The sequence below is a fragment of the Porites lutea genome, chromosome 8 (assembly GCF_958299795.1).
Source record: "Porites lutea chromosome 8, jaPorLute2.1, whole genome shotgun sequence".
NCBI lineage: Eukaryota > Metazoa > Cnidaria > Anthozoa > Scleractinia > Poritidae > Porites > Porites lutea.
In genome coordinates, this window is record NC_133208.1 from 11,113,875 (window position 1) to 11,174,822 (window position 60,948).

At 38.6% G+C, this 60,948-nt stretch overlaps 6 protein-coding genes across 7 annotated transcripts; 3 read left to right on the plus strand and 3 right to left on the minus strand.

Moving 5' to 3' along the window:
• Positions 1-4,000: 4,000 nt before the first annotated feature.
• On the minus strand, positions 4,001-5,778 carry LOC140946093 (uncharacterized). The gene is made up of 2 exons (XM_073395169.1): positions 5,393-5,778; positions 4,001-5,269 (listed from the first exon to the last, which is right to left on the minus strand). The coding sequence occupies exon 2, from the start codon at positions 5,253-5,255 to the stop codon at positions 4,485-4,487; it is 771 nt and encodes a 256-aa protein (XP_073251270.1). The 5' UTR covers positions 5,256-5,269; positions 5,393-5,778; the 3' UTR covers positions 4,001-4,484.
• Positions 5,779-9,378: 3,600 nt separating this feature from the next.
• On the minus strand, positions 9,379-11,679 carry LOC140946475 (uncharacterized). The gene has a single exon (XM_073395599.1). The coding sequence runs from the start codon at positions 11,572-11,574 to the stop codon at positions 10,321-10,323; it is 1,254 nt and encodes a 417-aa protein (XP_073251700.1). The 5' UTR covers positions 11,575-11,679; the 3' UTR covers positions 9,379-10,320.
• A 2,497-nt stretch (positions 11,680-14,176) lies between these two features.
• Positions 14,177-15,013, minus strand: LOC140946476 (mitochondrial import inner membrane translocase subunit Tim29-like). Its single transcript, XM_073395601.1, has one exon. The coding sequence runs from the start codon at positions 15,005-15,007 to the stop codon at positions 14,408-14,410; it is 600 nt and encodes a 199-aa protein (XP_073251702.1). The 5' UTR covers positions 15,008-15,013; the 3' UTR covers positions 14,177-14,407.
• Positions 15,014-15,062: 49 nt separating this feature from the next.
• On the plus strand, positions 15,063-24,406 carry LOC140946942 (translation machinery-associated protein 16-like). Its single transcript, XM_073396030.1, has 7 exons — positions 15,063-15,163; positions 15,459-15,565; positions 17,689-17,726; positions 20,864-20,951; positions 21,577-21,725; positions 22,236-22,278; positions 24,239-24,406. The coding sequence occupies exons 1-7, from the start codon at positions 15,161-15,163 to the stop codon at positions 24,363-24,365; spliced, it is 555 nt and encodes a 184-aa protein (XP_073252131.1). The 5' UTR covers positions 15,063-15,160; the 3' UTR covers positions 24,366-24,406.
• A 1,638-nt stretch (positions 24,407-26,044) lies between these two features.
• On the plus strand, positions 26,045-38,735 carry LOC140946878 (uncharacterized). 2 transcript variants are annotated; one of them, XM_073395981.1, is made up of 6 exons: positions 26,045-26,071; positions 29,275-29,349; positions 34,659-35,915; positions 36,802-36,908; positions 37,800-37,849; positions 38,263-38,735. In XM_073395981.1, the coding sequence occupies exons 2-6, from the start codon at positions 29,280-29,282 to the stop codon at positions 38,411-38,413; spliced, it is 1,635 nt and encodes a 544-aa protein (XP_073252082.1). In that variant the 5' UTR covers positions 26,045-26,071; positions 29,275-29,279; the 3' UTR covers positions 38,414-38,735. The 2 variants fall into 2 exon arrangements, with proteins under 2 accessions (XP_073252082.1, XP_073252083.1); XM_073395982.1 differs by lacking the exon at positions 26,045-26,071 and adding an exon at positions 28,752-29,072.
• Positions 38,736-41,121: 2,386 nt separating this feature from the next.
• Positions 41,122-58,895, plus strand: LOC140946057 (sorting nexin-17-like). The gene is made up of 15 exons (XM_073395125.1): positions 41,122-41,286; positions 45,882-45,956; positions 47,537-47,719; positions 48,220-48,330; positions 49,866-49,956; positions 50,058-50,142; positions 50,626-50,695; positions 51,385-51,477; positions 52,298-52,438; positions 52,746-52,808; positions 53,238-53,342; positions 53,779-53,856; positions 54,779-54,862; positions 57,781-57,897; positions 58,684-58,895. Exons 1-15 carry the CDS (start codon positions 41,227-41,229, stop codon positions 58,783-58,785), a joined length of 1,458 nt encoding a protein of 485 aa, XP_073251226.1. The 5' UTR covers positions 41,122-41,226; the 3' UTR covers positions 58,786-58,895.
• Positions 58,896-60,948: the final 2,053 nt, after the last annotated feature.

A 60,948-nucleotide genomic window follows, 5' to 3' on the forward strand; every position in this document is an offset into this window, starting at 1 on the left:
GGTTTATAGATCGATATAGACCTTTAGAAATCTCGACGGAATGCGTTAAATTTGTCGCACTAAGAACAGGCTCTCACTGGGACGGAGTACTATACATTCTTGAGGATCTGTTTGTAAGTTCTGACCGCCGCTGCGAGCAAGCTTTTTCTCTCAGGACTGCGCAGAGGGAGAGGGATAGGGGACTATAACCTCCCCCTAACATTTTAATTTTTTAATGGTTGTCTATTTTTTTACTCCCAATAAGGCTACAGGTTTGCTGTACAAACGGTTATGCGGTGATTTTCCAGCCATAAATGAAAATGAAATTCCAGTCTGCTTTCTACCACAAAAACATTTTTTTTAAAGCTGGAACTAGTTTTAACGTAATTCAAAAAGCATGAATTTTTGGATTTCCGGATAGCGGTTGTAAAAATGCTCATGACTAGAACGGATACTGATTCAAAACTAGTCAGCAACCGGCTGCTGGTCTGAAATGTCATCCGTCTCTTCGCCCCACGCCCCACCCCGTTGTGGAACATTCAGTCACCTACTTCAAAGATAAAGCAGCCCGTTTCAACACGATCCTGCGATGTGCTTTCTTTTGTTTCAAAGGACCTATGCTTTAAAATGTCCCGGGACATCTTTTCCCGTATCCCGCTAGTAGGCTAACGCTGTCGATTTTGTTCCCCCTTCCCCACTGCCCCCGCCCTTTATTCTTAAACTCGCGGCTTCCCAGTCCAGTCCTCGGAGTTGTACCGGCAGCAGTGGGGGATGCAGGGGAGAGGCCGGGGGGCCCTGCCCCCCTTATTTTTAGATCAAACTGAAGCCCGAAGGGCCGAAAAAAATTTTTTGGAGACTGTCCCCCTTTATCTCCGGGTCCGGATGACTCCCCCCCCTCCCCCCCCCCCCCTATATGAAGGTCTGGATCTGCCGGTGGGCTGCAACGAGAAAGGTACGTTCTACTTGCAAGGCAATTTTGACTACTGTATCCGACTTTGTCAAACCGGAATGGAAAACATAACCAAAGATCAGGCCTAATTCCAGCAGCTTCCAAACATTCTCTCTTTTCTCTTACGTGGTCGCCTTTCCCGCCGGAATTTTTTTTTAAAAAGCGAAACGAAAATAGAGACTGATCTCAGGTTATGGAAAATATAATATTTCCTAATGTACAGTGTACATGCCACGTGGTTCTAGCCGCAGTTCCAACATTTAGTCCGAGTTGAATGAAATTTGTCTTGTTTTAAGCATAACATACAAAGCAGTACTTTCTGATATTCAAGTTTTGTGGAAGTTTTCTAAACATTAGTCAGTTTACTAAAAGTCAATGTATCGATGCGGGGTATGAAACTGAACAATGAAGGCGTTAAGAGACCCACCCACGCTATTCAACATAGACTGCGAGCAGTCCCTCTCTAAGCTCGGTAGGACTGGAGAGGGCGAAATGGTCGAGAGGGAAACTCCTTCCCAGCTTCAGCTTCTTGTTTTTTACTTTCGCTCGCTTCGCTCGATTTCCTCGCTCGCGTGACCATCCTGAGGGACTGCCCGCAGTCTACATTCAACTAACCTAAGATCAGGCTCTATTTTCGTTTCGCTTTTAAAATTACATTCCGGCGGGCAAGGCGAAACGAACAGGTTTCATTGAAATCGGTTAAAGGTAAAGATTTACCCACAGACTGAAAACATTACATTAATTTCATTAATTTCGATTAATTTCATTCGAAAGATCACATGCATTAAGGATTGTCCATATACTCGAAAGTCTAGAAACACCCCATATGTTGTTTATTACGTTAAAACACTAAGATGCTAAGATCCTGCTAACCCGAGTATTAATTGCTGGGCAGTGAGATGGTAGTGACCACGATAAGAGACCACGATGGTAGTGACCGCGTAACTGGAACGCGACCGCACTTAGCTAAAATATTCTGCTCAAGGAAAGCTTTCATGATTGATCGACCTTCCACTCTGAAAAAAAGCAACATTTAACAAAATTGAGTGGCTATTACAGGGGCCAGTAAAAGGTTGCTCTTTGAATTTCAACCACAATTTTAAAAAAATCAAGCCACAGGATTAATAAAGGTCCAAGATCCATCAGTTATCACAAGAGAAAATGAGGTTATCATGTTAGTCTGGAGCCTAGGGTAATAGACTCCTGTGTTAGTCTAGTCTGTGGATTTTTATATGTAACAATTCCAAACGTGAAGTACTTGTTACAAAACCACAGAAAAATGCGACGTCCAGACAAACTGCTTCAAAAGATCAACCCGAACAACACCGGCTGAAATCATGCACGTGCCTGCTTCTATGGTTTCGTGTGATCGCAGACCTTCGCGTGACTTTTAATGTCTCACGTGATAAACCAGCCATTGCCAATAAAAGGACTGGAGTCTGTGCTATAATGTGGCAAAATTTGAGAAAAATTCAAATGTATTCCAATTGCTTTCGGGAGGGTACTTAACCTCTCCCGATTCACACAGAAGCCGTCAACCCATTACAGACATTGCAAAGGCACGTGTTGAAAGTAGTTAGATGAGATTCCTGGGACAGGACATATGTTGACCTCAGATATAATCTTGTTATTTGTTTTCATTATATTAGCCGCTTTACACTGAAAAGCGCGCGAAAATTGGCGTTATAAATATTTTTTGCAGCTGTTAAAAATTTAAGCTGTATACTGAGTGCAGAATTCCTAATTGGTGTTTTTAAAGACAGATTTGAAAACTAAAGCTTCCGTTAAGACCTTTGAAAGGCACATACAGTAAGGTTTTCTTCAGGTGATTAAAAAATAGTTTTCATTCAAAGGAAATATTAGAAACATATCCAGGAGAAAATACTGAAACCGTTAAAATTTTTCTCGATCTTTAAGGCGTTGAGATAAAAAAGGGAGATAGTATGCTAAGTCAATTATTTTAAATTCATCCGGCCCTAAACAGCTTCGACATCTCTCTGTTTTATTTCAAGAATTTTCTTATCTTACTAGTTAAGCATACGCAAAGAAATCTTCTTAACAAGTGATTTGGAGATCATTGTCTTGGTTTGAAGTGAAGTTCATTCAGAAGGAGAACAATTAATATCGCCGCTTTTGTTGATTCAATTGATCATTGCTTGGGAGAGATATTCGAAGCAAACAACATCTGGAATTTCGGACTTGTTAAAACCTATTTCACAATATAAACAGGCAACATATCGTTACAACCCCTATAACCCCTTGTAACTTAAGTTGCAGTGCGAAATTCTAACCATTTATGTCACGAACACTTACTACCGAGTGCAACGTAGACAGATTGGTGCCTGAAAAACTTAATCGGAATTATAATTTTTTACTGCACGGAGAAAAAAATGTTGCCCCGTTAATTCCCAAAAGCTGTAAGTGATCAGTAGCTAGCACAATCATGATTGTCAGGGCTTTATACCGCCCAGATCCCTCTTGAGAATGCACGACTTTTAAAGACAAAGAAAAAATCTTTATGGCGATAAGGCAAAGTACTCAGTCTGTACTCGATTTGGATGTTCTGCGAAATTACAAGTCTAAAGAGTCTGAAAGCTCCTCTATGTGTTTTTTTTCTTGTCGTCTTGAGTCTGTGCCAAGGGTCAATCGAAATGGTCTTTGTTCTCAACCATTTGAAATATCACCTTAGGATTATAGAGTAAGAGCACTTTCGATTAGACAGACATCAAGGTTTTCAGCACGAAGATGCTGTTTCATTTAAATGTCTCATACTGCTATTGCACGTGCTCGCAAGTTAGAGGTCGGACTTTTCACTCGCAAAGACAGAAAGAAGAAAAAAACCCAGTTGTTGTTCTACACGCTCACATTATAATGGACAGGGTTTCTCGTCTGAACTCAGTTTTTGCTATGGTTATTTTTCAGACGGTCAGTTCAGTCATCGTGTCTAACAAAGTGTAGTCATCTTGTTTCCGAAATACCCTTCACTTTGTAGCCGTGCATGTATTTTGTATGAGTGAAGCACGAGGAAAATAAACTTGTTGACATAGAAAGAAGATCTTTATAAAAACACACGCTCCTGATCTGTGCTTAAGGTATTACCGTCTTTCGATCATAGTGCGGCTATGTTTGAAACACCAGATCATCACGGGTTGATTTCATAAGTTCTTTAATAAATGTTTGTCGCGAGTGAAACAATAAAATCACTCCTCAACATTAAAATGAACAGGAATCTACGCGCAAGGGCATCATGAAAACAACTTTTTCCCCTTATCTGAATTCGCCCGATTTTGGAATTGTGTTCATCTATGACTAGATTTTTGAAGCATTCTTAATTCTTTAACAGACAGTTAACCTCTCTATTATCCGGAGTCAAGATTGTGGGCCTTTCGCAATGTTAGCAATGTAGTAGCCATGCCTGAAGAATCGTTGACATTCCGAAATGTGACCGGCCGGCAACAGGGTCCTACAGAGCGCTAATTTTCTTTAGCTGTTTTTTGTCCAGCCGTTTATCTGCTAAAAAGACTTAACAATTTGCAGGTTTTGAACGCGCCAACGGCTAATTTTCCAACGGAATCACCATAATCCCGCCAACAGCAAATACTTTTCCATTCCTGTAGCTTGCAACCGTAAAATTGTCTTTATCTGAGTCTAATAAAGCTTGACTAAAAACCTCGATCCCGTAGTCTCTGATAGCCCCAACATACACCACAGACACAATTTTGCAGGGTAGTTTCGTGGCCTCTTTCATCACCTCCACACGTCGTTTCACCAGCTGACACACATTTTTCGCCAAGCGATCGCAAATCTCCCGCTTATATTCCATAACGTTCTCAAACTGTAGTTTGAGTGTCTCTTGAATGATGTCATGGATGACCAAGTTCTCTCTCTCGACAAGGCAAGTTACTGAAGAACATTTCCTAGAATTAGTGGGTGAACTATCTAGACTACTGAAACTGTTCAGCGAGCCAGTACTCACAGTATTTTCGCGCGACCAAAGTTCTATCGGTGCTGATAGAGTTGTAGGCGAGGGAGTCGTTCCGTAATTATAGGAGGGTTGCGATGCACGCCGCGTTTTCCCTTTATCTTCCTTTTCTTTGGAGTTGAAGTGAAACGAAAATAAAGAAAGCTTCCTCGATCTTCTAGCAGGTCTGGGAGATGGAGCTGGTTTTGCTTCTTTTTCAGGCACTTTGAATGGAGCACTGTTGCAGTTTTTCTCTGTCTCGTTGTTCCGTGGCACCTCTTCGTGACCAGAGGTGAAACGAAATGGGTTTGAATTTTGTCGCTCGCGCGGAATGCATGAGCCGTTTGTATCATCCATGTTTAGCATACACGGCGTTGAATCTGTAATGAAAAAATACGCATGATGTCAGCCTTTTCTACTCTTCTAGAGATAATTAACAGACGACAGCACATACAGATATGTTCAAAGTCTTGTGATTAGGTGCTGTATATATCATGACTTACCGCCGGCACTCTGAATGATAAGGTCTTAATTTACAGCGATTTATCGCTGCTGAAATCTTCTTAAGACGCTTCCGGCAACAAAGTACGGGTCAACGACCGACAATCCCTCAAATAAACACGCAACGGTCCTTGGGTAAGAGACTCACGGAGGCTGTTAATCAGTTACAAATGGGTAAAAGTTACAAACCTGAAAATATACAAATCCTGAAAACATGTTCTGCCTGCACGCCTTCACAAGTTACACAAGAGTGCGCTGTTACAGAACTGTGACGAAAAAGGTTTTCGTAACATTCTGGATTCCAGCTGTGAATTGAATTTCTTACTGAACAATCTCAATTGTTTTCTTAACTTACTTAAGACACAAAATATTTGGTCGAACTACCGGTATTTTCTTGAGATCTAATCGAGGTAATTCCAACACTACCCTCGTAGGGCTGTCTCGCAACCGAACGAAAATAGCCGCAATGCTACTTTGCGTACTTGATATTTATAGATCTAAGTGCATACTTCCTCACGGTTCGATTGAAGGCAAGAAATAACAGCTGAACACTACTGTCACGATTTCTTTTCACTCAAAATAAATACATGCAGTGATTCATGTTTGTATTCACATGATAATTTGTCAACACAAACGGTTTTAAACGCTTCGTTTATGTGGGCAAGGAACTAAATCCAGTGATAGTATGCGACAAAAAACGAATTGTTAATTAAAAACAAAGACTCACGTTAATCACTGTTAATAAATAAGAAGGAGTTTTATTCAGTTGATATCTATACAAACCCAGCAAATCGACAATAATTGGAAGCCGCATTAAGGTGTGGCTAAGACAGGATGTGGTTGATAAGCTCTTCCAACTCACAGCTTGAGAGCCGAGAAAGTGAGAAAGCAAATTGAAAAATGATCAACATGATCGTCCTCCTGGATGATATTGAACCATACACAGAATACACCCAATGTCATTTTATAAGCGAGGAAATACTGTGGAGAAACTACTTCTTACTGATTCCGCAAGGATTGATATGTGACATGTATCTGCTAGACTACGAGTAGTCCCCGATTTTTCCGCGTGTCGCCTTTTCTCGCGTGGGGTGATTTTCACGCGCGCTCGCGTTTCGCTCGCTCTACTATCCCTGAGGAAAAATGGGGGACTACTCGTACTCTAGTATCTGCACGTAAACGAATTATCACAGTACGTCACAATAAGATCAACCGGCTCAAGAAATGAAGTGAGGCAGGAGCCGATTGCCTGAGTACGGTTAGAAATTGACTGGACAGCTGACCCCAAAAGGTGCAAAGCACTACTGTCCGCTGGATAGACTAACACTTATCCCCTGGATGGTTATTTATCTTTGGTGGATAGCGCTATCTATCTAGCGTTTGAACAACCGGGGCATAGACTCTAAAACGCGCATGCCATTTACAGGCATATACCACTTAGTTGTCTTAGTTACCACTCTACTTTGCGGGTTACAGTGTTTCTCTGTGGCTACTATAAACAAGTTGACCGTCATTTCTTTTTTTTTGCCAAACCCTGAAATAATTTAAAAATGTTTAAGATGAACTGAAGCCACATTTTCACTGAAGCATTTTAGAATCTTGCCCGGAGGGGGTGGGGGGGGGGGGGGGGTTACACAGAAATAAGTAGGCTTGATTGAACAGAAAAGCGGCGGAGATTCCTTGCGGCAGTATCCTTGAATCAATGGTTGTTCCTCTAATGGCGGTGTTGTTGAAAATTATCAATAACTACATTCAAGATGTTTCAGAGGATCTAAGGATAAGCAGAGAGTGGATTTACTACCGAAACTTAAACCAACTTTTTTTACTGGTTGTATGTTTTTGGAAAAGGCCCTCTTATCAGGGGCACCCAACGACAATTTTCGGAAAAATATCTGTTCGGAAGACGATTTGAGATCTAGAATTTTCGGAACATTTGTTGTAAAATTTCTTGCTTGCCTGCTTCTCCTAGGATTTTCGAACATCTACAAAATGGTGAAATTGCCCATTTTCAACGGATTTTTACCCTAAAAAGGTCACCTAGAATTTTCGGGAGCCTTTTTTCTGGCTGAAATTTTCGAACAGGTAAGTTTTGATCCCTATAGTTTTCGGATCACTAGACTTTCAGCTAGGAAATCCGAACAGATGAAAAATTTATAGGGGGTAAAAATATGCCCATATATCCACCATTTAAATACTAAAACACGTTTAACAATGCTATGTTTAAGTGGTTTTGAACTACATTCTCGTTGGGTGCCCCTGTCTTATGGAGACCATTGTTAGTCAGGTCTGCTTCCTCTAATCCCGCCTTGAAGAATGAATCAAAATCTTTCTCTCGTAGTTTAAGAACAATTCTTTGCATCGGTGAACATGCTTTTAAAACTCGAGCGTAATTCACTAAAAACCATTGGAGACTTCTCGTGATACTGTCCCTTAACTATGTGGCTCTGGTCAGGAGTTGACGTTCTTGAAATTGATTTTAAATCTTTGCTTGCCACTTGCTTGGATTTGCAGTTGAATAAGACGTAAGACTTCAACGGTTACAGAAAGACATAAAAAATCTTGATGCCAGCATGAACATGAAAAGAAAGTTTTGAAACGTTACATGACTTTTGCGGAGTTGCACGAAAGATGGTTGCTCTGTATATTAAAAAATGCTCCTGGTGATTTTATAGCAAATACTGATTACAGGTAGCTAGAGTGAAGGACACCGTATTACATGTGAGCGGCGGACACTGTAGCCAAAGCTCTCAAATTAATTTCCCTTATTTACTGTAACTGAATCCTTTCTACATAAAGCGGACACCTCCATTATGAGCTGACGACGACACCTAAAAAAGTGAATGCATTAGATGGTAATTTCTATCGTTACAAACCTGCATGTTTTACTGTTTTATTTTAACATTAACGAATATTCAGGGAGGAAAGAAACTGGGAACTACAGTGTTACGAAGCAGCCTTAACACTGTGGCTTAACAGCTTGGATCCCTCGTTGGTTAGTTTATCATATATACAATTACAAGAAAATCAGCTACACCTGTTTTCGCATTTCTTTCAATCGGTTTGCTTGTACAGAGCTCAGTTGTTTTACTCAGTTGACCTCTTATAAAGTAGTTTGATTAACTGGCCCACTCAAGTAAAGAAATTAATGAAAACGTATATCGTCATACTCTCTTGGGGTATTCCAAATGTTTCCCCTGTTCTTGATCTTTTCAATGCCGTGTTTGAGTCCTCACATAACGTTCTCTAGCGAGCGGACACCTGAGCAATCTCCGAGGGTGTTCGCGAAATACAGGCCTATCACAAACAGCACTGATCAAAAGAATTTTAGGAAAAACTCAATAACGGCCTAGTACGTGATAAGGGGTGGAACAACAGCCAATGGAAGTAAATTAAATTACAACTCACACGACAGTCATTCATTATAACTGATATTAATTAAAGAATCAAACTGACATATTGATGAAAAAATCGAAACGGTGCGATTAATGTTTGTGGCCGAATAGTACAGTCGGTATTAATTTCCGCGCCAGAGAAAGATTGAATTAGTCTTATGATTAAAGAGCTCTGTCAATTGACTGTTTGAGAGATACAGTTCCTGTGATGTATTCGGTGAAGTTGATAAAATAATGGTCAGATTATTATCATTACTGCCTTAGCAGTGTATATACAAACGCATATTTTTGTCAACTGCCGGCGTCTCTTTGTTATTCACGTCACTACGATGTCTGGCATGTTTTGAGTTATCGTGATATTCAGTAGTGCATCCAGCTAAGGACATTTTAAAAACGCTTTCTTCTTACCGACGACTACCATTAACTTATCGTCCGAATCAATTTAATATCATACAATTCTCCGAAAAAAGAAGGCGGAATTACATAAAATAAAACATGCCTTACATACACATCTGGAAAGGGGGGGTAAAGAGTGAACTTCCTGGGAGACAAGTTATTCCAAAGCCGGGAAATCCTACATTGGTGCTATGGCCGGAGAAAATTTGAAACAAACAAATGCTAACACCAAAATGGCGCACTTTTAAAAATGGACATTGCCGTGGTGATTTTCCTGGTTGCTGTACTGAAGAATCTCCTGCAATTATTTTACTTCTTATCCCAGAATTAACAGCGTTTATCTTACCACAGAAATGTGTGATCCTTTAAGGAGAGAATAAGAGACAGAGAGTTCACAGAAGACCGGCAGCGTGACCGAGCAGTGAGAGCGCTGGACTTGTAATCCGGAGGCTCCGCGAGTTCAATCCCCGCCCCGGATTTGTTTTCGGTGAGTCCCGAATTTACCAGGAGTGGTTTGCCTCTGGCCAGTTGTGTTTCTCACTAAATTGTAGTGATTTGTTGTTAATTGCTTGTTTCTCGTCGTGCCTTTATTTGTTGGCAACACTGGGTTAACCAAACAACGCGCTTTTCGTCAAGAATCATCAATGTAGGAAACGCTGATACTTCGCGTTCAATTGGGTTGGGCTATATTTCAGTTCATATAACTTTGTGTTTGCAAAAAATTTCAGTACTTTTGGTGAACTTTTAATCATTAGGGTACTTCCTGATGGCTATCATCTCTTAATTGTAAAGAATGAATACATCGGCCTGTCTTTTTCAAGGTGTCTATTCCATCATTACCACGAATGACACATCATTTGTAAATATATTCCGTTGATGAAAAAGTGTCGTTTAGAGTTCTATATTGAGACTAAAAATAGATCGATGTACCTTTAAATAGAGCAATAATTAACCCTCAATGCTTTGTACTACCTACAAATTCAGTTGGCCTACAATGTTGTTAAACACTCTCACGGCACGAGCGTTTCAGTTGGCGAGTGAAGGGAAAACTCAGCACTTAACATGTCCCCCGGGTTAAATTCTGACCACCATTATCATTTGATGCATTTTACAGCTGAGGCTGTGCCGGTCAAGCTATGGAGTCAATACAGCGTTGTCGTCATAACCGACGCAAAACCAAATAAAGAATTACTTCTAAAACTCGCTGCAGCGAAATTGTCTTTTTCATTTTCCCACAGAGTTTGAACTGATGCGAACAATCCTTGCTCTCTCACTGAACCAATGTAGGCTTGACACACAACCTTACATTGCGGTACATTATCCACTGCTTTCATGGAAGACACAAGAGTTTTTAGGATTCTGCAGATGCTTTTACAAACGCGATCACACGTTTCTCGCTTGTATTCCTTTATTGAGAGCATGTGGGCGCGTAGAACGTGTTTAATAAGGTCATGAATTTTAACATCTTCCTCTTTAAACAAGGCCTGCTCTGGCAGGGGTTTGGTTTGAGATTCTTTTCGTATCGAGGATATGTCCTTGTTTTTCTTTTCTTCGTTTTCAATGGTTGTGTTGATTTGTTGGTTGGGAGGTAGTTGCGGGTCGGTGTTTCTTCTTTTCCTTTCCTTCTCAGATGGAGGTTTGTTGAACATTGTTAATGAAAGTTTCCTTGTCTTTTTGCTGTTTTCGGTTTTTTCTACAGTAGGGTCTTGTTTGTTGTTGCTTACGCCGGATTGATTCCCAGTAAAAATTCCGTGCAAAGATAACGGTGAAATTCTTCTTGTAATGCTCAGCTTTCGTCTCCTTTCTCCAGCTGGCGGTCTCGCTTCCTCAATTTCATCTGCATTTGTTCCGTTTCCACTAAAACTTGGCGCATTAAACGTAAACAGGTCTGAAATTTTCCTCGCGGATTTTTTCATTGCTGTCTTTATGCCATCTTCTTCCTCAGCTTCACTGGAAGAATGATAGCTACTGGTGCTTCCTTCGGAAGGTCTCGTCTTTGAACCGGCAGTAAACGAAGACGCTCTCGACGTCTTCCGGTGAACTATCGGAAGGTTCCCTGATTCACCTTCCTCAACTGTTTCCAGAGTCACGACCGAACTGCAGGTTGAAATTTCCGAGACAGCATCATCGTTATCTTCGTTAACAGTACTAGCAGATCTCATGTTTTCCATGAGCAAGTCTCGCAAAGAACTGTCCAGCTCAGGGGAGTCAACACTTGGAAGATTCCTTAAGTCCAGTTCCAATGGTTTCGCCTCAAACTTGGGGCCCGAATCAAAAGCTAACACAGGTGACGTCTGTACGACGCTAAACGGTTCTATATCGTTTGTTTCTATTCGTATGATCGGCGAAACCTTCTCGGGCGCGATCTTAACAACCATTTGCTTATAGACGTTCATCTTGGACGTAGTTATCGCGAAATATCAGGTTCTAATTACCCGAACTCTTCACCTAGATCAGATTCCTCCGTCTAAACGTCAAATCAACGGTAATCAATGTGGACGTGTTTGATGTACATGCTGCAAGGTTAAATGAATTGAAGAGAATGCAAACATGCATTACCCGCTGGTCTTCGGCACCCCATATCACAGTGTGAGATCAAAACATTTTTCAGTAAAATTGTTCACGGGATCAGAGCGGCAGGAAAATAAGAGGAGAAAAATTCAGCATTAACAGACATTTCAAAAAGAGGGGTAGAATTTTGGATTGTTATATCACAGTGGTGGCTAGGTTTGTACTTTAAAAACGAAAATGTTGCCCACGTTTTTATGTGTTTAGCAGTATTAATTGTCTTCCCTACTGTGATAAGAATTACCCCAAGGCGTTTCAATTTATTAGCGCCATAACTTCAACAGATAAAAGGTTGCGCTTAACATTGATCCATATATTCTTATCTACAAAATCCAACATCACCCCTCGTCCTTAATTTGCTTGTTTTGCAATTTTCAAGTCTTCAATTAAAACAGTCCTCGAAAATAAAGTGGACACGCGATATGTTACGAAGAGCAATCTAAATACCGTTAAGCTTGAACAAATATTGTTTTGTTTAAATATCGCCTGAAGCACATGTCGGAAATACAAAAAACATCATTGGGACGCTTATCGGCATTTTGCGACATCGATCTTAATCATTTTTGCTTTGCCTAAACTCTTTGTGGATCTCAAACTGTCAAACTAAGACAAATCGCTTAATATCCTTTTGTTCAATGTTTACTTGCAATCACTCTGAATTATATTATAAAACGGCATGAAAAGATTATTAAACCCTTTTCTGAAATTACTCAGCCATCACAAACTCTATCCCTATGGACTTCCGAGGTCTTTTCAACTTATTAATTGATGGATGGAAACATTGAAATGAAAGCTCTTGAGAAGTCCATCCACTAATGCAGGGTCGTTTTTCACTACTTCATAAAATCGAGTATTGGATAATTCTTCAATGTTGATGTTTGTCTGCTGTTGTGGTCGAAAGGGTTAATTTTGTATAGGACATTACCCGCTAGTAGACATGGAAGACCATCGTACCGTATACACGCTTGCAATACTAATCATTTTTCCAGAGATTAACCCGATTGAGGTATCTTTTTTCCGCATTTCTGATCTTCATGTCCAACCAAAAAGACGTTATAATTACCCCCATAAACACAATAACGTACTCTTGATTGCTTTCATGTTCACAAGATCAAATATAATTAGTTCCATTGACCCAAGAATCCTGTTGCAATGAACAGAAAAATGATTTGGTTATCATCTCGCATCAGATCAACTTTAATTTCTATTAACATGTAACTCGGCAAAAATCTTGCATTAATTATTTCAGTGCTTCCAAAATTAAGTATTTTAACACATTGAGAGTGGGGCGTCAAGGCCAAATAACAGGAAAGAAACAACGTACAAGGTCAAGGTGCCAAGTCACTGTTCATAGGCAAGAATGAAAGTGTAAACGAAATTAAGTTTCAGCGCAAGCATTTTCTTGAGTGGCCAAATGCTGAATATTTTGTATTTGCCAGATATTCTAGTTTTGCACAATGCAGACCTTACCTGGTGCACTTATTTGGCTGCAAGCAAAGACACACTAGCCTTGTGTCATTCAAGCTTTGATAGTCTCAAGATAGGCTCATTTTACGTCACGAAAGTAGTAAAATTTGGAAAAACAGAACAACAGTTCTATGTGAGGATAGTTGGAGCCAGAAAAGGGGTGAACAGCCTGGGAGGGAAAAATTGGAAGAAAAAATGGGGCTCTTTCTTATTCTGTGCCAAGAGATCATAATATTATGGCTCTTGTCTGCACCGTTTTGGACCTTTCCTTGTACCAAAATCTGCACTGGTAGGATCACTCTTTAAAGAAACTTTGTACTGTAGGGGGAGTTGCATTTAAAAAAGGGAAATTACAGGGGGTTGGTGCTTTGGACAAGGTTCTTTTGGTTTAGTTTTTCCACTTTCTTTTGCAACTTTGACAACCTAGTTTTCAAAAGATCATAAGTGATGGAGTGGTAAGTGGAATCGGAATGCTATTTTTACTAGATCATGATGCAGTATGCATCTCATTACAAAATATTATTCTCACTTTACAACCCCATTGCTAGTGAAAACCAGCCTTAAGACCGGACCTGGGAGACGGCAGAAATCGAGCCTAGCATTAACTTGGCAGTGAAATCTGATACTAAGTATACCTGATGTGACTCTGAGGAAGGAGACAGAGAGTCTTAACTTGTAACAATCTGTTTACTTTCTTGCTAGGCTTTCCCCTCTTTTCACATAAATATTATGCAAGGTTGTATTGGACTTCTCTTCATTTCTTTTGTTTATGCTTACACCACACATACCATTTCCCAGTGCATGGTTCAATAAATCTTGTCACCAGTGTATCTGCCAGATAGCAATTTACCCCATGGATAGCACGACCCAACTTTTGAACAACCCGGACCCGTAGGACATCAGTTACCCTAGTGATCAGCATGAAAATCCTTCATTGTCTTTTCCAAGAGAAAACAACAAAGCCAACACATAGGTTTTTTTTATTTGCCATGAAGAACTTTGCTTACTCAGTTAATATCTCATTTGCTATAAGTAAGGAGTACAGTCTGCCAATTCTGCTTCATTGCCTTCTCCAAGAAAAACCACTGTCCATGGAACCCAATATCAATTTCTCTTTGAGGGCTAACACTTCAAACATAACACAACACATTTTTAATGCTTAGAAGGAACTGTGCTTTATATCGATCTCACTTGCTATGTGTCAGGAGGACAGTCTGCCAATTCAGCTTCATTTACATCAAAATCTTTCATAGCCTTCTCCAGGAAAAGCCAATGTCCGAGGAACCCCACATCAATCACCTTTTGAGGAAATGTCTTCCACCTGGGCTGAGTATAGTAGCAGTGTTTTTCATAAAGATCGCAGCCTGGCCCAAATTCTGATACCCATACTAGCGAGAGGAGGCCCAAACTTTGAATTCTTAGTCTCTCCTGGTTACGAAATTTCAGCAAGTTTTGGACGTAACTGTCCGACGCTGGATTCCTTATTAGATGACTGATCTGTAACAGTTCATTTGAGGATTCCAACAGAGCGTCCTCATAGGAATTAACGTCTGGGTTGTGCTCATAAATGTAATACAGACCACCAAAAGTGGCCAGCGCCGTAAGAAATCGAAATGGTTTTTCTTTTGCCTGCAAGTAAAAGTCCTTGAACACGGCTTTGTAGTCGGTGAAAATATTAATGGCTGACCTTCCAAGCTTTCTTTGCTTCAAGTTTTCAAATTGAGGCAAAAACATGCTGTTTATCTGATTTACTTTTCCAAACGCGCTCCTAAAATTCCTCAGCCTGGCGGCCATTTTAGTTTTAGTGCCCAGAACGCATAATCGTAGAGGAGAGCTGACCAGTAGCAGGCTCGTTTATAATTTTCACGTGGTTGGTCCGATTGCACAACTCAACAAACTGTTATTTTTGTTTACGTTTACACTTTAGGAGACTTCTGCAATTTGAAAATGGTAAGTTTCAGTCGATGGAACGTTTCAGTATTTATTTGTTTATTCAAGTGGCCCAGTTTTTAGTACGTCTATAAACTGATCGTTTAGCTGTGCACTGAATCTTTTCAGTTTATAGTTTCTCAATCCTTTCCAGAACGAAGCTAGTTTACCACATATAGTTAAGTGAGTGTTATTTGTTTGTTTTCTGTCGAAATCCAGTGGATAAAAGGAAACACGTACATGTTCCTTTTTAACAAACTCATCAAGTAAGTGTACACTGCAGTATGATTGAAGCGAAATTCTTGTTTTTTTCCAGCCCAAGGAAGGGAAATCAAAAGTTCATTGTAAAAAAGTGGTTCATCCTAATTCTAGAAAAGCTGTGAAGCTGGCACGACAGGCTCACAGGGATGAAAAACTACAAAGGTGAAAAACCCTGCATTTTGTATGAGAGAGAGGTGATATTGTGATATTAATGCATAAGTCAATTCCAGCTGCGCCAAACCCCACCCCACCCCCGGGGTGACCCCCGGGCATTAGCAATTTTTTGGCCTTGGATGGCAAATTCCCTGGGGGTGGGGACTCTTGAGCTGTCAAATCCCCCCAGGTGGGGACGAAAAAAGAGGCAAATGCCCCGTCCTTCGTCAACACTGTAACATTTTTCATTGATTGCACAGTCGAATAATGCCGTTTTAGGCATTTTAATGTACCATTTTTTGTTTCAATCAACATCTTCCTTTGTAATAGCGCTAGGATTCTAATAAAGACTTCACGCTGCGACGACATGCACCAGTGGGCTGGGCACAGCTGGAATTGACTGATGCATAATGACCAAATAATACCACTAGATTTAGGTAAAGAGATTCTATTCTATAGAAAAGAAAATTGATAAATTAAGGGTAAAATTCAGACAAACAACATGGCCTTGAGACAGCGACATGAGACAGATGAAATGGTGACAAGTAAGACAAAGAGGGTTAAAACTGATCCAATGACAGAGGTGAATGCATAGTAAAATACAGACAGAGACATTACTTCCTCCTTAATACAGAATGAAAAGGTTTTTGAAATGTGTAGTTCCAGAAAATATCCAAAACAAACCTGCCTCCACAGAAGACAACTGGAAATTCCAATGGGGTAAGTGGGTTCTCAGTAAGGCAGGAATTTCCAAGGGAATGGAGGATTTTAGGAATCTCCACTTCGAGAGGGTGAAGGAAGAAAAAGAAATTGAAAGTAATGCACGACGGATCTATAGCATGAAATAATGTTTTCTTTTTTTGAATGGAAATTAGAGCTCCTGTCCATTGAGATGAAGTTAACGTAATTGGCTTTAATGATTCTGTTTTTGTTTATAAATGACAGTTATTATTCATTCAAAATATTTCCCCGATTCTGATTGGCTAAAAGCACACGTTTAATTCACCATAACCAGTTACTGATGACCAAATTTGGAAGAATTTTGTGTTTAACGAGGAAATGACGTCAAAAATGCAGCGTTCGTGCAAGTTAAGGCACCGTTAACCGAGAAGACCTGGGGACGAGGTTGAGTTGTTTTGGTTTGTGTAAACAAAAATGGCGGTCGTTTCACTCGTTTCAAGAGTAAGAACTAGGCGAAAAAATAGCTAAAGACATGGCAAGAACAGCAAGAAGGCAACTCGAAGGGTGACATCTGCTATTTGGAGAATATTTGCGGAGCTAGACAAACCTACACGTGCACAATGGAAGATGAACTTAACATCGATGGATCAATGGAGGTAAACATGTTTTAGCCATGTTTTTAAACTAGGAATTATTTTGAATGAATAATAACACAATTATTGAATTCGGCTTTGGTATCATATGAAGAATATTATTATGGAGATCTCGGAGGGTGTTATCTGCCTTGGCCTACGGCCTCGACGGATAACACCCTCCTCGATCTCCATAATTCTTCATAAGATACTCAGCCTCGTTCATTAATTGTTAATTTATAACCATATGAGAGTTCCACGTCCGCTTGGTACTCGGGCACATTCAGTTTTTTCCACCGTTAATAAATAAATTTAGTCTGTACTTAACGCTCAGAACAAAACAGCAAAATCTCTCAAAAAACTTAGTAAGTTTTTGGTGTTCCTTTTTGTCAAAAGAGGTGACAATATAAAGTTCCCTCATGTTTCATTTCCTGCGTTCATTCATTGTCAGCATTATCATCATTGCTTACTTCACCAGTAACATTGAGTTTGCTCGAGTAGTCCATGTTTGGAAGAAGAAAAGGAAGAAGACTTTATTTTTTAAGGGTTTTTAATGAGGGGGAAATTCCTGGGTGGAGGGCTGGCGATAAAAGATCCCATTGGAGTGGAAATTCTGGAGTGGTGCAGGGATGTAAACCAAAATGTCTTCTGTGGGGGAGGGGCAGGGGTGGAGTATGGATATTTTCTGGAACCATACAATTAAGACTACGAACTTATAGGGTTTGTCTCTTACTGGACATCAACTTCTGAAATTTTGTAATGACTGTCTCTTAACTGTACCCATTTGATTTATGTAAACTGTGTTTTACTGCTTTATAGAAAAAAAGCTGAGAGAAATTACCTTCTTCAAATCAAAGGTATTTGTCCCTCTGTATATCTACTTAAGGTGACTCAACCCAGTTTTTTTAGGGGGTACCATCCTACTTTGAAGCTCTCTGGTATCCCCACCTTTACTTTTATCAGTGGCCCTGAAAAAATTTGAAGGAAAAAAAACTACGAATTTTTAAGAAAATGCTTTTTTCGTGAGAAGGACTCTTCAACGTTGACAAACTTCAACAGATAGCTTAAACTATAATTTCTATATGTTTGCTTTGCTCGAAATCACGGGCATTTACAAGGCCCTAAAGCTTTTTGCTGACTTGCAAGGACCCATCTGTTATAACAATGCCCAAAATAAAGGGATGAATCTCATAGTTTATTAGATATAATTGTGTAAAGTTTGCTTATCATTTTCGCATAAATTATGACCTAAATTTGGAAACTGCTGAATTTCTCGAATTGGGTCTTTGCGATTTTGGTGAAACTCTGTTCAGCGCAAGGCACTAATGCGCGCTATGTGTAGCCGAGAGATTTTCACGAAAAAAAGCCGGCAAAAGCAGATTTTCGACTCAGACCTCAAAGGGGCGTGGCATTATAACCACCTGACATTTACTCTGATCACCAAAAATTTTATGTTATAATTATTGTAGATCGATCTATATGTTATCCATTCTATGTGTTAGACTTACGATAAAAGTAAAGGTGGGGATACCAGAGAGCTTCAAAGTAGGATGGTACCCCCTAAAAAAACTGGGTTGAGTCACCTTAAGGTGGCTCGACTGGATTTTTTTGGGAGGATACCTCCCAAGTTTGAGCACTAACTACGTCGCCATGAGTATAGATATGGGAAAAAGATTACCACAACTGTATTATATAAAGATGAAAATTTCTTATGATCTGGGTTTTATTGCAATCGGAGTCACCATGGCAACGTAACAACGCCATCACGTTTTTTATTTATCTTTGTGTTTCTCTGTACCGGGAGTTTTTTTAAGAAATCGCTTAAGGGAGTTTGTACCTGCCATAATTGCCTCAATTATGGCAAAGTTTGAACAAATTCTATGAGAGCGAGCGAAATATTTTGAAACAAAGTTTTAAGCATCGTAAAAACAGTGAAATAGCATGCTATCCACACAATTAGCTAATTTTTAAAGAAAATGATGAGCTTTGGAAACGCGGCTTCATCTTATGGTGGTTTGATTCCATTGACAACTGCGTACAAGAAAAGAGAAAAATTGCTCTGGGCGATCGCGAGTAAGAAGAATTTTATTAACTTGCCTTCAGCTGCTTTTGTTACAGTTTTGCTCGTAATTTGGTCCATGCCTACAATTTTCGCATTTTTCAAAAAACCGCTCGATAAATTTTTTTATAAATTTGAGAATCCCAAGATCAATTGCCAATAAATATACCCTGCAAGTTTCAAGAACATCGAAAACAGAGAAGGCTTTTAAATAGGGCCTCAAATATAACCAATTTTCCCCCCAGGTTTTGTGTTTACAAGTGAGCGTCCTCATTATTCACTGGCATTGTTTCCAAGTTTCATATGCACGTGCACATTTAGCAAAAAGAAATAAATTTGCATCAAAAAGAACTCTAGATTACGTTCGGAAGAAATATCCGGAATATGCTAATAATTGGCTTGTGTCACAGATGGCAGTGAGAGCCGAGACGGTGAACGTCACGGCTCATCGTGTAGGATCCAATACTTAGTTATCTTACTCGGGTTATAACATCACAAACTCTTACAAAGAGTTACTGTGATGTTATAATATATCACTGATTTCTTTACCCGGTTATTAGCATATTCGGGAGATTTAACCGAGAGTCTTTTTTGATGCAAATTCTATCTTTTTGCAAAATGTGCACGTGCATATGAAACTTGGAAACAATGCCAGTGAATAATGAGGATGCTCACTTGTAAACACAAAATCTGGGGGAAAAATTGGTTATATTTGAGGCCCTATTAGAATGCCTTCTCAGTTTTCAATGATCTTAAAAATTGCTGGGTATATTTATAGTCGATTGGTCTCGGGATTGTCAAATTTATAAAAAAATTTATCGAGCGGTTTTTTGAAAAATGCGAAATTCGTAGGCATGGACCAAATTACGTGCAAAAACTGTAACAATAGCAACTGAATGCGAGTTACTAAAATTCTAGTTACTCGCGATCGCCCGGAGCAAATCTCCTCTTTTTTTGTACACAGTTTTCAATGGAATCAAACCACTATGAGATGAAGCCGCGTTTCCCAAGCTTATCATTTTCTTAAAAATTTAGCTAATTGTGTGGATAGCATGCTATTTCACTGTTTTTACGATGCTTAAAACTTCGTTTCAAAATATCTCAAAAACGCTCTCATAGAATTTGTTCAAAATTTGCCATAATGGAGGCAATTATAGTAGGTACGTACTCCCTTAAGCAATTTCTTAAAAAAACTCCTGGTACAGAGAAACACAAAGATAAATAAAAAACGTAATGGCGTTGTTACGTTGCTATGGTGACTCCGATTGCAATAAAACCCAGATGATAAGAAATTTTCATCTTTATATAATACAGTTGCGGTAATTTTTTTCCCATATCTTTACTCATGGCGACGTAGTTAATGCTCAAACTTGGGAGGTATCCCCCTCAAAAAATCCAGTCGAGCCACCTTAACTGCCCTTGATCCTTTTTTAAGTTTTTAGACTACTGTAACTTACTTAATAGACCCATTATTACTGCAGAGATAATACTTATTATGTTAGACGAAGGAGAATGCTTAATATCTAGTCCCTCAGGTAGCATTCTGGATGCCATATGATTTCACGGTTGTTGCCATCTTGGACCGGCTGGCACATTTTGCCTTCATCTCTTGTGTTCAGTTTTTCTTGCCTGGGAACTGGTATCTATTTTGTAACACTCATTCACAGATGAAACATTGGCGAGTTTGTGAATATCTTGAGCATGGTAGTCAGTGTTTGACCTGCTATTACTTACATGTACTTTGCTTAGAGGTTTGGCCAACTGTAAAATGTAAAAAATACAGGACGTTCTTGCATTTTTAAGGAAAAATGAAATAGTAAATATGCATTGTAAAAAAAGTGGGAGGATCAACAATAACACTGAGAAAGATAGATCCCACTCTCCTAATTTGCAATAAAAATATTGTCAAACTAGATTATCTTGCTCTCTTTGTAGCTGGAGAAAAGTTTAGATGGTTTTATGAGAACGTAGAAGAGGAAAAGACACAATATTCTTGTTATGAAGTGTGTGAGCTTATTGAAAGGTGGGTATTTTGTTGTACGTTTTTCTTGGACTAGCAAAAAACAACAATAATAGATGTCAATTATTTTTATTCAAAGGAAAAAATGAAAGACACCCTTGGGTAATAGTATTATGCTAATCAAGACTGGTGCCAATTTTTAAAATTATTGTAATTTGCCTTTTGTAAAAATGATAGGAAAAAAGAATAACAGTTAAACAGTTAAACCAGTGTGGTGGTATCAATAAAAGCTGACTAGCAATGGTGTAAAGATGTGAACTTAAACCGGTGCCTTTTTGGACTTAATTTTCACCTTTATGCATTAAATTAACATTGTTCGAAATGCTTGCCTTCTTTGGCTTACTGTAACACCTACAGCATCTCGACCAGGCAATCAGAATGGGCTGTGGAGGGCTGGTTTACCTCCTATAAACAGATTTTGGTTTTTATAGAGTAATATTTAACATCTCTTGCACTTTCTTACTTACTTGTATCACTGAGATGAGATCTGAATTGGCAAACACTGAATGCTGCAATCTTTCTAGAGTGTAAATAATGACCTGTTTGCTCTGAGACACCGTTTGTAACTTGCAAGTAATTTTTTGGGTTACTTAACATTTACATGGTAAAAGTGTTTCTGTTTTTTCAGATATTTGCACAGATTTGACCAAGAACTTGAGCAAATTAATGAACAGAACAGCATGAAGGGAAGACAAGGCAGGGTTCATGCATCAAGGGAAGATGCACTAAAAAATATTATTGAACGTGAAAGAGAACTTTATAATGCTAATGGAATTGGTGAGCATGTGCAACTTTTTAAAATTTATTAGTTGTTTTAATTTTTCATTAACTATTTAATGACATGCATTGAAATCCAAATTCTCCTCCCTTGACTTTACTGTATGCTTGTTATGGAGGATGAAATCAGGAACAAAGGAAGTACACCGATAATGTAAAAAATCAACTGAAGAAATTTATCTTGAGTGATCCCGCCTTTGATTTGACTAACCTCTGTAATTGACTCTTAGCCCAAAAGATTGTTTTATATTAATTACTTTTTCGCACCAAATTTAGTTTTTGGAGGGCTTATTAAGACGGAGATTTTCGGAATGCATGGAAGATTTAGAAGAAGTTAAGTTAATTAACTATCCTTATGTAAAGTTAAGCATATGTATCAGAAATGTTACATTAAAAAATCATTCGAGGCTTCCAGTCTCAATGAATTAGCAAATGAACGCAGCACGTTGGAAGCAAAAAAGAAAGTTTTGAACGCAAAGGTTGACTTAAAAATGTTTTTTTTGTCTGCAGAACTTCCAGATCTCACATCTTCTAAAACACTATCTCAGTTTAGGTAAGCCTATGGAGTTTATGTGACGTTAGTTTGAGTTTCATGCAAGGAACATTCGGTTTTGGCCGTATGTGAAGCTAGATGAGACACAAACTTTAGATCTTGGATTCCAGAAAGTGCATGCTTTTGAATCACGTCAAAACACTTCCGCTTCTCAGAGGCTTTCGCTTCTCATTAGCTTTCAAAACTGCACAGTAAAAGTACAATGATTTTGTCGTTAGTTATCCCAGCCCTTCAGAAGTTTTTGTGTTTTGTTGAACGATGTTTTTAGTGGGTAGTAGTAGTGTTAAAATTTTGTTTGTTCGTTTGTTTAGCTTGGTTTTCGTAGTAGTTGAAAAAGTTTTTTGTTTTTGTTGGTTTACTTGCCCTTAAACAGTCATTTCCTCGGAAAACAATACTGCCCACCTAAAAAAAAAAGACTTATACGACTTGTGAAGCTGAATCTGTCGATTTCAGTACAGTGGATCCTGACGGAACCACTGTAATTAGTTTCTGTATTACTTAGTCGGGCCATGTTATTTATGTCTCAGTAGTCCAAAATCATTAGTAGACCTTTCATTGGAACCAAATACCAAAGAAATAAAACAGGACATTAGCATCGTCAATCTAAACATCTCTAACTTAGTTTGAACTTACACAAAGCGGTCATTCAGATTCTGCAGACCGGTTCCGCGGAAACACTTAAAAGTTGATCATTTATACCTTACAGTACTTAATCACAAACAGTACCCTGCATAACTCATTTCAGTGTTGCCAATATCATCAGAAATTAACTTTATCTTTTCCCGTCTATTGTAACAATGTGACCATCGACATGCTGTCATATGAAAATTTTTCGATAAACGTCAGAAAAAGCAAACCTTAGTACTGCACACAGTTGGCAAGGAAGTGTCCGTATTAACAAGGTTAACTTTCCATAAGAATCTGTTGATTGGCCGATTAGAGAAAAGTGTCCTTTTTTGGCATTAACCGGTGTCCGTATTAAACGGGTTGAATTTAAAGAAAACCTTTCGTTATAATGAGGTGTCCGTATTATGCATCAGTCAATTCCACCTGCGCCCAGCCCCCCCCCCCCCCCCCCCCCGCGGGCAACTGCGGGGCATTTGCCCGCCTTGTAAGTCCCGGGGGTGGGGCATTTGCAAATGTTGCACTGCCCGGGGGCCGGGCATTTGCCAACCCCCGGGCCAATCCCGAGCTTTTGAGACGCACGCGGTTTCCTATCAGAATATAACTAAAAGCAAGGTTTTACTGGAAGAAAAGCAGATTGGCTCATTTGTCAAGGACAGGAATAAATTGTAGAGGGTTGTAAAGGCATGTTCTCGATTTTACATGTATGTATGCATTTCTTCATTGCTTATCAAGCCAGAATTACGTAGCGAAATTGGAGATATCGATGTGAATCAACGTTTTTTGGTTATTGAATCAAATTTCTGTTGATATTACTTGAAGAACATCTTTTCATATTTATAAAACTATTCACAACATATAACTTTACAGCGCTCTATTAATTTTAATGTCAATAATTTTATACCAATACTAAAACCATAAACTGGTTCATGTCGTCGCGGCGTGAAGTCTTAATTAGAATCCTTGCACTATTACGAAGGAAGACGTTAATTAAACCAAAAAAATCGCACATTAAAATGCTTAAAATGACACTATTTGACTGTGAGATCAATGAAAAATGTTGCAGTGTTGACGGAGGACGGAGCATTTGCCCTCTTTTTTCGTCCCCACCCCGGGGGATTTGACAGCTCAAGAGTCCCCACCCCTGGGAATTTGCCATCCAAGGCGAAAAAAAATGCTAATGCCCGGGGGTCAGCCCGGGGGGGGGGGGGCCTGGGCGCAGGTGGAATTGACTGATGCATTAAGGAGGTGTTCGTGAGCGGGATTCCTCATTGAACTGTTCAGCCCACCCACATCTCTACAACGAAGATTTTAACCAGTTTTATTTTGCTTTCAGAGACTGGGATTGCGATGTAGCCAGCCTCAAGCTGATGAAAATGCGAAAATTTAACTCATCTCTATTAAACAAAAAACAGGACACAAAGAGTATGAACATTGGCAACGACGATACGGATGAAAAATAGATTATTAGTGAAAGAAAATAAAATGGCGTCGTTAACACTTATCGCAACTCATGCTCACATTGATACATTTTTTAACTGAAAAACAATTTCGTACGTTTTCAAGCAAATACCCCCGTAAAATACTTTTGTGGGACTGGAGGTACAAACCACGCTTTTGAATCCAGTCAAAAGATATTTTTGTCTCTTTCCTACGGCCTTACAATTGTAACATCTCTCTTATCTTTCCATTTCTTTCCGCACTTGTCCCTTTGAATTGGTCGCCGGGATCAACTTTAGTGCAATCAGGATCTTCTCGCCGAAAACATCAATGTATGACCATTCAAATGAAATCTCTTTAGTAGTTCTTTTTAGATAGTATGTAGTTTAAACGTTTGAGGCAGTTGCAGTAGTTCAAAATTTAAGCACTTGAAATTAAGGATTTTTATTGAATTTTGATTAGAAACACAGGAGGGTGTAATGCGTCATTTGACACTGGAAAAATTATCTTGTTCAGCACAGCTATATTATTTTCGCCGAATTATTCACCCAGTGGTAAATATTTACCCCCATATATTTTCTCCAGGGCGTGGTTTTGGGGGCAAGGAAGCTGTTGGTAGGATTTCATCATTGTCACCGTTGAAAGGTACCCGAATTTGGGCGAGTAAGTACAGGCCTAAGACCTACGAGACGTTGACAATCTTTTTTGATGGAACCCTGGATGGAACATGTAGAGGGCAAACCACGAAACTCAGTTTCAGAAAAATACCGTAATTTAAAAAAAAAAGGGTCATTCGGCTTTATCCTACCAGCCTTTTAGTCTCTTATATCAACATATCTCCAGTATTCAATCTTCTGTAAGCGGTTTTATAACCCCAGAGCTTATTGTTGCCCGGCAACGTCTCTTTGATAGAATCACCGCATTGATCTTAGCAGCTGATGGGGTAAACCTGGGTAGTACCTCACCTGACATGTCACTCCTTGAATCCGGTTCCGACAAAGCAACTATACTTAATTTAGCACTTTCAACATGAGCAATACTTCCTCGGTCACTTTACAGTTGCTGCTTTTATCTAAAATAAAGTGTACGTGTGTCGTTAAACAGCAAATCAAAGTAACGTCCTTCTTCCAACCCTTCCTCCTCGTCGCTACATTTCTATAAAAATCTTTTTTAATACACACAATTTGCAGTTGACTTCCGGCTCAAAACACGTTTAAAGGCTTCCCGAAATTTTCCCTTCCCAAATTGATAATCAACTCATCTAGGAAACTGCAAACTGTTTCCTCTATATTTCAAACTGGTCGGTTAGTATTTCCTTTAGCAGGCCCCACGAAACATTCGCACGATGCATTTTCCGGATATTACATGATTTTATTATTGGAAACCTGCGGGTACTTTGAACCTAGAGAGTTCATCTCAGTTCCCTCTGTTATTTACATTGGAACGCGGCGGCGGATAAAAGGAATTTCTCGTATCTTGCTAATGGTTTTATGTACCATGTACACATCTGTTGGTGCCCGCATCGGGGAAATAAATGTTTGATGATTTGCATGGCGCTAGCTACCAAAACCAAGTCAGAGAGACAATAGATTTTTACATGTGGTACAGGTTCCTTTTTTATGGGACACAAAAATATTAGAAAGCAGGATCCGGTGCGACATTATAGAGGGACTTTTTCCGTTTGGCGTTCAACTCAGTCAACTCGGGTGTCGTGTGGCCAGAACGAAAGGTATGTTTAGTTTATATTTTCTTTACAATTTTTTGGTATTCTTCCTTTTACTAAAGGAATATTTTACCCGGAGTTCAACCAACGGGAAAGATGTTGAAACTCAATTCATTTTTTTGAAATATCCATATGATCGACTTTAACTGGTAGCACTAACATGTTTACTACGCCATAGTTTACATTTCAACAGTAAGACGCACAGATTTCATAGTCACGAGTTCAAGTTATTGTTAATAACCTTAATTGTTCCTCATCAGATAAAATGTTTGCTACTTAACTTTCTGACCAGCTATCCATGGATAAATCAAGCTATTGTAGGGGGTTGTTCGAGCGACTCGCCCCCTAAGCGAAGGTGCCCTGAGTCTAGATCTACTGATTTTCTTGGCTCTATATATTGTTGACTTCACAACCCATATTTTTATCCCCTTAGTTTAAGTGGACCTTTCGAATAATAGACTATTCGTGTCACGTCTTTTTTACCCGGTAACGCTTCCGTGTCCTCCACATTATACCGCTCATGCGTAAACTAGTCTAAACTGGTGAACTGGCTTGGAGGCGCCAACAACGTCAAATCAGAAGCTTCATAAAAGGGACCACGGTTAAATCTCATCAATGAACACCCCTATAAAACGGTTTCCTGGAGTTGGTTTAGTGCGTTTTTATTATTTTTTTCTTAGCCTCTCATTGCAAGGCAGACGTCGCTTAACTGAGCCAACCCACGGCCAAACGGCCGGCCAAACATCATCCTTCCTAGAGTATTAAACTTAGATTAGGGATCAATGCTGCGTGCGGGTGTGTTCGAGCAACTCGCGAATCGCTCGCTACAAGATGACGTACCAGGAATCTGATTTACATCTTGCTCTTTATTTTTCTTTGACTTCTGCTAACAAACTTAATCTTAATTAATCTTCTTACTCTTCTTCTCTACTGACTCAATCCTAACTCACTAGTTCAAGTATAGTAGCGATTGTTACAGCCAAAGGTAGACATGTTTGGGTTAACTGACCGTGGGAGGATAAAATCAAACAGGGGCACCCAACGAGAATATAGTTCAAAACCACTTAACCATAGCATTGTTAAACGTGTTTTAGTATTTAAACGGTGGATATGGGCATATTTTTATCCCCTATAAATTTTTCATCTGTTCTGATTTGCTAGCTGAAAGTCTAGTGATCCAAAAATTATAGGGATCAAAACATACCTGTTCGAAAATTTCAGCCACAAAAAAGGCTCCCGAAAATTCTAGGTGACCATTTTAGGGTAAAAATCCGTTGAAAATGGGCAATTTTACCATTTTTTTTCGATGTTCAAAAATCCTAGGAGAGGCAGGCAAGCAAGAAATTTTACAACAAATGTTCCGAAAATTCTAGTTCTCAAATCGTCTTTCGAACAGATATTTTTCCGAAAATTGTCGTTTAGTGCCCCTGATCAAAGCCGTTGAACTTGGTGTGGGTACTGTTTTGGTATTACTGAACCTACATGGTTGCGATCGGCAAGAAGTACAAACCAATGAAAATCTAAAACGCTGGTTAACAAACCCAAACAGGAACTTCAACGAGACTAATGAATCCGAAGATCTGCTCTGACATGACAAACACGACCACCTTCTGAAAAACTAACATCTGACATTGGAGTCAATGGCAAGCGAACAATATTTTTGAAATCAGGAAAAGACCTACGCGGACAAAATCCAAACTAACCTTGACCCACTTAGTGAAATAAAGACGAAACTCAAAAGAAAATACAAATCTTAAAAATAACTTTCAAAATACTTCAAAACAATCACCGCGAAACTCGATTTGTAAACTAAGCGTAGGAGCCAAGCAAAAATTATCCACGCTTCTAAAACGTTTTGTGGAACCTCGATATAACGAACCTTTATATAACGAAGTATAAAGAACGATTTTCTTTACCCCGCTAATATAGTAGCCTCCCCGCAGACGTCCTTTGGGGTTCGTTCGTTAGTAAAAAATATGGAAAAGGACCTCGATATAACGAAACCTCGCTATACCGAACACATTTTGCCTGTCCCTTGGCCCTTTGATATATCGAGGTTCCACTGTAGATTTCGGGTAACTTTGTAACGTTTTCTTTCAATCTCTGTTGGTATATCTAAATTTTAAATCGAAATATTTGTGAAAAACAGTAGATGTTCATTTTTGCTACCCACTGTCAAGAATCAAGCTCTCATGCAAAAGATGCAAAAGAGCTGAGTAATTATACTTTCTCGTCGAAGAGGAGGGCGGAGTGGGGTTAATTCATGGAGGTACACAGGGCTTTTGCCTTGGTCAACTTTAATTGCCAAGTATACTTACAAACCTCATTCAAGTTTCACAAAAGCTTATGAGATAACCTGCGATGAGGCGATCCTATTTTTATCTGACAAGATAACACAAATGTTGACAGATAACTTAATTAGGGACGGCAGTAGATGTATCATGCGTTATTTTTTCCCTTTTCTTCGTCCGCCGACTTTCGCGCTATCCCCGAGCAAAGAACGCCCGATCGCAGGTTACTTATAAGGGTATACCAGGGCGGGCGGGCGGGCGGGCTAACTAACCTTGAATAACCTGACTTTATAAAGCGCGAATTAAAAAGAAGCCTCAGTAACTGAAACATGAGAGACGCAAACCCATAAACAAGCAGATCATTCGCTACAAGTATCTGTGTTTTTCTTTAAAACCCAGACGCATAACATAAATATGATAACCATACCAAGTCTACAATAAAAAACCTGTATCAACCCACCGTTCCAGTAATAACATAATTGCTAAGTGGTTATCTCACTCTGCGTATCACTTTATACACGTAAATCTAATAATCATCTTCCTTGAAAAATTAATTGTTTGCCTATAAATTCGTTGTGGACCTGAAAGCGCTAACTTCTGCTCATAAGTTACGGTAAAGTCACGATTGAAGTTTAAACAATACGAAAAAAGACCTGTTAAATTGACTAAGCAAAGACGAGCCAGGCCAGTGAATATCAACCCGAGTTGGAAAAAAGGTAAAATTGTTTTTTTTTTCACACTGATTAATCAAATTAGTTCGGAGCACTAAAGAAACCACATTTTCCCCTAGTAATTGAAACTTTACAATAAAGTTGCTTTTACACCAAGCTCGTCCCCTGGGAAAAGCGCCCTGGGAAGAGGTTGTCTTACAGCCTTTACGCTATCCTTCTTCAACTTATGTTTGTTTTTGTGTTATAGGAGAAATGATGAGATTTTTGGCGGTTCTTGTGACCATGTTGATTGTTTGCTTGTCAGATGCAATGCCTTTTAACGGTAAGAACAATTATATGCATCATTTAGTCATTATAACTATACTGAAATAATCCTTAATTTTATTTGTATAACGGCGATACGTTCGATGCTAAAATATCTGATACAAACAATAATCTACTCTATTTCTAATCACACTCCATAACAACTGAAAATCACCTTGAATTAATGAAATTCGAATAGTCCATTCAAACGTCACTCTCTTCTACGGGCGGCCGTTACCACCAAAAATCGTGTCAAATAAGACCAAGCCTCTTATGAATGGAGTAACAGTGGTTATGCAATATTGAATGAAGCCAAAAAATCCAGTAAGACGACAAGCAGACACCAAAACACAGTGGAATACATCACAGGTTAGTCTTTTTTATTCATTTCAGTTGGAAAAATTAGGTTTAACGTTATTTAGCGTTCGCAGATCTCAGTGTTTTATTTTTCATACAAAGTCTCTTATTTTCAACTGCCCCTCGTAACGCGACACCGGTGCTTCGTCCAGCACAAAGGTCATCTAAGTGTAAATTCCTTTACTCCTCGTAACGTGAGCTTGGGCCGCCTGTGGTTCAAAAAGAAATGCGAAAAACGCGCGGGGGCTGGGGATAGACGTTTTTCTCACAGCCACCGCCCCCTTCCCCAAGTCGCGCGCGTCTTATTTTCGCTTTGCTCGTTTTAATATAGCCTCCCACACAGACGGAACGCTTGACGAACCCCTAAGAACGTCTGTGTAGAAGGCTAGTTTTAATACGTCCCCACTGTACTATCTGAGAGCCTGGCACAGGCTAATGTGGGGTCTGACGTAATGTTCGTTATTTATGGGCTACATAAAAGAATGTTTTTGTTGCCAAATTTTGATTTAAAAAACGGAATTGTAAAGCCAGTGCTCAACGATTTAAAGCCAAAAAAAGGAGAGAGTTTTGGGTTTGGAGGACCCATTGGGCTGGTCTCTGTATCTTAAAACCATTAAATGGTTCACCCAGCTTCAGAGACATCATTGTTTCAATGCTCTGGAATATTAATTTCAACTTTTATTCGTGCATGTTTTGACTCTTTGGGAAAAAAACAAGGCGGGGGCAAGTTCCCCCGGCCCCGGCCTGCTCTCCATGCTACGGCCCTGTAAGCTTATAGGGAAAATAAAAGGTTGAGGTCATATAATCGTGTATCTGTTGTTGGTGTAGACATTTTGTTTCAAAATCTTGATTCGTTTTGGGAGTTTATTGTTATATAATGGAGCGTCACATGTGGCGATGGGGAGGGGGTTTTTGGGGGGGCTGAATTGAAATTGAACGTAACAGCCGTAAATTATTGTAAACACCGATCTCATACACACGACTTTAGATGAAGTACGCTGTGAACCTCAGCACGATTTATAGCTACAATATGCGGGGGGGGGGGGGGGGGAGCAAGAGAGAATGAGGTTGGTCAGGAGGGGGGGAAGGTTTGAAAATATTCTCAGCTTTCTCAAAATGGCTACCCCCTCCCCTCTCCTCACAGCAAATGAACGACCAGCCCTCAGATCGATAGAAAAAGCAAAAATCGACCCACAAAACCCATCGTCTTTAAAATTTGCTTGAAGGGTAGTCTGTGAAGGTGCAAGAAAGGACATACATTCAGGAAATTGACGGAACAGCTTACCATATTTGCAGCTTGTGACGTGAAATCGTGAAAGAGACGAATCGGGATCCGAGGGGCATAGCTGCGTAGGAGTATTGTCGACATTCTTTCGCGCTATTGATATAGAACATTACCTCAGACCCCACAAAGACTAAACAACTCCAGTCTTGACTTGTCCATATTTCACCCTTGTATTATTGGTGGTTTCAGCGCCAACTATTGTATGTCATGCGAAACCATCTTATTTCACGCAGCACTATGTGTTTCATCGTACCTCCACTTCAGTCTCAATTAAATCATTCGACATCACATTGAACCTCATTTGCCTATGCCTTAAACCATTTGTCTCTCGATTAAATCGTTCGACTTTATATTGAACCATTTGCGTATGACTTAAACCACTTGTAAATGTTTGAGTGACTTCTTACTTTACTCAAACCATTACGCGACAGAGCAGCTGACCGTTCGTTATCAAGCTCGATCATTTTGCGCATGGTATATTGGTGGATTATAATTTAAACAAACCGATTCTTGTTTGGCGATATCGTTTTAACATCTACCAGTGGACAGCTCCTCATCTGACCAAATCGTTTGTAGTTTAGGTGAACCATTTCACACAAAACAACCAGACTATTTTATTTTAAGAATGATCATTTCTTTATTATTTCACCATTTCGTAATTCATCACTAATGACCATTTGCGCTTTGTCTGTGCTATTTGACATGATTGTGTTTTTGGTAGTAACGGCTTTCTACAAACGGCCGCCCATACTCTTCCCTTAACCTTCTCTTTTTGGGTTCAGAATTCAAAGTGAATATTAAAGAAAAAATGTTGACCTTGTTATACTGTACTAACATTAATGATCTAATACTGTGCCAACATTGGACAGGTCAGTATAAAATATGGACTGCGGACTGCGGACTGCGGACCACGGACTGCGGACTGGGTATAAAACACGGACTAGGTATAAAATGCGGACTCCAGACTACGTATATAAAAACAGCTTTAGAAAGGTAAAACTGAGAGAAACGGAAAGCGGACTAGCATAAAAAAGTAGTCCTAGCTCCTTGCGTCACAAACAAACATTCCTTTAGCTGGTCACGCAGTGTATTCTTCCCAACGTCAGTGTCATGAGGAGAGGGAAAGCATACTGCATGGACAAGGAAGGTTATGCCTCTACTCAAGGCAACTGAAATTCAACTCTCAATTCTTTAAAAAGAAGGAGTTAGAAGAGAATTAAATTTATAGTTTTAAAGCAATAAGAAGCACCGAATAAAAAAAAAAGTATTGGTGTTACTCAATGTAAAATTTTTAGAGATGCCACTATTCAGTTTCAAATAAAGCCTTGGGAATATGAGGAAATGAAGAACTGAGACGAGAAGGTCAATATAGGGGCATTCCGCGATGTAAAAAAGCAGTATTTAAGGGAGAGGGATTAGTCACCTATACGTGAATAATAACCGAAATGAATCATCCAACGTCATATTCTAAGCAATGATTATGATGACATGATCAGTACACCCTGCTCCTGACCCCCCCGGGGGGGACCCCTGGGAAATCTATACCCATTTTCAGTCCTGGCCTAATTTAGCCTGTTCCAGGTTTTCAGATAGTGGGGGAGACTCCCCAGTTTCCTCCCGTTTTATTTTCGTGTTCGCGCTTTCTCAATTCAGCGGACCCAGCTATCTCGGAGCCTGGAACAGGCTAGGCATAATTAGGCAGGAAGTATGTCATCATTACCAGATTAGAACGGAAATAAAAAAAAATTCTTCAAGTGATTTAAAATTCGCATATTTCTATTTCGTTCTTATTCATTTGGAATTGTAACGATCAATAAGTTCATCATGTCACTCCCGTAGTTCCCTCGAATTCAAAATGAGCAAAGTGTTTTCAGACCAAAAAGGCCTAAAAACCCTGCCCTTTGGGGCAGCACATACCTATATAACTTATATAAGGAAGTCCCACCCCCCTCCTCGGGTCCTGACCCCTTTCATGGTTGTTAGAGACTGAGACCAGGTCTAAAAATAGGTGTAGAAAATTGGTCAGGTGCATGGTTCAGAGAACCGGGCGCCACACCTCCACCAAGAATTTCTAAGTGTATTTATAACTTAATTCACTTTTCTTTCTATTTATCGATTTTTTGATCTTATTTTTCGTTACCTAGTTCGTTTATTTTACACCCAATCCGCAGTCCGCAGTTCGCGTTTTATACCTAGTCTGTATTTTATAACCAGTCCGCAGTCTGTAGTCCGCAGTCCTCAGTCCATTTTTTATACTGACCGACATTGATCTTAATTAGACTGCCGTGATCATTACGAGTTTTGTGGACAGTGGGCGAAAGGTCAATACTGCGAAATGAAAGATTACAAAGATTACATGCACCTTGTATGTCCATACTCGTGCGGCCTCTGTAACGGTAAAATAAACTTTTATACCTTTACATACTACTTGCTCACATTGTTGATGCTAAGCCGTGATATTTCTAATAGCCTGCTTGCACTCCACTAAATTTCTCTTTAAAAACCTCTCGGGTTACTTATCCCGCGTTTTCAAAACAAGGCGATTAAACGAGATGGGATTAGGGAGAGACACAGAAAGAGGGACCTCTGGCGCTTGTGTAATTTATAACAAACTTAGAGGCAGATCCAGAAAATTCAGAGAGGCGTCGCCAGGACACTTGCCAACTATATAGATACTATTTTTTGTACTCAGAATTCCTAGTAAAAGAAAATATTACAGAAAAGGGAAGGACGCTGTCTCTCGACCCTACCCTTAAATCGGCCCATGAAACTCTCCGTCAACCCGGCAAGGAATGTTAATAAACACAGTGACAGTGGATGAAACAAGACTTGTTTCCCAAATAATAAATATCAACCCCCTTATTACCTATCAGCCCATAATTGGTTGGGACAGAGAGGGAATCTTAGGGCCTTGATGTCTACCTCCCCTACTCTAGGCCTTCCTGCCTAATATTATCGAACTTCTCGTTAAAAGATGAACGGAACACCGTTATGGACCTTGTTAATGAATGAAGGACCAAAAAAATACTAGATTGGGAAAAAAGCGTCTTAGAGAAGTCGAATTGAGTTCAGTTATCACGTGACCGCCATAAATGACCATGATTAAATCCCGCGCGGGCGCCAACCCCTCTTCTGAGCCCAATCCCTCTCGTCCCTATTTCGTTCCTGTGGGCATACGGCAAGACGGATTATTTGATGGAAAGAAATTGGCTTGGAGAGAAACAGGTTGCAAGCAGTCTATGCTTCTAAGACATAATGGACTAAGTATAACTCTTTCATTGCTAACAAAAACTGACAATATCACTGAGTAGCGAATCCTCAATAACAGAATGATTTGTATTAATTAGTGTAATGTAGCACTCTGAGAATCCATCCATGCCATCACTAGTTAAAGTCGCTCTCTCGGTGTAAAAGGTTTCATTTGTGTGAACACATCATAGATTTTTATTTCCAGACTCCAAAGACTGAAGTATTAGCTCGCACAGCCAGAGGCCTTCTGCTAAAGCATAACAGTACTATGAACATACAATATATATACTATTACTCAATAGCTCCCATGTATGGAGACATTAAACGTCGCGAACCAAAACTGAAGTTAAAGCCATTTCGTATACAGCTTTGAATGCCATCAATTTATTATGACAGAACTTCCCCAATGAGCATGATCAATTGTATCTTACTTGCAGACATCTTAGGTGACCTGAGCGCCTCCGGGGAAGCAACGTCCGGTACAGGTTACCAAGGAGAAAGTCAAGACAACGCACACAGAGTAATACCAGAAGTTGGCGAAGATTTTGAGGGCATCACAGAGAAAGAAAAGAGTTCTAAGCACATCGGTGAGAGAACAGATCATAAAGATGAAAACGAGAGTCTGTCAGGATCAGGTGAAGAACAGGACGGCCCTATTTTTCGTGGAACGGCAACCAAAAAAGCAGAGTCTCGATTTCATGGTGAGGCCGAACAGCAAGGCGAGTCAGGTGATCAGCAGCCTATTTCCGGTTCCGGTATTAATCCTACTGGCGCTAATTTTTGGGCTGTTGTTAGAATTGAACCTGAGTCAGTCAACGGAGGAAGCAAACGAGAGCACCAACTAAATCGTAGATCTGATACATTCATTCCTCAGGAGGCGACAGAAGGCAGTGCGTCCGGTATGGACACTTCCGGTGAGATTCCAAGTCGGAAAAACCAGATTCCAGTTGAAAGTTTCTCAGGCCAGGATGTAACTTCTGGAGAAAATAATGTCAATCAAAGAGATCAAGTTGCGACCACAAGTTCCTCCAAGGAGAATGCCGTTTCTGGCGAAGACGACGCACCGTTCGAGAGTTCCTCCACTGAATCAGAATTAGACTCGGGTTGCTCCTCCGGTGAAGGATGTTTTGAATCTGATGGTGTTCAGGAAGAACAGGGCGGGCAAAGTAATTCACGATCAGTCATCGCCAAGCTTGAGGTAAATGCAATTGCTTCTGGAAGTGCAAGTAATTCTGGTGATTCGTCAGATGATGTCTCGCTTCATCCACATTTCGATGTTCTAGCTGGTCCTTATGATGATAAAACGCCTACTTCCAGAGGCGCTCCGTTGAGTTCCGGTTCCGGAAGTGAACTTGGTAATGTTTTACACAATATCGAAGACGCCATTTTCGAGAAAGGTGAACCTTTAGAGATTAGCCGCGATGCTTCTTCCGGTTCTGGACTTTCAAGTGTTGCACATACTGACAATCAGAATGACTTTGCGACATCTGGTTCAGGGTCTGGTACCGTCGACAAGGAGGAAAATCAAGAGGTATTTGTAACTCCGCAAAACCACACTGAGAAGATCAGCCTTATGGAAAAGATGATGAAGGTGGAAAAGCTGCAAGCGTTTGGGATCTCTCACGTGGCTAATGTTGGGGGTACAAGCAGGAACAAAGTACCAAGCCTTGAGTCAGCAGTGCAGTCAGATTTAGGTAAGCGGAGTACGCTCTACGCGCGCCTGCGTGGGAGGCTAGCTTTTTTGTGGATGAAGTCTTATTCCCCCAAAAAGAGAGTGTCTGGCAAATTGTTTCCAATCAAATATTTGTGAACTCGTGTCTGGCAAACTCCCCGAGTGTTTATATCTAAACAGTTATACGCACCTTACAACTTCATCTGCGCTTAACGAATGTCTTTTGATCCATAACTTTCAAAACAGCTGCTCCACAGAATGTAACTTACAACACGTAACGCAAATGAGTATCGAAGTATGGCTGCACAATAAATGTCACAAAACCTAACTAAGCGGTCCCTTCGGGATTTTCTGTTTTACGTCATGCTAACCATCTCTCACTTGCGGGCGCGACTAGTAGAAACGTCATTATTGCCCAACGATTCCCCCCTGCCCCTGTTCAAGCAAATCGAGATTTTTTCTGGCATGCTGACTGTATATTTCAACTGTAAGTACTTTCCTTAATATACGCGCTAGCTACTAGAGTGCCTCCTGCGGGGTCAGCTAATTTTTTGGTTTAACTTGGCCAAGAGAACTCAACCACTCAATTCTAAATAGTCACTGAATCGTGAACTGATTAGCAGAATTCTAATGGGTGCATATTTGAAATTAGGAATTTACTTCTGGGAAGTCCTCTGCACCGAGAGAAAAAACAACTTTGTTTCGGGACTGACAAGTAGGAAAGAGGAGCTAATCTGTCACTGAAATCTATTAAAGATCGATTTCATTTATATTACAGTGATAATGTTGGCACAGTATATTTGATTGATGTTGACTCTCCAGCCTGCGATTTGTGCTCTATCTCCTTGCTTCATTTGGAGCGACCGACTAATTCATTTAATTTCGTATACAACGTTTATGATCCACAGGAAAAGGAGAGAAAGTATCAATTATCTTAAATCAAGATTTCCACTATGGATATGCAAATGAGAATTCCGCGGCTTATGAAATTCTCGCCAACAGTGTCAAAAAAGAGGTAAGATGCCAAGAGCGACTAGGTAGATCACTAAGAAACTCATCACTCAGCGAAATTATGCACAGCTATCACTGAAGTCAATATTTTCAACCGTTTAATGCGCAAGCCTTCAATAGTAACCTCCTTTCACTGTAGTTCAAAGTAGCGTTTTATTTGTTAAAACTCAAGCATACCATAAATCCTCTATTAAGCTCCTCCTCTCTCTAATAAGTCCTCCTCTTTTCAGGGGAAGAATGATATTACCCCCCTCCTCCTCTCCCCTTTTTTGTTAAGTAATGAAGTGTATTAATCCCGATCACGACTCCAACACTTCACGTGGACTGGATGGTCGGATTTGTCAGTTTTTGATCTTCGGCTACATTGCCTCCACTTTCATGCTATGCTTGAGCTTTTCCACTTCGCTTTCTTGATTGTATGGAGAATTGATGTCATCATTTTTGCATTCACACCAAAGGTTAAACATGTTTAAAAGCTGTTTCGTTAAACACAGTTTAAATTTGTTTTCTTCGTAGAAGTAGCTTACTGTACTTTTATTGATTGCAAATTTTGTGCAATTACATAAGGTGTTTAATTTAATTTGAATTCTGTGTGGAAGCCTGCGTTCCAGTTTTCGGTTACTTATTTTCATTTGGTGAAACCTACAATTGTAGTTCATTTCAAAAACATATTTAGTTGGTGTAAATGGGGTAAATTAAATAACTTCTCCCCCCCCCTCCATAACGTGCTTGAAGTAAATAAGCCCCCTCGGGGGCTTAATAATAGAGGATTTAGACCGTATATGGCAGTCTGGTGAGAACGGGAATTTTTTAAAAAAGTCAGTGATGCCATAGCTCACGCCTTTTAACAAACAATTTGTGTTGCCTGTAGCTAACCTTTAAACTTTTTTGGCAGGTTGAAAAAGTTCTAGGAAGTAACGCAGTGGTTTCTGAAATTTCCTTTTCGTAAGTATCACTTCGACGTCGATGATAACAAATGTTGTAGCCTGCAATACATTGCTTGCTCCTCGCCGTTTGGGACGTTTCGCCAGGCGAGGAGAAACGGCGCTGTATTTACAGGCTACTAGTGTTGGAACTTCATTCAGGCAGCCTGCATGTATACCAGCTTGAATAATGACTGGTACTGAATAGGCCATCTGCACGATGACGTCATTTGACTACTAAGACCAGAATCCTTCAGGGTTTTGCTTTGTTGTGTAAATTAGGGGTCTTGTTATTTAAACCTCGCTGGGATTTCCAAATTTGAATATGAACTGAAAAACGAAAAGGATTCTGGTCATAGTAGTAAAATGACGCCATCATGCAAATGGACTGTTCAAAGTAAAAATGCAACATTTCATTCTCCTCTTTATCAACAGGGAAATCCGAGAACCAAGACAATCACCAAGCTTTTCCAAGGTTATGACGACATTTAAACTTCTTGGTGACACCAAAAAATTGGAAAAGGCGGTAAAGAAGGGAACAATAAACAATTTGGTCGTGGACAAGAAATTTTTTCACGCAAGTTGAAAAGTTGGCAACTCAGTAATCTACCATGCTTTACAATGTTTTATACGGATCAGATGAGAGAGCAGCGATAATAAACATTTTTTATTTCCATGTTTTATATAATTAAACACACCATGACGGCTGAAATTTTAAAACAGGAATAATCGGAATTGACTGTCGACGCTTGATAGAAAGTTATCCTGAGTTGTTTTGGTACATGTACGATAAAATAAACAGTGGAATTCTACGCTGTGCGATTCATAGTGGGGTAAAAATAAAATCGTGCCTAGTCTGTTTTTTAAGCCAATCAGAGGTAAATAAAATTTAATAAATCGTGAAAGAATCGTATCTGCCTTTTTCTTTCTTTCTTTTTTTTTTGCCGCCGCGCTCACTTTGCAACGGCAATATTTTATTGTTTTGATGCATTCTGACTGTTTCATTGGATATGTCTGTTGTGAATGCCAAAAAGGTGTTTGCCTTTAATTAAGCTTAATTTTTGCTGGATGACTTCGTAAAACATTTGAAGCTCGAAGATGTTTTGAACTGGAGAGATTTTATCGACTTTTATCGATTTTGATCGAGACGTAGTCTGAATATCATCCCTGAGAAATAAGAAAAATAACGTAAATTTCATGTTTAAGACTGGAAACATATGTAACTATTTGACGTCAGCTCTAACATCTTATATAAGTTTTATTTGAAAATAAAGTTATTAGCTAAAGGGACATTTGCCTTTTAATAGTCGTTCTTGACATTGAAGATCATAATCACTGATCGTCAGTGAATAACCCTCTCATGCTGAGAGAGGCCCATGTAAAATCGAGTAAATGAGTATAGTCTTTCTCTGGGGTCTGCCATTCACTACTGGTTCTTTTAAATCTTTCTACAGCCTCGTCCCCGTGTGAAATTAGGATCCAGGGCGGGGGGGCGGCCCCCCCTTATTTGGCAGACCAAACTGAGGCCGAAGGGCTGATAAATTTTTTTGGAGACCGCCCCCGCTTATCTAAGGGTCTAGATGACCGCCCCCCCTTATCTAAGGGTCTAGATGACCGCCCCCCCCCCCCTTATCTCAAGGTCTGGATCCGGCACTAGTTTTCTCAGGCTACCATCCAAACATTTGACCCTTTTTGAACCCGTATGGAAATTTTAGTTTAGCTAGAGAAGAGTTAAACAAAGTTGGGCTTAAGGCACTTTATAGACTAAGAAAAGAGATGGGTGACAACTTTAGAGAAAATATTATGCTGACGATTAAGCTATTCGATGCTCTGATATCCCCCATACTTCTCTACGGAAGTGAAATTCGGGGTGTTGACTGTAAAAACCAAATAGAAAAAGATCCCGCAGAATTAGTTCAAATCAAATTCTTGAAATGGTTGCTAGGTGTTAATAAATACTGCAGCAACAATGCATGTAGGGCTGAAACAGGAAAATTCCCAATAAAAATCGAAGCACAGTATAGGAATTTTAAGTTTTGGCTAACTCTAACCAAACACCCAAAACACAAATTATCACAGGTGGTTTATAATGATATGAAGTGGAGGATGAATAAGGAATTATGGGGCCAAAAAATCAAACGCGTATTAGACCAAATAGGGCTGGGATACCTCTGGACAAAAGCACATGAAAATGACATAGGAATGTTGAACATTATCAAACAAAGACTGAAAGACATCGAATTACAAAGATGGTTAAGTGACGTACACAATGACGTAAGAAAAGACGCCAACCAAAAGAACAAACTAAGAACCTTCCGAAAATTTAAAACAATAGAAAATTATAAAAATAAAGATTATCTCCGTCTGGTCTCCAACATCCGACACCGGTTAACTCTAACTAAACTCTGTCTAAGTAATCACAAATTGGCGGTAGAGACAGGTCGGTATGTAAGACCTTATAAGAAACCGGAAGAGAGGATCTGTCCTATCTGTAAAAAAGACGTAGAAGATGAAATACACTTTTTAACTCTGTGCCCTGCGTATCAAGAAAAAAGAAGTACTTTATTTGAATACTTAAACGAAGAATACAGAATATCAATAAACAGAATGGCACCAGATGATGTTTTTCTGTTGTTAATAAACCCTCCGAGCAAGAACAAACCAGTGCAAAAGTTAATTGCAAAATACGTATTCGACTGCTATGAGAAAAGAAGATCATAAGTTGTTTAGTATAGGTTAACATTGATTATAAATCCACTAGTGTGCAATTTGTGTTATGATTTTAAATTATTTGGATAAAGTCGATGTACATATGACTGTATAAGACTCCAAATAAAGCATTGTCATTGTCATTGTCATATTTCTTTACCGCATATCCTCATCAGCTATTGGAGTACAAGTATCACGCAACCCTGACGGTTTCTCCGTTTAACATTCATCTACCATCCATAACGCCCAGTGTTAAGACAAGTTATCTAACAATTTTATGACTCTGATTTGTATAAGCAATTTTTCAAACAACCCACCCCCACCCCCCCCTCCCCGCTACAACACCCCTGTCCAACCGGCGTCGATCAGGGAGCTTCTCTCTTCCCGTTCGACAAAGCTGCATCTATTTTTGTTTGTTTTTTGGTTGTTTTTCTCTTGCAGCCTTTATAAAAAACAGCAGTTTCATTGTTGGTAGAAGAGCTACAAAACCCTGCCACCGAGGCATCAGATGTTTTATCCATGGGTTTTCACCGAGCCGAGTCCCCGAATTTTCCTCGTCTTGTCTCGCTCGGCACCAGGTACACAAAAACCTTAGACACGTGATCAAAACAGGAGTCATGGCGGTGGAGAATCGGTGACAAAAGTTATGTAGGTCATCATTTCGTTGGCTCTGATTATTTGTAAGACAAAATGCACTTTTCAGTTCCTGATACTGTTGAGCTTACAGACAAGAGTGGATCAAAGTATCTGGTCAGTATTCAGCTCGCTAGCGATAAAAATTCATTTGATGCACGGTTTAAAACTCATTGATCCTGCCTGGTACCAAATAATTTGCTTCTATACATTGTTATGCTTTTTCTATCCAAGGGATCTCAAGTTCAGTTTTACCAACAGCCAAAACAAATTGATTTCTATAAAGTTTGGTTTTTACGCAAAAGGCGGTATTTTTAACTCCTTAATGTCAACAGAAGGCAGGGCTTTCTCAGTTTCCTTAAATGTCGTAATTAACATAAGCTTATAGTATTACCATTGACCTTGCAGAAGTTTGTTAAAAAAAACTTTAAGTTAAGTTAAGTTAAGTTAAAAACTCACAATATGAAGCACTAAATAGTACTCTGAAGTACCATTGAGTAGCTTTTGTTTCTTGGCGTTATGGAATGATTACTTTGTTTCTGTTAATTATGAAGACGATGTTAGTGCGTTTTCAATCAGAACTGTTGTTCAAAGTTTGCGTATGTGCGCGAGCTGATATAAGTTGAGCTCGTGATTTTACTTGTGTATTTCCATAGCACAATCCTTTCCTGGATCATTAAGGTTTCACACAGCTACTTTTGTGGGTTTTGCAGATTTCAAGGTCTGGACTTGATTTAAACATAAAAATGTGCATGTTGTTTATTTGCATTTTCTTTGAGGTTATTTTCTAATTCTGTCTTTGAGGTGACTCCATATCAAGTACTTTTGCCCTCATGTTGTTCAAAGTTTAACAGTCACCCTGCTCCGGCTCTCTATTAGGTGGAGGGGGACGTTGGGGATTTAGGTGTTGTGCATGGTGTTGGTCACTTATTTGTATGGTATTTTGGTGAAATATTAACAATAAGATTGGATGAGGTTGAGCAAAATATTGTGCTTTTTTCAGTGGCAAGCAGATCAATTGAACGTTTGAGCAAATAATTGATCTGCGAGACAAATCACCCTACTTTGTGATAACTGAGTTCAATGATATTATTGATCTATCATTCGATCATCAAGTTTCTTCTGTTCATGAATTTCTTTGGAATGTGAATTGATCTCCCACTTTAACGCAAGAGCGATCACAATAAGGAGAAAAGTGTGGTTTCATTTATGCTTGAGCAGAATATTATTTGCAGCCAAACACAGTTGGACGACATTGTGCATGAGCAGAGGTTTATTTGTAGGCAGTTCTTTGCAGGTTATGTGGTGGGCTCTCGGGCCAGTGAAAAGGAAGAAAAATTTGCATTGAATGATAAAATCCCTTCTTGAGGTATTGTGGTGGTCTCAATCTGTACAGTGTGCGATGTTTCTATTTTTAAACCTTTGGTGTTCAAAAAAGTGAAATTATCTGCAGTGTTACAGTTTCCTGTTTGCCCTTGTCAGAACCAAATTTAGCTTTGTATCTGTCCTTGTTTATTGTGTACTACCACTCTAATTTTTAACTGCTTGTCCCCACCGAATGTTGCATCCTGGACCGCACAACAGAAACTGTCTCAGTCAATTGCCAATCTTCCAACTCCTGCTAGTGACATGTCAAAAACATCCTGTATGTCCATTCCCCATGGCCTTCTTGGTCTTCCTCTTTGTCTTTTCCCATCTATCTTTCTAATCAATTGATATGAACTAAACAAAATTATTGGAATGTTGGGGGGGACATGGGGGTTTACGGTATTGTGGTATTAAGCTTTTTTTCAGGTGGTATTTTGGTAATTTTCATTTTAATGTGCAGTATTGCAATATCATCTAGCCCTGTGGTATGCTGTTTTTCATCCTTTTAATTAACAGTCGCTTTCGATAAACATTTAAGAATAAAAATCAACGATAAAAATTTTGAATGACGTTTCGATGACTCACTCATCATTTTCAAATTCTAAAAAGATAGATTGTTAAAAGTTCTTAATATATTAAGAATGCGTGTGAAGTCTCGTTGCATGTGATTAAAAACTACAATGTGGAATGTAGTGAGTGTTAATTAGGTACTAAATAGTTTCGCTTTTATTGAGTCTGATTGAGTGTTCAGTTTGGGTTTCATTTCCTGGGTAAAAAGCATTTCGTAGATCAAGCATTCAAATTTCCCACGACATTTCTTCAGTATAGTGAATTGTTCAGTGAGGTCTTTGTTCTTTTGATTGTGAGAGTCACGCAGGTGTTTTCCAATTGCTAAGTGCTTGTGTTCATCAATGCGTTGGAAAAGGTGTCGGCGAGTATAACCAACATAATCCGCATCACACAGATCACATTTGAATTTGTAAACAATGCATTGTTGATTTATTAACGGTGGTTTGGCTTCAGCTACTCTGATGTCGTCGGCAATTTTCTTGCTTGTGAAAACTGGGCGTATATCACTGTTTATTTTCTTTCCAAGATCGGACAGCTGTCTACGTACAATGTCGGCTGATCTTTGACCCTTGAATGGCAGAATAAACAGAATGGGTGCATTTCTTTTGAACGTCGCGAACCTGCTGTTGATTTTGCGACTCGATGAATCTATCTTTTTAGAATTTGAAAATGATGAGCGAGTCATCGAAACGTCATTCAAAATTTTTATCGTTGATTTTTATTCTTAAATATTTAATTAACAGTATTCTGTAAAAGAAGATCCTTCACAGTATTGTGGTACCATTCGTTTGCACTCTCCTGTCTAATACAGGTCAACACATCATTCAGCACTAACCACAGTAAGCTAAACATGTTAATAATGTTTGGAAGGGCAACCAATGACCGGGCTTTTCGATTGTTGTACTGATCAAATTCAAGGTCTTATTAATTCTGACATTTTCTAGCAATGTCTGAGGTTGATTTCTGGTGCATACATGCTTGAGGCAAACAAACACATGGGATGGATACAGCTTTAAGTAAACGTGACCAGTCATTAAAAATGCGTTAATCGGTATTTCATTGATTTTCGACACGCTATTTTGGTATTTGACAATTTTTCTTACGGTATTGCAGTACTGGGTACCCCCCAATGTCCCGCTCAATATTTAATACTTTTTAATCCTTTAATATGACTTGAAGCAAAATAATGTCCTTTAAAAACATGGTCTTATTGTAGGCGAGAGCCCTTCCACATGGTTGCTAAAATATGATGATCAGTCAGTGGTGACTAAGCATAGATGTAGTTGAGAGCCAAATGTTTTAATGCATTTTGAGTTTCCTAATGCTCTCCAGCCTCAGAATTTGAAAGGTTTTATAGGTGGCTTAATGGAGGTACACTAGTGAGTATTTTTACTGGTTTTTAAAGTAGAAGAGTGCCCATCTTTGAGTAGGTAGGAAAAGTTGGTTCGTGAGTCAGCTTCTTCATTTTGCATTGCTTAAAGGCAGGTACTGTGTTCAGAGTACACTGGTGCCAGTACTTGGGTTCTGGCTTCTAAGGAAACCCTTGAACTAAAGTAGCTTATGTCATTCCAGTCACTTGTAATGTATCAATAGTCAGTTTCCAATCCTCTATCAGTCGAAGCAGAGATGTTTCGCAGCTATGTTTCTTCCTGTACTCTGTCATTTTTGAGTACAGAGTTTTGTTACGGTGGTATATCACCTGGTGACTTAATAACTGTTCATTCAACTATCTTGTCAACTGCTGTAAGGGAAGTAATAGTGGTTGCGATAGTTTTTTGCATCTTGTCTATCTCCCTTCTTAAAGGCAGGTGTCCATTCACCCATTTTCCATGAAATCAGCCATTCACTCTTCTCTATTACTATACATTGTAAAGGTTGGTCAGCAATATTGCTGTTCCCTTAGCCACATTCTTAAGAGGTTGTGGTGAGATCCAGGAGTCCCATCCACCAGATTTCTTTGAGTTGATCTTTTCAAGTGCTTGGTGCACTTCAACCACAGTTACATGTTGTAGTAATTTAAAATCAATATTGCTTTCTTTATAAACTTCTCATATGCTTTTAACTGACTGTCATGTTCACTGTGAGATTCCTCGGTCAGACTACTGACATGATCTCCAATATTTAATGCCGTGTTGGTAAAATAATTGGCCAGCATTTCTGCCACTTCATTTTGATCCTTTTTGACATTGTTCTCCTCAGTTTTTAGGTGTATTGCTCTAGATCTCTTCCCTTTGTTGCTGCAGATAAAAGGTTTGAAAGTGTCGTAGAACTTATCCGGTCAATGTTCTTCTGTCTACTTGTTTAAGGAACATATTAATTGCGAAAAACACAAGAGAAACACAGCTGTTTCTGATCCAACTCACCTACACTTCTGACTAAAGAGCAAGTCAGATAGCTAGTATCTGTGGTTGTTTCACAGAATGTTTTAAAAAGAGACCAACCTCAACCATGCATTGTGTTGGTAAACTAGTATGCAAAATGCACTGATTGCTGTTTGGTACTTCAATAAAGTAAATTTTATAAATTTTATAATACTTACTTTGCAGTCAAAACGTATGAATGATAGATGATATTTAAGTAGTTTTTTCACTTTAACAGTATTTGCATTGAGCTTTAATTTACACAAGGTGGTTCAACGATGAGTGTCCGCAATCCTTTTGTAAGAGTTTACTTTAAAACACGAATCATGTGTTACTGATTTCAGTTGTTTCTCCAGCAATAAAGGGTTTGTTTTGACCTCAGCATTTTAATATCTAATTTCTCTTCTACCACAGGCCTATAATATTTACATCAATGGCTCTTATCATTGTGGTGTTAGATTCTCTGATTTGTATCAGTTCAGTGAGCAGGTAGGTACAGCCTGATGACATCCTTTTTGTCATTGATCAATTAACCATTGTGATCAATTAACAAATTGACTGCCTGCATGTGGCTCGTGGATCCACAACACTTTGACAATGTTATGACATAATTTTATCATCAGTTAAAATACTGGTGTCAATTTGTTTTTGATAATAACAAAGGCTTGAAAAAGTCAAATTGCCAGTAAAAATGAAGAAAACACAACAAAATTTATGACTCTTTTAAACTAGCTAAATGTTATTGTCAGTATGTTTTCTTGCTTGATGATTGGCTGCGAAAGACATTATCGTTACAGAGTTTCATTTGCTAAAAATATGATAGGTTGACTCACGCCACTGCCTTGCGTAAATTAGGAATTGAATTGTTTTCCAAACTTTAGAACAAGAAATGAGATCAGCAATGTTTTTTGTCTTGAAAAATGGAGGTACAGTATAAAGTTGTGAACTATTCCAGTAGACAGAAACTACAGAACTAAGCAAAAACATCAAAGTTCTGCATGACTGCGTCTTGCATAAATAAAACTTTTGTGTCTGTCCTCTTATTGATCATGAAAATTAGCCAATCAGCACGCAAGAAACAATACAGTTTTTGTAAAAAGTATTATTGATACTATAATTATTGTTCTATAAAGTAACGGGACAATGTTCTGACATTTCGGCGACATCATAACGCCATCATCAAGGAATAGAAATAAAAATGCGAGTTCAAAAGGTGTTAAAATACTGTAAATTTGCTTGAATGAAAACAGCTAAACAAAGACCTTAGCACTGATTGAATCCATTTGCATGTTCAAGGCCAGTCTTAATAGTTTGATGTAAAGCATTTCATTAACGAGGCAGTCAAATTTGTCTTTGCATTTTTTCAGCACTCTAAAGCAGCAGAGAAGGTCCTCAGGGACGGCAACTGTGTGGTCTTTAACTGTTTCCTTCATGCAAATTTAGAGTACTTTAACTTCTTTTGTACTTGCATTTTTATTTCTCTTCCTTGATAATGTCGTCATGATGTCACTAAAATGTCAGAACATTGTCACGTTACTTTTTACATATTTATAAATATTATTGTTATTATTATTAAATTATTAAATCATCTTATTAATATTGTTATAGTTACTGTAATAATAACAGGAATAAGTAATAATAAAACAAATGTTTGCATCAAGCCCATACAAAATATTTATTGTTTATTATTTTTATTGAGCATTCTTTATGTTGTAATTCATTTATTTTGACCTACATGGTATAATATTACAAAAATCAGTTTATATTTTTATCAAAGCACTGTCAATTACCACATCATGCACTTCAGTGAGACTGAAATAATAAGAATAATTTTGAATAATTCTTGTAGGAATTTTGATTTGGGTTATATTAGCATCCACTTTACTGATCGGGGTTAAACCTTCCTTTAGACCTTTACATTTTTAACAATAATTTTATTACATCTTTTCCACTCTGGGTTGAACCATTAGCTACTGTGATGGTTATTAAAGTTTTATTATTACACTGCAAAATCAACAAGAGTAGTCTATTCAAATGTTGACTAATCAATGCCTAAACTTGTTCCATAGCTGCGTAAAGCATTTGGCCCTAGAATCACAGCTAAGTTTCCTCCAAGAAAGTTGCTTTCTTTGACACCTGTACAAGTTGAAGAGAGACGGGAACAGCTGGAAAAATACTTACAAGAAGTTTGTCAGGATCATGCGATTACCTTGAGTTCTCTCTTTACAGGATTCTTTCTTAATGCTCAAAAGGTTTGTTTCAAATTTAGTATGAATATGCAGGGGCAAAGGGGGTGGGGAGTTGGCAATATCACTTGATATGTCGATATGCAGATTATTTCTTCAACTCACCCCTAGACAATACCCTGATTTTTGCAGCTTGCTAATCTGATGAAAAAAGCAAAAAACTAAAACAAAAACTTGCTTACAGGACTTTCCAAGATGTTGCTTAAGTCGGGATTCTAATGAGGACATTTTAACAGATTTGTGGATGATTCAGCCTGTTATTATTTTCTGAACTTCAGGTTTACATTGTCATAACGTTACTCTGAATTAAAAGCCGTCCCAGTGGAGAGATTTATGAAATGAAAGACCTAAACATTGTTTCACTTCTATACAAAATGTCTGCATAGCCCAATGTTATTGATCTAGAAGCTAGCTTATACTCTAGAGGGTAATAAATCCATGAGAAATTGACTTTCCTGAGAATGCCTAATTGAAAGAGTCTTGTTGTTTTGGTTGTTTTCTTCAAGGAATCTTTAAAGGCATCCTCAGAGAGTGTTCAGCTTGATATTTATTTGATGAATGGTCAAAAGGTGGCGTTGAATATTCAGTCGACTGACAGAACGGATGATGTGCTAGAGGTGAGAGGCTTTGTTGATGAACTGCCTCATAATTACTGTATCTTGCTATTCTCGTCTCTCTCCTACTTTGCTTGTTGAAATTTGATTAGTGCAGCAGTCACATTAGTCAGTGATTCTATCAGTCAGATCAGCAAGTCATAATAGGTTACCAGCTAATCAGTCATCCATCCAGTCAGTTGTGAGTCATTCCCACCAGTCCGACACTCTTGAAACCAAAGAATTGTTTCAAGAGTGTGTAAATTGCTGTCATTTATTTATTTGGTCAGCTGGCTAGCTTGTCAGCTGTCGAGTCAGCAACTGATCACTTCATACTACATGTATTTTAAGTAAATTTGTCTCTCCGGGGACCATGCCAGTCAAGTTGGTCAGTCAGGCCAAGCCATACGAGTTAATCATTAAGACAAGTCATTTGGTCAGCTGGTCAGTCAGTCAGTCAGTCAGTCGTACTGGTTAGTCAGACAAGTCATTTGGCCAGTTGTTCCATGATATTTGTCAATCAGTCAGTCATGCAGTCAGCCAGCCAGCTGCAGTCAGATCAGTCTTTTGATATCAAATCTGTCACTCAAGTAAACAAGTCTTCCATTCAGCCAATCAGGTCATTTACATCATTGTTTGTAGCCTGTCAGTTGGTTAGGTCAGCTAGTCTTGTCAGTCTGTCCATCAGTCAGTCAGTCACTCAGCTATGAAAGTGAGTGAGTGGGTCAGTCAGTCAGTCAGGTCACTCAGCGATGCAATTAGGTCAGTCAGTCAGTCAGTCTTATTATGACCACCAGATCAGAGAGCTGTCATCAAGTCAATTCAGTTAACTAGGTGTAATCAGCTAGTAAGCCAGTCAGTAAAGGTGTCAGTCAATCAGCTATCCATCAAGTACTTTGGTTGGTCGATAATAGTTAAAATGGCAAATCAAGGTAGATTAACAGAGAGGTAGTTAAGCCAGTCAGTCTGTCAGTCGGACACAAGTCATAGGTTTTTTATTGAGGTAGAAAATAAATCTGTTAGGCTGTTCTTAGCCATCGTATCAGGAGAGCAGTTGAACAGTGATGCAAGTAGTCAAGCTACAATGTACACGTAGTCTGTTGAATCAATCAGTTATTTCATAATCATGAAGTCAAGTCCACAAGTCAGATAATATTAAGTATTGTGAGTCATGCCAGAGGATCATTGTGTTGACCAGTCAGTCAAGTAGGTAGAGTAGATCCTTTGAGCCTGTCATTATTTGAGTATTATGTAAATAACAGGGCTGTCGCTAGCCCCATCATGGCTTGTAATTTCCTGTGGCTATTATGAGGATGACATGCAGCACGGGAAATAAAAGGGAAATGGAACCAAAAGAACTTCCTTGCTGTTCAATTCCCTACCTATGCAAAAAAACGGCAACTGGAAATCTTATAGTGACAGCCCTACGTGTACATGTAAATAATCAGTCAACTTGATGAATGTTTACTGTATATGTACCTGTTTAAATCAACCAGTCTTTCATTGTTACTTTGTCAGTAAGACAATCAAGAAAAAGTTTTTCTGTGACTTTTTCTCAGGCACTGATGACAGAAATTGATCTGAATGAGGAACTTGTTTATTACTTTGGTCTTTTTCTGATCAAAAGAGCAGATGATGGTGAAGCCACGAGTGAGTAAATTTACATGTACTTGACTTTTTCACTCTCTGAAGTGATCTGTGCAGAACTAAAAATATGTGATCTTATTGAGTTATCATTTATGTTCTTTTAGTTGTGAGAAAATTTCAAGAGTTGGAAGCACCCTATTTGACACTGAAGCAACAGTCAGGAACTTGTCGTGTAGCTGTCAGGAAAACGTAGGTCTAAACTAATACTAAGTCACTGATTTTAAAAAAATAAAAAATAATGTGCTCTGTTAAAACCAACTTTGGTATTCGTAACTGTCAAAAGTTAATATTTTCTTGTTTTACTAAATGTATTTAAAAGCCACATGTACAGTGCTAAAGGTCACCTGAACTTCCACTATCATGATCACACTATCTTTCTACAAAACATTGTGTGCAGTTTTTGTTTGGGTGATTTTGTAGATCAGTGTTCATTGATATCATTTTCAGTGCAGCTAATTTACTCTTTAAAAACTAACATTACTTTGGTTTGAAAGATCAAGTTTCAGTATGACAATACACTGTAGCTCAATTTCCAGCGAATAAGTTGTCTTGTGAGCCATTGAAATGGTGATTTGGTTTACAACGGACAAAAAATTCCTTCTAGGAGTAGCTGACATGTTGAAGATAGATGTTTCAGTTGTTTTTCATGTCACTGATTTTTCTACTTTTCAGCCTGTGGGATGCAAAAATTGAGGATAAGATAGTTCAAGACCGAATAGGAATGAATCTTTTGTATGTCCAGGTAAACTTAACAGATTTTATCATTGTGGTGAAGTGGGATGGTCTACAAGTTTTGAAATCTGTACTGAGACTGTTTAAGACCTGAAGTATGTGTACGAACAAGATTAGTGAAATGGCTTCTAATATAACAATATACTTTGGTTATATTTCACAGCTAGTTGCATAATCAACAAGAAATCTTGCAATTAAAGTTCAATAACCTGTTCAAAACAACAAAATTTTAAATGCTAAAAGGCTGCTTTATGTTGTTTTGCAAGTCAGTTCTATGTGACTCCCTCAATGGCTCCAACCCTAAATTTAAAAGAAATTGTTCAGAGGCTTAAAAATAATCTACTCTCAAATTTTATAATTTTGTGCATAGATGTGGTTAGATGTAATTTAAGCTTAAAGTCAAACGCGAAACAATGCTGATCAGTAGCCTTCCATGTCACAGGCATGCGGAGTGGTCAGGTGTCTGGAGGGGGTTATGGGGTTTTACCACTCTGCCGTTGAGGTCAACTCATTTGAGATCACGGGAGCTTTGCCTGTTTTGATTGTGCTCGGCGATTTAGCTCCCTGCCCTCCCTCCCACTCTGTCGTAAGTATGAGGTAACAGTATCGTTGTTTATAGAGATATCTGCCCACAAGAGTGTCCATGAGGAAATCTTCCACTGTATTTAATAATAATATTTAAGTTTTTATGTTGTACAGGCTGTCAGTGATCTGGACAAAGGATGGTCATTCGGCCCAAAGGAAGCCCATAGCAAACTAGCACAACTCAAACAGAAAGGTGCCAAACTTGAGGTAAGCTGATTTCTAATAAAGGATAGCATAATTTAATTTAAATCTATAATCAAGTTGTAAGTTATCACCTGTCTTCTGACTAGTGGCACCAGCTGGTCCCTGGCGGCTTCTTTTGTCTTTTATGGTCTTTCACAGAACTCAATATATACTTGTTATACTGGATTTTAAAGGTTGGAGCTTTTGTGTTCTTACAATTTTTCTCAGCCTTTAACAATACTTTTCAGTTCAGTAAATACAAACAAAAAAATTAAGACAGGAAATTGAGCGATTGAGCAGAAACTAGTGTTGGGAATTGGCTGAGATTTCATCAATAATTATTATCGCATCACTTAAAGATTTTGATCGATGATTGATTAAGTAATCAATGATAGGCATGTCACAAGTGGTTGTGTATATTATGTTATGGTCCAGTTTTTATCCTTTGTTTAATGTATATTTTGCTTTGTCATGTCCTCATTATATATCATGCATTTATATTTATTTAATATGTTAATATCCATTCAATCAAGGATAATTTTGACCTGCAACATTTACACCAGCAGGCATGAAACTGTAACGTGTTATAACTATTACTGATGGTTAGTTAAAAAAAAATCGTATTGTTGATCATGAATTGAAGCGGTTTTGTCTTACTGATATCACATCCAGGAGATCAAAAAGTAATGTCTGTTTCTTCACTATGTTACAGGTCAAAATTAATTTCAGGTTAAATTTTTTTTCAACCTAGGTTGATTCTCAATTTCCTTTGTCTCCTAGCCCAGATAATTCATGAATTTAATTGAATTTAATTCTGTGATCTATTTTTTGATTTGTATCACAGTTCTTACAATTAGCCAGATCACTGAAATTCTATGGATACATGCAGTTCAAGCCCTGTACAACAAATTACCCCGAGGAAGACACAAGAGTTATTGTTAGCATTGGGGACAGAGAACTTAACTTTAGACTTCAAACTCCAGATGTAAGTTCTTGGATCCTCGTTATAAACACCCAGTAATATTTTTACTGTATATCCTTCAGGGGCTTGCTTTCCTGGACAAATTAGGGCTATTGTTTTTTAAGCCTCACCACCAAATTTAAATCTGAAATGGATTCTGGTAGTATTAAAATGGAACATGGTGCAAACTTAATGGCCTATTTTAACCAGATTACTGCCTTTTCATGTTTTTGGGATAGTAATGTACTGAAAGGCTCAAATTATGTTCTATAAACCATCACCAGCAAACCGTCATAACAAAATCTGTTTTTGGTTTTTCTTTTGTTAAAAGCACAAAGTACAAGAAGGGAGCTTCAAGGTCACCAGAATGAGGTGTTGGAGAATAACGGCAACAGTGAGTTGTTCAATTTGTTGATTTAATTAATTATTATTGGCATTTAATTTTGCTGATGCATTGTAGGTGTATGTTGTACTAGTCAGGAATCTCAGGGGGTTGAGGTGTACAGGGGGCTGGGTTATCAGATTTCCATGTACCACAAGAACATCTTTTTGTATAGTTGAAACCCATGGTGCCCTACAAAAACTTCCTGTATACTGTATACCTAAAAACCATGGCTAAACCTGACTTAACCTTTTTACAGTGTGTTAGATATGCTTTGATCTTTCTTAGAGGAAGGCATCTCCCTCTTTCCCACATTTCTAGGAAATATCAATTGACTCTGTTATATAGCAGGTTAGCCTGTCTAGTCAATACTGAAAATGAAATGGTGTTAGGACCATTTGGTTGGTTGCAGTGAGTTATGTTTATTTTGCGTGACTATAGAGCGACATCAATGAGAATGGGGAAAAAGAGGAACATTTGGAGCTTGCATTTGAATACCTTCTAAGAAAAGATCAGATGCAATGGATAACAATCTACAGTGACCAGGTAAAAGACATTATTATTATATGTATATCGTAACTCCAACATCTTTGGGAAGGCTTGGGGACATGTCTCCAGAAAGCTTTTTTTCTTGGTTAGGTCAATAGACCACCTTTAGTTAGGTTATTTATTTCACTACAGAAAAAAAAAGACAAGAATACAGAAAGTACACAAAAGCAATGTGGTTAGGAAGCCCAAAAAGGAACCATTTATATGCATAAGGCATCTTCTTTAAAAGATGAAGTTCATCATTGTTCCCTCAACAGCTTGTGCCAACTTACCAAGAGCCTCTATCAATCCCCTTTCCCACATATAAAAGAGTGAAAGATGGCACTGAATGGCAACAGGAATAAAAATGACAAAATTGGGCTGTATACCACACCAAGTCTACTCTCTGCATGTTCACGCTTGGCCGTTTGTTTTTTATTTACTATTTAAATAGGCAATTCTTATGAGCCTTTGTCTTCAAAGCATTGTGGATGAGATCCTTCGAATCAAACAAGGAAAACCAGTCAAAAGGGTAAGCAATACACAAATAAATAGTATGTACCTGTATAATTTTTTAGTGCGGTTTTCATTTGAGTGTCGAAAAGTAATTGGTTTTGCACTTTCTACACGATGCGATTGGCTTAAAAGATTCGCGCCACCTTTTCATCCAATCAGAAGTAAAACCAAAGCCAATTGTGACGCGCTCGCATGCATTTTCCCGCGCTTTGCGTCAGCCACATGTAATTACTTCGAGTTTTGATTGGTTCAATGTATTGTCTGTGTCCTATGTGATTGGCCAGAGCAATTACTTTGGTTTTGGTTTTACGACACTCAAACGAAAACCACTCTATATGTTAATTAGGTGAATGATTAGGTGTAGCATTGGTACTAAGGCCCTGTCTGGGTAGAAAGGTGAACCTCCCATCTGCGTCACATGTAGTGGGCATTTATATGAGAAAAAAGTTGACCCCTTTGCCCGAGCCAACGGCTCTTGTGCATTCTATAATTGTCTTGCCTTGACTGAGTTGACCTGGTTAGGTGAGCCAGATTGTTTATGGAGAAAAGTTGACCTGGCGAGAAGGGAGACTGTACCTCGCAGAAAGGTTACCCGGGTAGCCGGGCCAACCTTCTAGCTCAGCCAACTTTTTGCGGTTTCTCATGTAAATGGTTTGCTAATGCCTATCCAATATGGTTTTGGAGGCAGGACAAAAGCTTTCCAGCTTTCCAGGGTATGAAAATTTTCTCTTGCCCATAGTAGCTTGGGTAGGCATGCAGCTGACTGTTCTAACATGGACAACTTTTCTCCATATAAACTGGGCCTAACCAGATGGTGGGTAACACGGATACAGAATCTAGGAAGTTGTCTGATGTTTTGCCAGTTTCTAGTGATCATGGTCAGTTAGATTAATTGGGATTGATTTGTTAATTATTGAAATAAAAACATATTTTTTCAGCCGAAAGATCGCTCAAAAGCTAAAAATGTAGCTGCTCCAGATTTTCAGCGTAATAATTCCGTCTCGTCAGAGGCATCAGCTGAGGTAGGTCACCAGGCCAACTGATTTTAAAATATAATATTGTTGTTGTTTGTTTACATTGCCTAAACAACCTAAAACTACTTAAAATTATCTAAGATGAATGAAAATAATTATCCTTAAAATATTACATACATGTAAGTCGAAGTAAAGATGTGCAAAATTCCCTACAGGCATAATGCTTGAAAAGATCAATGTTGAAACTGTTCTTGTTGTCCTTGTTTAACTTATTCCATGATGCCATATTGCTTGAAAGAAAAATTATCTCTGCAGAGTTACTTCAAAGTTCTCCTTAATTAAATGCCGAGTCTAAGTGATCCTTAATTCTATCTGTTATTGTGACCTTGTATATTAAAATGCTTATAACTAACATAGGCTAAAGGTAACTTGCAGCAAGGCCATGTAGAATTTTCTGTCAGCCATACCATCTTGTAAATTATAGGTAATTTGAGTTACTTCCCTTGTAGAACCAGACATATGCAAAACCTATGCTCATGCTATTTGTTTACTATGTTGGACTATGTTTCAGCTATGTTATGTTCACTACTGCCTATGTATCAACTATGTAGCATACCACACTACATAGTCCAAAGTATGCAAAATCTATGTTGAAACTATGTTTAGGCTATTTGAAAAGTACATAGCTTTTTAATACCTATGCAAATACTATTCAAAATCTTTTCATAGTCTTTACATAGCTATGTATTTACTATGCAATAGAAAGTTCTGCTTTTCCTTCTGATTTGCATCCTATGTATTTACTATGCAACAAAGCAAAATAGCTTTTACATAGCATCTCGATCTTCAATTTTATTTCCAACAAGTTTCCTAGCTTTTACATAGTGCTATGTATATTCTATGCTAAGTGATGAAACATATTTGCAGCCTATGTTTTCACTATGTGACATTTTAATTTAGCTTTATCATGAGATAAAGGTTACATAGCTTTTACATAAACGTAATTTTTCATATATTTTCACTCATATGAGAAATATGTAGTCTATGCGTTTCCTATGTGATATTTCAACATACCTTTTAAAATACTAGGCATTTTGATTGTACAGGTAAAATAGCGCTTACAAAAAGCATACTTCCAACGTAAAAAGCAGTGTTTAAAACTAAAAAACTTAAAAATCGTTCACTACAATTTTTTTTGTGCTTGCAGATAGTTTCTTAGTGAGAAGATTTTTGTAAAGCATTGAATCGCTACATCCATCATTCCTGACTTAACTTTCCTTTCTAGCTCTTCCCTAGAGTTTCTTCACTTGAAATGATACCTCCATGCATCATTTTCTTCTTTTATATTAGCTTCGATCCTTCGTCTTGATTATGGACAACTCCTGAATAGAAATTCATGGTCAAAACTGCGAAACGCTAGCTGCAGTCCTCGGTGTTTGTCAGCCATTTTGTTTCCACTAGTTCCCAGGGAAGCCCGTGAGTTCAACACATGCGTATTTAACGTCTTATCGTCACATGGGCCTTTTCAACCAATGAAAAGGTGTGAAAATTGGCTGATTCCACGCGGGCACTTTCAAGTCAAAGAAGACGAACTGTAAAGCGTGCGTCTTTACAAGAAGACGCTTCTTTTTACTTCAATTTAAAGTCGTTTTCCTGCCAGGTTCAGCAAAAAGTATTCCTAACGTTGGTAAGTGATGTTTTTCTCAATTTGAGTTTCGATTTACCCGTGTTGTCTCCCCTTTTCGCGTACCTGAACAAGTTGGATCGGTCACCTTCGATCACGCTTCGATACTCGTTCGTTTCAATTCTAAAACGTCAGGTTGTTTTTGTGGTCATTTGCCTGAAAATCTCAACTTTTCTGTTTGCAGATACTTATTCGTTGCAGTCAAAAGAAAAGTGTATGGCACTGAAGAGCACGACATCAGCCAAAAGTCTACACGATAAGCAAATTAAGCAAACTTTAACTTGGGGTTTCGATTCTGAAACTGCTCCATGAAAATACTGCATTTGTGTTGTGTGTTCGTGGTATTATATTGCTTTAGTTTTCAATTTTTCGTGTCAAAACCCATTTCTTACCAATGTAAAAGATATTCTAATTCATATGTGTATACTATTTTTTCTATTCTGGTGATTTTACGAGGGTATTTTAAACACTACATTTGCTTAAGCAGATCAAAACCTACCTACATAAAAGACTATGTCAATTCTATGTAATTTCTGTTTGAACTCTAATTAAAGGCTGTGTATGTGATATGTTTTTCCTACTCAAATACTATTAAAATCCTATTTCAAACCTATGCAAAGACTATTTTGTTCTGTGTTTTCCCTATTTTAATGCTATGCAAAGTATATGGCATCTTCAAAAAAGGCTATGTTTTCACTGTTCCTAGGCTATCTGAATTCTAAGCAAACCCTATTCAAAAGCTATTTAATCAACTGTCCCCTGTTCCATTTTACTATGTAAACTCTATTTCAGTCCTATGTGAAGGCTATTTATTTCCTATGATTTTTCTATAAGGTTGACTATGAAGTCTAAAATCTCTTTCTGAAAGCTAAGTAAATTGTATGTATAGGCTATGTGGAAACTATGTCATTTCTGCCTTTGTTCCTTCCTTTAAAAACTGCATAGCTTTTAAGTAGGTTCCGTTTGACTAGCGAAAACATAGCATTTTCGATACAAAAAACATAGTCCTGGCATAGAAACAACATAGGGTCTGGTTAAAGCCATGTATGACTCATTAACATAGGTTTTGCATAGCTTTGTGACATAGCATTTGCATAGATTCTACATAGTGTCTGATTCTACAAGGGTTATGAGCACAAGCTAAGCATGCAGAGCCGCATAACGTTCTAAATTTAGTTATTGCATGTACATTTATTTGAACTAAGTAAGTTCATTTTCATGTAGTAGTCAGCCATTTAAAAGTGTTAAGCAAAATACATTGATTTCTTTTTGGTTTCATTAGGGAGATACAGATCAAGAGAGCAAAGTTGTGAACAGTAAAAATAATAACTCTACCTCTCCATCAACAAGTCCACCAACTTCTCCAGGAAGAAAAGTTGCTTCCAGACAGGTATCAACGGTAATGTGAATCTCATTTCATTTTCTGTTTTCTTAAACAAACTGCCTGATCATGACTTGTTTGGAGAGCAAAGTTTCTTCTTTATCAGGCTGTCAGTATTCCATTTTTTTTTTAGCATGGAGAGAAATAGAGACATCTCACCTTGCAGCATTTCTACCTCAAAGTTGGGGTTCAAAGTTATGCATTGAAGGCCACTTGTGGCATTGTTTTATTTCACGTTCCTCTTAAGTTGCTGTTAATGATTTGTGTGTTTTTATTCCCTTTGAAGAATGTTTCACTGCCCTGTTTGCTTGCAGTTTTGGTAGTATAGGGGGCAGCGTGGCCAAGCAGTTAGAGCCCTGGCATTGGTTGTTCAAAGGCTGGATTAAGTGCTATCCACCGGATAAATCTCTATCCAGTGGATAGTGCATTAGTTTCCCCAATACTTATCCGCTGAATAGTGACTTAATATTCGGTGGATAGCGCTATCCAATGTTCTGGACTTGAAATTTGGAGACCCTGAGTTGAAGCCCCACCCTGAAGGCTAGCTGGATTTGTTGTCGGTATTCCCGTGTTCAAATCCTCGACCATGCTTGTAAATAACCAACTGGTTTGCTTCTGGCCAGTTTGGATTGTTAACCCCATTATGAGTGATTTAAATTATTGGTTTCAAGGATTTGCTGTGGCCCCACTAGCATTAGGGCTATAAATACTGCTGAGGGTGAATAACGGAAATTAAATAACAGAATAAGGTTTAATACAGCTCCTGTTTATTGTGAATTATAATTTTTAAATATTTCCTGACAGGGTAAAGCTCAGGTAACCAAGCAGAAGCTGCCTCCAGCCAGTAATGGTGCAGCCATGACAACAAATGAAGTGTTTGAAGGGATTGGAGATGATGATCTCTAAACTGAATAATACGGTTTTAGTACGTCTTCCCTGATAGATACTGTGTATGCTTTGCTAACAAGGGAAGGCTGGAAAGTTATTAATAACGAAATTTTAGAATTTTTGGATATTTTAGCTTTCACGAAAATAAGTCTGTTTCTATTAGATATGAGTTGGGGACTGGATAAAAAGGCCTATAAAGTAACCAGATTTGATTTGATTTCTTGGCTCTTTTTCTTTGCTTGATGGACTAAGATAAAAAAAAAGAGACTGCTTGTAGACTAGTTGAAAAGTGAATCCACATACCACTTGTAAAAGGAGCAAATTAGCTTAATTCAGATATTTGTAAAATTTGAGTGTGCTTTGGAAAAAAGAAAGTCAATAATTTACTGTTGGCTTTCAAAAAAATGAGCTTGGTATTGATTTGAGGCACCTTTGTCCCTGCAACCCAACAAAGCTCTCACATCACAGATTTTCAAAAGTGTACTGTGTTTTAACATTCAAGCCAAATGCACTGAATCCTCGGAGACCCAGGAGCTGTCAGTCGGGCCAGGAGAAAAGGTGCAACAGGAGTTTTCAAGCATGGGTGGAAGAGCCCCTGGGTACCCTAACTCACCGGACACCCATTTCCAAATGGTCAAGTGAATGCTGCCTCCTGATTGGGCACAAAAATGCTTTGTATTATTGAGTTGAATTTGCAAACAGTAACTCCTTTCAACAGGTATTCAAGCTTGCATTGATCTTGCCTTCATAAATATTAGGGAGTTTAAGATACCACGACGGCTAATGGCCGTGAAAACGTTGCTTGAAAAGTGACTTTGCATTTTTTCAATCTTTATCATCATTATTCCATCTCGCTTACTTCGTCAAATGCAAGCAAACTCTGATCTTCTGGAGCTGAATTCCTTTCAACCATATCCAAATTCAGAAAGAGAAAGAAAAGTTTGTCATTGCTTGTATACGCGTCCTCCACAACATGTGGAAATAGGCATTTTCACATGGTAGTTGTGCAGTGATGGCAAAGAAATGTACAGAAAATGTGATGCATGTGCAGAGTTATTGTTGTGCCTTGTCTAGCTTTTGTATACCTGATGCTCTCATTGTCATTACTGTTGGGGTGTCTTAAACTTCGTATTATTCATGATAACTTGTGATCAGTCAGAAACAGAATTTCCTCAGTACAAGGAATAAGCAGAAAATGAAAGTTTCCATTGCACACACAACCTTGGGGAACTATGAACCAGACAAGTATGGTGAGACAAAAGCCATTGTTTACAAACTCACGAAAAGAACTGAGGAGATGCTGTTTGCCAATTAGGCGCTATAATGCAAAGCATTTTTGGTGCCCAATCAGGAGCCAGCATTTGCTTTACCGTTTGGAAATGGTTCGGTGAGAGTCGGTACCCAGGACCTCTCCCGCCTGTGCTTGAATACTTTTGTCAAGCCTTCTCTACCGGCCCGACTGACTGCCCCTGGATCTCCTAGGATGAATACATTGATATTTAGTGAATGTACTTACATTCAAATGCTCTCAGTGATGGGCTTAGGTTTTGCAATTTTATTTCTCTCAATTTTTAGGCATTCCTAACCAGTCCCCGGTTCGTTATTTGCAAAAAAAAAGGCTTTTACAACTTAAAAATCTCGCTTGGACAATGAGTCACAAGATTATTTTGTCATCTGCCACTCATAAGATGAGCAGTGTTCACGTTGTAGGGAGTATAGCCTTTTGTCTTGCCTCAAACGCTGATTGACATTCTTGCTTTACATATTTCCACTTTGCCTTTAAACCTTGTTTTCTTTAAAAACAGTAGCTGTGATATAAAATAGTCAAAAGAGGATCCTTATTTTTGGATGGTAAACAAGTAAAAAATTATTTATCTACGATTTTAATGGTTATTACTATTAATAAAAATTTGTCAGCATATTAACTTTAGGGTTAATGTTCTTTGGCTCTTTGCGAGAGTTAACAAGCAAAGACAATACAAACATAAAAACAAAATTATAACAAATTTTTTAATATTAATTTTTGTTACATAAATCTTACGAGAAAAGTTTGGATAGTAGTTTATGATGATCAGGAGTGTTTTATCATGCTTAAAATACAACTGAAGGTTTAAAACCTTCCTGTAGTAGATCAGTTAATTCAGTAGAATAACCCTTACTTTTTGATGTGAATGGTTTTTT

Coding starts and splice junctions, on each gene's coding strand:
- LOC140946093 (XM_073395169.1), bottom strand. CDS start 5,255: ATGCTAAACATGGATGATACAAACGGCTCATGCATTCCGCGCGAGCGA.
- LOC140946475 (XM_073395599.1), bottom strand. CDS start 11,574: ATGAACGTCTATAAGCAAATGGTTGTTAAGATCGCGCCCGAGAAGGTT.
- LOC140946476 (XM_073395601.1), bottom strand. CDS start 15,007: ATGGCCGCCAGGCTGAGGAATTTTAGGAGCGCGTTTGGAAAAGTAAAT.
- LOC140946942 (XM_073396030.1), top strand. Junction 15,566..17,688: donor AGGGATGAAAAACTACAAAG/GTGAAAAACCCT, acceptor ACTGCTTTATAG/AAAAAAAGCTGAGAGAAATT. Junction 21,726..22,235: donor TTATAATGCTAATGGAATTG/GTGAGCATGTGC, acceptor TTTTGTCTGCAG/AACTTCCAGATCTCACATCT.
- LOC140946878 (XM_073395981.1), top strand. CDS start 29,280: ATGATGAGATTTTTGGCGGTTCTTGTGACCATGTTGATTGTTTGCTTG. Junction 29,350..34,658: donor AGATGCAATGCCTTTTAACG/GTAAGAACAATT, acceptor TCTTACTTGCAG/ACATCTTAGGTGACCTGAGC. Junction 37,850..38,262: donor GTTTCTGAAATTTCCTTTTC/GTAAGTATCACT, acceptor CTTTATCAACAG/GGAAATCCGAGAACCAAGAC.
- LOC140946057 (XM_073395125.1), top strand. CDS start 41,227: ATGCACTTTTCAGTTCCTGATACTGTTGAGCTTACAGACAAGAGTGGA. Junction 41,287..45,881: donor AGAGTGGATCAAAGTATCTG/GTCAGTATTCAG, acceptor CTTCTACCACAG/GCCTATAATATTTACATCAA. Junction 47,720..48,219: donor TCTTTCTTAATGCTCAAAAG/GTTTGTTTCAAA, acceptor GTTTTCTTCAAG/GAATCTTTAAAGGCATCCTC.